The following is a 51,377-nucleotide window of genomic DNA, read 5'->3' as shown; positions in this document are numbered from 1 at the left end:
TTGTTCACAAAGAAAAGGGGACAGGCTACAGATCTTCTATGCCCCTATAGATCTCTTGTGCTAGGACCGTTGTGGGCCAAGGATTAGCCCTGAATGGATGATACTTTTATTATTAGGGATGTTTTAAAAGAGAGAAACAAAACCTTGTTGCCAACATAGTGCAGGCAGCAGAGATGTGTTAATAATAAAAGCGTAAGTCAGTTTTATTGATAAGTCTTTATATTACACTAATGTTTAAGAGGAGATACTGATTGTAACATGTGGCTTTATTTCTATTTCACCCTTGATTGATTGATTAAGTGCCATCAAGTCCGTGTAGACTCTTAGCGACCACACAGATAGATACTCTCCAGGATGATCTGTCTTCAACTTGGCCTTTAAGGTCTCTCAGTGGTGCATTCATTACTTTTGTAATCCACCTTGCTGCTGGTCGTCCTCTTCTTCTCTTTCCTTCAACTTTTCCCAGCATTATGGACTTCTCGGGAACTAGGTTTTCGCATAATGCGTCCAAAGTATGATAGTTTGAGCCTGATCATTTGTGCCTCAAGTGAAAATTCTGGATTGATATGTTCTATGATCCATTTGTTTGTTTTCCTGACTGTCCATGGTATCCAGAAGAGTCTTTTATTTATTTGATTTTGATTTTTTCAGCACCAAAAGTGTTAATACTTTTTCTAGCTTGCTTCTTCAAAATCCAGCTTTCGCATCCATAGTGTCACAGGAAAAACCATGGTCTGAACGATTCTAATCTTTGTAGGTGTAGACACATCACGGCATCTAAATATCCTTTCCAAGGCCCTCATTGCAACCCTACCAAGTGTTAGTCTGTGGCATATTTCTTGACTGCTGGATCCTTTACTGTTGACGGTCGATCCTAAAAGGCAGAAGCTATCCACCACTTCAACGTCTTCATTGTCAATTCTGAGGGTGGTTACTGTATCTGTTGTCATTAATTTAGTCTTCTTTACATTTAGTCATAGTCCCATTTTTTCACTGTGCTCTTTGACTTTCATTACTAGAACTTGAAGATCATCTGCATTCTCAGCTATCAGAATGGTGTTGTCAGTGTAGTGCAGGTTACTGATGTTTCTTTCTCCCAGTTAGGGATGTGCCCGGAACTGTTCCGGAGGCAGCGGGGGTGCTCCCTTAAGGGTGTGGGAGGGGGCACTCACCCCTCCCGCCGCATTTTCCCCGCCGGCGCTCCCTTGTTTTAAAGCCCCTTGGGGCAGCAGCATTCCTCTCTGCCGCCCTGTTGCCCTCATTGGCCGGAAGTGGCTGGAAGTACCGGGTGTGCATGCATCCGTTGCATGCGCACACACACCCATCTGCCATGCATGTGATGGGCGCATGTGCGCCCGGTGCTTCCAGCCACTTCTGGCCAATGAGGGCAATGAGGCGGCAGGGAGGAAGGCTGCTGCCCCGAAGGGCTTTACAACAGTGGAGTGCCAGCGGGGGAAATGCAGCAGGAGGGGTGAATGCACCCTCCCCACCCTTAAGGGAACACCCCCGCTGCCTCTGGAACGCGAAAATGGCCCCGGTAGCCAAAACGTTTTGGAGGCCTCTATAATGGTCTCCGAAACGTTTCGGGCTCAAGCCTACTTTCAGTATATGTTCAGCATATAAATTGAATAAGAGGAGATGCTAATCATAATATGTGGCTTTATTTCTGTTTCACCCTTGTCTCTGCCTAATTAAACTGTAAATATTACACAGTTGTTTACCATTCCTGCTTCCATTGATTCCAGTGCAGATAGACCACGAAGGTCATGGCCCATGCCTAAAACAAGTCAACCTTTTGACCAAGAGCAATCTGTTCTGTATATGTAGAATTACAATAAATATTTATATACTGCTTTTCAACAAAAAATATTATCAAAGCACTTTACATAGCAACTTTTAAACAAATTGGTTCCTTTTCCCCAAGGGGCTTACAATCTAAACTACATAACCACATGTGCTCAGGCCTGACTATTTTATTTTGACCATTATATATTATTTATATATTATATAAATTATATAGTATTTTTATATATTTATTTATTTATTTATTTATTTATTTATTTTGAGCCAACGTGGTGTAGGGGTTAGAGTGCTGAACTAGGACCGGGGAGACCCGGGTTCAAATCCCCATTCAGCCATGATACTAGCTGGGTGACTCTGGGCCAGTCACTTCTCTCTCAGCCTCACCTACTTCACAGGGTTGTTGTGTGGAGAAACCTAAGTTTGTAGTACACCACTCTGGGCTGCTTGGAGGAAGAGCGGGATATAAAATGTTAATAATAATAATAATAATAATAATAAACTATATATACACACACACACACACCCTATACATACACACATTTATTTATTCATTCGATTTATATACCGCCCTTCCAAAATGGCTCAGGGCAATTTACAACAGAATAAAAACAATTAAAACCAGTTAACAATTAAAACCAAAATTATAAAAACAGAATAAAACCAATTAAACATTAAAACCAGGCATGGAGCCAGCCGAGTGGCGGCCCGCATCCAGCCCCGCTCGACGGCCCCTTCCAATATGCCCGTGCGTGGCTTGGGCTCCATAAGAGCCTAGTACGAACTCTCCCACACACACCCGGGCTGCTGAGAGCCTGGGCGAACTCTCTGCCAATTATTTCAGGTAGCTCCGACTGGCCCATAGAACGTTTTCCCCTTCCTCTCCCTCTCTGGAGGAAGAGAAAGGGGGAAACGTCCTATTAGGCAGCCAACCCTGCCTGAAATGACGAGCTGAGAGCTCGTTTGGGCTCTTGTCAGCCCAGGCCATGTCCTCTTGCACGTGACAAGGCACATGAGAAGGGGGCATGGCCTGGGCTGCCAAGAGCCCGAACGAGCTCTCAGCTCGTCATTTCAGGCAGGGCTGGCTGCCTAATAGGACGTTTCCCCCTTTCTCTCCCTCCAGAGAGGGAGAGGAAGGGGAAAACATTCTATGGGGCAGTCAGAGCTGCCTAAAATAATTGGCAGAGAGTTCGCCCGGGCTCTCGGCGGCCTGGGCGTGGCAGGGGGGGAGTTCGCTCTGGGCTCCTATGGAGCCCAAGCCACGAGGCGGGGCTCTCTCGGCGGCCTTTCCCCATTGGCGGCCTGGGTTCTTTGAACCCTTTCGCCCAATGGTGGCTCCTCCCCTGATTAAAACACTTACAAACCCTGGAAAACCAGGGCAAACTTTAAAAAAAAAAATTAAACAGTTTTCAACAGTTTAAAAACCCTGGAAGGCCAGGCCAAACAAATAGGTTTTAAGGGCTTTCCTAAAAGACAGTAATGAACTCAAATTACAGATTTCTGCCGAAAGTGCATTCCACAGCCCAGGAGCAGCTACAGAGAAGGCCTGCCTCTGAGTCACCACCAGACGGACCAGTGGTAACTGAAGATGGACCTCCTCAGATGACCTTAACATGTGGCGGGGATCATGCAGAAAAGGCGCTCTCTAAGATAACTCAGACCTAAGCCGTTCAGGGCTTTAAAGGTAATAACCAGCACTTTGTATTTTGCCCAGAAATATATCGGCAGCCAGTGTAACTGTTTCAAGACAGGCATAATATGGTCTCTCCGGGTTGCCCCAGAGACCAATCTGGCTGCCGCATTTTGAACTAACTGACGTTTCCGAACTATGTACAAAGGCAGCCCCACGTAGAGCGCATTGCAATAGTCAAGCCTGGAGGTTACTAGCTGATGCACCACTGTTTTGAGGTCATCCTCTTCAAGGAATGGATGCAGGTCATCCAAGGAATGATATGCAGGCACGTCAGATACTACCTGTTAGTTCTGGTAAAGGGGGCAAATGGAGCGGCAGGGAGGTACACTGCGGCCATAATGGACTTTCTAAAAATGGAGCGCCAGCTGCGGAAGAGTGGTGGGAAGGGTAAGTGCACCCTCCCCCGCCCTCAAAGCAGCACCCCCCTCCGCTTTTGAGCCTCCCCCACCCGGTTCCATGCACATCCCTACTACCTACCTGACTGCACTGGCTGCTGTGCTTTTTCTATGGTAGTGGAGTGAGAGAATGAAGCTTCTTTAAACAATGGAGGCCTTTCAAATAACCAACTCAAGCTATAGGACCATAATATACTTTGACTGTTTTGTCTGATGTTTTGCTGTAAAGTTCCAGTCTGGTAGATGAGGGAACGGGAAATGTTTTGGGGAAAGCACCAGCTGCCCCTTGGAGTAATCCCTGACATGAGAAGACAAACTTCACACCACAGTAGTTTTCTTTTTCGCTGCCTGTCAATGAAATAAAGACTACTTTCATATGAGGTTTTTCTTCTCATTTTTGTATGTAACAGTGGGTACATTCAGACAGTCCTGGAAGCCATGGATTTGCTTGCTCTCTCTTCTTCTTAATACATAATTTTCTGTGCCAATTGGTCTATACTATAGTTTGCTGTTAAGTTGAATCTGGCAAACTCTGCTTTGGTTAGACCTGGAAGCAATGTATTAAGTCACACTCAAGAAGGAATGGCCTTCCTTCCTTGTTCTCAATCCACCACCAACCCCATGGTTGGAGGATTGTTAATAGACAAAAAACCTCTGCAATGTATCTGTAGTACTAAACAGCGGCAGCCATGCTGGTCTCTGGGTCATCTAGGAGAGACCATATTACTCCTGAATTGAAGGAGTTACACTGGCTGCCGATATGTTTCCGGGCAAAATACAAGGTGTTAGTTATAACCTATAAAGCCCTAAACAGCTTGGGCCCTGGGTATTTAAGAGAACATCTTCTTCATTATGAACCCCACCGTCCATTGAGATCATTGGGAGAGGTCCGTCTGCATTTGCCACTGGCTCGTCTGGTGGCTGCTCGGGAACGGGCCTTCTCCGTTGCTGCCCCGAGGCTTTGGAATGTGCTCCCTAGTGAAATAAGAGCCTCCCCATCACTGACAATTTTTAAAAAGTCTTTAAAGATGCATCTGTTCACCCAGGCTTTTAACTGATACTGTTTTGATTGTTTTTAATGTTGTTTTAGAATATTGTTTTAAAAATTTGTTGTGTTTTAAATTTGTTTTGTTTTGTTTTTAACTAATGTTTTACTTTTGTTTTTATCTTTTTGTAAACTGCCCAGACATAGGTTTGGGGTGGCATAAAAATATGTCAAACAAACAGTCCTTAACTTTTAGATCCTCATCCTGGGCCCTAACTCAACACTTCTAAGGTACTCCAAAATGTCCAGCTAGGTAGATTTTCTGGGAAAGGAAAAATGTACTAGAGGAGCTAGTGCATGTGTCTGAGAAGAGAGATGAAGGCTGTGTGTGTTTTTAACAGAAATAAAGGCTAAGGGTGGTGGAGAGTATACTATTGCACAAAAATGTATGATGCCATGGCCTGGAACTCTATGCCTGATTTGTCAACAGGGAATCTAAATGAATCTATGTCAACACAAAAGATGACCTTTTTTCTTTTTCAGAAGACTAACTTGCAAATGAAATTACATATACTTCTTATTTTTGTAGTTCTTTTCAAGGCCACAAATGCATCTGATAGCAGTTCTTTTATCTGACCAGGTTTTGAGGTCATTCAAGTTACTATAAATTATAATTTAGGTGATTTTAATATCCCTTTCTTGAACATTTATTGCATCTTTATTGGTAAAAGAACTAATTAAACAATACTTCTGCTTAAAACTGAAAGCTGTTTCCTAATCCTTCTTCCACCTTAACCCTCACCATTCCCTCAGGCATCTGAAACTTGAACTCCAACTTAGTGTTATGAATTTTCTCAGATGTGAATATAGATAATTGCTTGTTTTATCATTGCTTGTGTTCATCCCAGTGATGTCAAAAAGACTAATTACTTCATGCAGCCACTGTGGCTTTATACAGTAGTTGACTTTTCAGAGGAGACAAGCATTTCCTGAACCAAATTAAATCAATGCATATCATTTTATTATGGACTTGTGGGAAACCATAAAAGTTTTTAACAGCTGTTCTTTACAGTGGTTGAGGAATATTTTTAGGGGTTGAACTGCAAGTGTTTCCAAAAGGAGGTGAATCACTCCGTAATTCTCTGGAACATAAATTAAGTGGCAGTTTTAGCAGATCCAATATTGTATTAATGTACTTTTGTTGAGACATTATTATACCTTTTCATCATGGATTTACATAGTGAAGTAGTGACAAATTTGTTTAAGCTTCAGATTTTTTTTAATGTACATATGTTTAATCACCAATTTCCTATTGAAAACTATGACTTCAGACAGCTTTTTTAGAGTTACAAAATTGTAACCCTAAAAAAAGTTAGTTTGCGGTTATTAAAAGTAAACACACATCTCTTGTGAAGAAGAGAATTGCGCAGGCCTCAAATCTAAAAACATTTTTGAAAATATTCTTAAACATGGTCTTTAAGAACAGCATATATTATTGCAGATTTTAAGCTCTAAGACATCTTTAAGTAAACCAGTTTTAAATAATCTTCAGTATTCTAACGTAATACACCAGTGGTTCCCAATCTATCCTTGTACAATGACCACTACGTCATCACTGAAAGCTTTTACGGACCACCACATAAACAAGCCTTTTTGAACCTTTTTAACATAGCCTATGGCTGACAGGAGTCAAACTTGTATAATAAGAGGCATTACAAATGCACTTATTTCTAATAATCTATTATGTTTCCTCAAACATATTGCACTAGTCAGAGTACTTTTACCTGCAGTAGGTCTATTCATGGGGAAAAGATAACACCTAATGAGAAGATTGATATTTTTTGTTGTTTCTTTCTTCAACTCTTCAGAACCACCTGCAGTACCCTCATGGATCACAGGATGGGAACCACTGTAATAGATTACTCTTCTAAATCTGTTGCCACCCCAAGTCACTGGAATGCACTCCCTGCTGAAATAAGAGCCTCCCCATCTCTGAGAACTATGAAAAAGTCCTTAAAGACACATGTATTCACCCAAGCTTTTTAACTAGACTTGTAGTTTTAAATTCTTTTAGGGTTTTAATTTCTGTTTTAATTTTTTTTACATCGCTGTAAACCACCCAGAGGCAGAAGTTTGGGGTGGTGTACAAATATAATAAATAAATTAAATAACTGAAACGTAACTCTTTTTTGCTTGATTTTTTAAAAGATGAAAACCAAGTGAACTGAAGTGTGCTTGAACTTTCTCTAGCTTGCTCATAAAGCAAAAGAGTAATTTTTAAAACAGGTTTTGAAGTTGCAATTAAAACACAAATAAATTGAATCTTTAGCATGGGGTGGAGCAGATCTGATGCAATCCCCAGAGGTGGACCTGGGCCCCTGGGCAGGAGAATCTCCTTTAGTTCTCTAGATGGGTGGCTTATTGTCTGTTTTGCAAATTCTCCTATGCAATGCAAGCTAGATTCTCTTGTTCCCCTGTGATAAGGCCTAGGGGTTTTTTTTAAGGGGAGATGATAACTCTTGGATAAATGCTAACAGGAGCCACCTAGGATGTTCCTCTGCTGAGAATTTCCCTTCTCAAATTTCACTTCTAAGAAAAAGGGAGGGAGACACTAAACAATGAGCCAAACTGCACAGTAGATTAATAACGTGCTTGGCTCTTATTTTATCCTTGTTAACATGTTCAGTTTTATTATCTAAACAGCAGTTGCAGGGATGTGCCATAGATCAGGACTGGGGCATAGAAGAGTATGCCCAATATAGGGATACTAATACTAGCCTACCTTACACATTTTTTTCAAAGGGTTAAGCTAATGTATGTCAAGTACTTTAAACACTCAAAAGATGCTATATAAATGCAAAGACTATGCTTGATTAATTGATGCTATAATGAAGAGATAGGAAAAATAGCTTTGCTCCTGGGACAAATAGGCTCCCACATGGACCCCAATTTGGATTGTAAGAACAGCCCTGCTGGATCAGTCTCAAGGCCAATCTAGTCCAGCATTATGTTTCACTTAGTGACCCACTAGATGCCTCTGGGAAGCTTAAAGTCCCAATACTGAGTTCCAATCCAAATCAGACTGCTTTTAGATAATAAAAATCAAGCATATTGACCAAACATGTTAACATAATATGCGGGTTGGCTTTATGTTTCTCTGGCTGAGGCCGAACAATTTTCAAGTTACTTTTTCTGGGCTATTTTCAGATATAGTTGCATGATTTCAATATATAGAAGCTAAAACTAGTAAATGACATAATTCAAGAGAGCACATGTCAGAAAAACATAGCCAAATATCTTCCTTTTTATCTGCCTTTGTCTGCCTTTGAGTCTTTCTGTAAGAAGAACAGTGATTACAATTAATCGGTATCGCATCTTTTCTTCTCCTCCTCCTTCAAAAACAAGTAGCTGGATTTGGCCTGGCTTTGAACTTGCAATATAGGCATAAATGCTCACACCATTTCATTTTGATAGCTGAAAGATCAAGGGAGCTGTCACATTACAACAAATAGTGCTGAACTGGCAAGTTAAACCAAGGCCTGATTTTGTTCAGCCAAAGCACTAAACATAGTATAATGTACTATTAGTGTGGATTTACACAGCTAAAAGGTTACTTACTAATTTTGTTCCAATTGTTCCTGTAGAAGAGTGTGTGTGCACTCGCACATGTGCGCGCACGCGTGGTGGGAATCTCTAATAATTGCATGGGTATTATACCATTTGATGTGACTATGCCACTGTGAGTTGCAGAATCCAAGGAATTTGTCTAAGAACTTCTTTTGCCAGTAAAATAGTCTGAACAGAGGCACCCTTATGCAAGTTTGGGTAAGTATTATACCCCTAATATTCTTCTTCTAAGGGCCAAACTGGTGATGGAGGGCCTCAGGAATTTGGGCAAGTAAAGTGTTTTATTCAGTTATTTTTGAATTTGAAGTATATTGAATTAATACACTTTAAATTACCTTGCTAACTGAACAAAGAAGCACATTTTAAAAAGTGGTGATTCTCTTTATTTAGCAGGGGGAGAGCAAATGGTCCTATCCATCCCCAGAACAGCATCCCTCCAGTGGCTGTTGCTGGTGTCTAGCTGATGTTTCTTTTTTAGATTGTGAGCCCTTTGGTGACAGGGAGCCATTTTATTTATATCTATGTAAACTGCTTTGGGAATTTCTGTTGAAAAGCGGTATATAAATATTCGTCGCATTCATGCATTCACAATGTATTCATAAGTTCACAAGCATATAAACAGTACTGCAATGAAGTTGTGGTTATGATTATGAATGCCAGTTATCCAGCTCTTCTAGGGGATGTTTCTGAATAGGTTGTTAATGGATTGAAATACTCTGAATGGGCAAAGCCATAGAAGTCTGGTGAAAATGACAGGAATGCGCATCCAGATGATAGGCGGGCTTCATGTGAGAGACTCATGTCATTTCCTCCTGAAGCCCCTGCTCCCTTAGCCTTTCAGGAGAACACTTGTGAGTGAGACAGAGAACATAACATAGAAACAGCCCTGCTGGATCAGGCCCAAGCCCCACCCAGTCCAGCATCCTATTTCACAGAGTGGTCCACCAAATGCCGCTGAGAAGCCCACAGCCAAGAAGTGAGGCCATGCCCTCTCTCTTGCAGTTGCTTCCCTGCAACTGGTATTTAGAGACACCTTGCCTCTGGGGCTGGAAGTGGTCTATAGCCACCAGACTAGTAGCCATTGATAGACCTGCCCTTTGTGAATTTGTCCCTTTTAAAGACATCCAAGGTAGTGGCCATCACCACATCCTGTGGGAATGAATTCCATAGATTAATTATGTGCTGTGTGAAAAAGTACTTTCCTCTTGTCATTCCTAAATTCCCTGATTTTCAATTTCATGGGATGGCAACTGGCAACTTCCCAGATGTTGTTGACTACAGCTCCCAGAATCCCCAGCTGCAATGGCTTTTGCTTGGGGATTATGGGAGTTGTAGTCGACAATATCTGGGAATCCCTGTTAGAGGGAACACTGATGTGAAGTTGGGTCCCCCCCACCCGCAATATGCATCATTTTACACATGCTTACATTGAACCGCATATGCCATTTTGTCACCCACTCCCCCAGTTTGGAGACATCTTTTTGCAGCTCCTCACAATCTGTTGTGGCTTTCATTACCCTAAATAGTTGAGTGTCATCTGCAAATTTGGACATTTTGCTGCTTACCCAGGGGAGGAGCCACCATTGGGCAAAGGGGGTCCAAAGAACCTGGGCCGCCACCAATTAGGGGCCAAGAGCGTGCCCCCAGACACACACCCCACGTCTGACGTCAGATGCAGGGAGTGTTATTTCGATCCCAAATGGGGCCATCTTGCCTCATTTGGAGTCCAAATTGGCCCACGCTGCATTGGCAGTGCAGCCAGAGTGACTCTCCCTGCCTTAAAGGCAGGGAGAGCCGCTCCTCTCTCGCTGCCAATGTAGCAGGGCCAATCGATCTCCCTCCCAAACAGGGCCACATGGCCCCATTTAGGAGAGAGATTGGCCCGTGTTGCATTGGCAGCGTGGCAGGGAGAGTCACTCTGGCCCTGACAATTTGTTAATTTTTAGTTTTTCAAGACAGTTTTGAGCATCTTCCCTTGTCACCTCAAATTGGCCCAGTTCTTCAGCCTCTAAACCTGAGAAACTCCATTCCAGAGAGGGTATATGTTTGGTATCCTTCGCCATGAAGACAGATGCAAAGAACTCATTCAGCTTCTCTGCAATCTCCTTTTCCTCCTTAATAATCCCTTTCATGCCCTCATCATTTAAGGGGCCAACTGCTTCCCTGGCAGGTTTTTTACTTCTGATGTATTTAAAGAAGTTTTTGTTATTCCCCTTCTAGCTATATACTCTCTTTTTGCACCCCTTATTGTCTCCTTGCATTTCTTTTGGCAGAGTTTATGTTCCTTCCTGTGCTCTTCATTGGGCACAACTTCCATTTGCTGAAAGAAGTCTTCTTTGCTTTTATAGCTTCTCTGACTCTACTTGTTAGCTTTGCTGAACTTGGTGATACCTTTCCTCCTTCTTGGATACATTCCAGCTAAACTTCTAGTATTGTGGTTTTAAATGTTCCATGCTTTCTGGAGTGATTTGACCCTCCTAACCTTCCCTTCAACTTCTTAGCAGTCCCCTCGTTTTTGAGAAGTTTCCTCTTCTGAAGCCCAACTCACGTGTATTGGACTTCCTTGACAATTCTCTACTCGCATATCTGCTGAATTGGATCATACTATGGTCACTGCTCCCTAATGGTTCTGCAACTCTGACATCTTGCACCAGGGCACGTTGCAGATTACATTCTGCTCAGCAGTAAAATGCTTTGGTTTGGCAGGATCATTTTGAAATTGTAAATAGCTTGCACAACCCTCCTACAACAGGAATATACCGCTGCATTTTGTGTGCATTCCACATGCAATGTTGTAGGACTAAAACAGAAGGATAAAATCCGGAATCTAGGATGAAGTCCAAGGCATAGGAAATGTGAACACACCTTGCTGACAGCGCAGGGACTGAGATGTTGAAACACAGGCCGAATGGAAGCATACTTAACAGACAGTGGTAACACTGTTGTAAGTGTGTAATCTGGAAAATGCTCAGGTCCTGGGCACCACTCAGGATTAAGTCCAAGGTTGCCATCTCCCCGGTTGGTTCTGCGACCAACTGTTGTAAGGCACAGTCATTTAGCATGTCTAGAAATCTGGCCTCTCTTTCATTACCTGAATGTGAATTTACCCAGTCTATGTGTGGGTAGTTGAAGTCACCCATAGCACATCCCTAGTAACACATTTCCTTTCAATCCTCATATTGTCACCCATAATGATTCTGTGGAGGACTCTGGTCCACCTAGATTTTCTAGCTTATTGGAATCTATCCCTTCTTTGATATACAGTGCTACTCCTCCCCCAATCCTCCCCTCCCTGTCCCTTCTGTAGAATTTACATCCAGGAATAACAGTGTCCCACTGTTTCTCACCATTCCACCAGGTTCTTCTCCCCTCTCTGTCCTTTCTGTAGAGTTTGTACTCAGGAATAAGAGTGTCCCACTGGTTCTCGCTGTTCCACCAGGTTTCTGTTATGCCCTCTATATCTATGTTTTTATTAGCAACAAGCACGCCAGCTTGCTCATCTTGGTTCAGAGGCTTCTGGCATTAGTATATAAACACCTATACACCAAGTCTCTTACCTGGTGTTGGCATGTGCTGTCTCAGACATAAGTAAAGTGTGCTGTCAAGAGCCTTGTGGTTTTCTTTAGTAGATAGGCTGAGTCATAGGCTGGAATGAACACTAAGAAAGAAGAAAGCGGAAGCATCCTAGAGTGCAGAGTTTTCTCTCCGGAGAACTGATGTAATCTGTTGCTGCTTTTAGGGGTGCTCTGCTATTTTGATTCCCATCTAATGCTCAGCTTGTATATTTGCAAATAAACCAAGTATCTTAAAACTAACATAAGCTTCCATTGATCTCTCCTCGAAAGGAAGCCAGTATCTAAGAAGTGCTGCACTCAAAACTTCCTACTGCTTGAGGTAAGTAAAGTATGTCCCACCACCACACAACTACCCTCTCCCTAGTATCTCAGGGAACTGGTACTTAAGAGGTTAAACTTAAAGATTAATGAAGGGAAGGAAAGAAAATGAGCAAAAAATGGGGGGGGTGATACTAGAATAACTGAATGCATAAATTTCTTGATCATGTTTTTAGTGAGTGGCCAACGATTGATCCACTCTATGGTCAATTAGCAAACTGATCAAGAAATGCACCCCACATATGCTTCCACTTATAAGTGGATACTTGTTTGTGAAATGCAGCTTTCTCTTCAGTAGCTGGATCTAGCAAGACGCTTGCTCATTGCTCAATAACAGGTTTGGTTCTGGTCCTCCAGTTTTAGAGCATGCGCCAGCCTTCTAGAAATTCATGAGCTTCTCAAGGCTCAGGCTCTTTGACTGGGAGACAGTCTCTAAATAATAAGGCAACCCATAAAGATGCAACTTGCTTTGGATTGTCTTCGGCCTATCATCAAATTCTCTGCTCAAAGGTTCTCGCAATTACACAGCCTTTAATACCCCAGAGGGTCTTTTTCAATACAAAAAACTGCCCTTTGGATTAGCCGCTGTAGTTTCGGTATTTCAATGAATGATGCATGCAATTTTGGAGACTATAGATGGCATCACTTACTTTCAGGGTGACATTTTAGTGTATGGCAAAACCATTGAGGAGCATGATGCTAAACTGACAGAAGTCTTAAGAAAACTCCAACAACAAGGACTTACTCTCTCTGCAGAGAAATGTCAGTTTTGCACACACTTGGTGACAGGACACTAGGGGTGTGCAAACAGGTTTGATGTCGAATGTGTTTGACGTCGAACCAGTTCAGTTCAACCATTCGGGGTCGAACCGAACCACCCCCTGTTCGGTCCGACCCCGGACTGGGGGGTTCACGCACTTGTAATTACACACACACACACACACACACCCCTTTTACTCCCCTCAGGGGAGTTCCTGGAGGTGGCGGGGGGTCCACGGAAGTTCCCCCTCCCCCCACCAGCCTTCGAAATCACCTCCTCGGCCAGTTCGGCTGCTCTTCGGCCTTCGCCCGGCGGCCATTATGGAGGCCGTGCACCTACGCACATGGCCTCCATAATGGCCGCCGGGTGAAGGCCAAAGAGCAGCCGAACTGGCCGAGGGAGTGCTTTTGAAGGCAGGTGGGTGGAGTTACAGTTGCCTTTGCTTCCAGAGTGCTTACTGCTTTGGAGAAGATGTATTCTGTCATTGAAAAAAATTCTCTAGCCTGTTTTGGGGCAGTGGGACACTTCAGGACTTACTTATGGGGCAGAAAATTCACTTTACAGTCGGACCATACACCCCATCTGCTTTATTTAGTACTGGGGGATTGAGCAACCCCAAGAATAAGGGGAGGGATGTATAGATTTCTATCTAGTTATCTTTTGTGATTTGTTGTTTGGACGTTTGTCTTAGTGGGGATCCTGTAGAGAGTGTGGGGGGATGAAATCAGGGAAAAAATGGGAGGGAAGGAGAAAGAAAAAAAATGGAGTTGCTTCTAAGGTCAGCTTTGACTGGCTGCTGCTGCTGCTGTGAAATGTGTTAGATGCTGGAGCAGGTAATTCTGTTTCCTGGTGCTCTGCTCTGGCTGAGGATTCTTTCTTGATACCTAGAATTATAGAACTTTTGCGCTAGAAGGATCCTTGGAGTTCTTCTAGTCCCCTGCTTAGAGCAGGAAACTTCTATAGACACCTATTTTAAGGTTTATCTCAGTCCTCCCTACAGTTAGGCAAAAGTTGACCTTCAGGGGCTTCTCTGAACCTACTGGATCTTGGAGATGAAGAGAGTGAGTTACTTTATTAGGTAGCATGTAACACTGTTTAAGCAGTTCAGTTGCTTTTAATGAATCACTTGATTCCTTGGGCCCTTATTAATGGAGTCCTATGTACCCTTTGAGAAGCCACCTAATGGCGCAGCGGGAAAATGACTTGATTATCAAGCCAAGGTTACTGGTTCGAATCCCCGCGGGTATATTTCCCAGACTATGGGAAACACCTATATCGGGCAGCAGTGATATAGGAAGATGCTGAAAGGCATCATCTCAGACTGTGCGGAGGAGGCAATGGTAAATCCCTTCTGTATTCTACCAAAGACAACCACAGGGCTCTGTGGTCGCCAACAGCTCACTTTACTTTACATGTACCTTTTGGAGGCTTCCTCTTCTCTTTGTTAGCTGTACTTCCTATACATTCCCTCTCTCCTACTGACTCTTTTGTTTCTTCTATCCCCCTCTCTTAATATTCCAAGTCTCCTGCCCGCTTTCTGCACCTTAACTCCTGAGCTCTATTCCTAGAGTGAGAGGTGAAGACCTTAGTTGTCTACTCCATCTGGATTACCTCCCGCCGCCCCACCCATCCACAGGGCCATGCATGCAAATATATGCTATAGAGGCATGCTTTCAACCAGAAGTGCCTATTCCTTTATTTCTTCTTCTTCCAAAAACAGTGGGGAGGGGGAAAACCTCAGTCAGGTCAGGGGCATGCAGGGAGGGGGGAAGCTCTCTCTTTCACCCCACACCCTGTTTTCCTGCTTAAGCCGCCCCCACCCCCCATGAAGCAGCGGTGCTTATTTACGTCTGAGTACCAGTTGCCGGTTCGAATCCCCGCTGGTACTATATTGGGTAGCAGCAATTTAGGAAGATGCTGAAAGGCATCATCTCATACTGCACGGGAGCAGGCAATGGTAAATCCCTCCCTCCTGTATTCTACCAAAGACAACCACAGGGCTCTGTGGGCACCAGGAATAGAAATTGACTTGACAGCACACTTTACCTTTACCAGTTGCAGGGGAATAACAGCAGGCAAGAGGGCATGCCCTCAACTCCTCCCTGTAGGCTTCCAGCGGCATCTGGTGGGCCACTGTGTGAAACAGGATTCTGGACTAGATGTGCCTTGGGCCTGATCCAGCAGGGCTGTTCTTATGTTTACCATTTTACAGTGGTGATTCTTTACTGAAGATTTTCCACAAACCTCATCTATGGCCCTGGCCCTGACCTGTTTCTTATGTCTAGGAAAGATCCAAAGAGCTGCTTTAGTCCTTGGGGATGGCCAGTGGGGTTTTTTTGATTTCGAACAAGAGAGTCCCATGCAATATCACAAATTGTTTCTGTAAGTCCCCTCAGTTTAAAAACCAGTTTGCGAAGAATAGGCAAGGGTTGATACTTAGCATTTATTGTTTATCTTTTAAATATAGTTTAATAAATTTATAAACTATAAATATAGTTTATTCTGTGCCATTGTAACAACAAAAACAAACAATACTGCTATATCATAAGGCAGGATCCAGATTAAATTGGTCATGGTGAAGTCCCATTGAAATTAATGGGTCTTTAGTTGTTTGTGACTAATTTGCCCCATTTATTTCAGTGATGTTTCATCATGATTAACTTAGACTAGGTCCTGGCTATAGAGCAGGGCTTCTTAACCTGGGGCCCATGGACCCCTTAGAGGTCCATGACATAGGTCCAGCTTGTTCATGGAAAAATCTTTGCACTAAATTGAATTTGCTTCCTGGTGAGCCAGATGAAGTTTTTGAAAATGACGCCCCTAAGGGTTTCCCCCCATCTATTTTTTTACTGGAACCCTCTGAAAACATGAACATGCAGTGGGGGGAGTCAGTGGGTAATACTTAAGGATATGGGGGCAGGGGGTCTATAGATACAAAAAGGTTAAGAATCCCTGCCATTGAATATGACTTGCTTGTATTTGGCTTGTCAAACACTGTATAAAAAATAAAAAAATATTGGATTAAAAAAAAATGTTTTGATAATTTGCCATATCCTTGCCTTCCTTCTGCATGTTTAACATAGCTTGCAAATTCTGACATGTGCAACACCCCAATTCCTTTAGTACCTGTTAAATCGATTTGGTGTTTTGTTTCTTTTCAGGTGAACTACGGTGCTTATTTTTGTTCAAGAGAATAAATTAGAAGTATGTTTAGTCAGTTATGTCACTTGTGTTTCCAGAAAGGATTATAGAATATGAGAATATTAGAGTTGGAAGGGGCCTTGGAGGTCTTCTAGTGCAACCCCCGGTCAGTGCAGGAAACTGATACAGCATCCCTGACATATGACTTTCCAGCCTCTGTTAGGAAACCTTGAATGAAGGAGAGCCCACCGCTGCACAAGGCAGATTCTTCCACTGCCCAACAGCTCTTTGATTAAGTACCGTCAAGTCGGTGCCGACTCTTAGCGACCTCATAGATAGATTCTCTCCAGGATGATCTGTTTTCAACTTGGCCTTTAAGGTCTCTCAGTGGTGCATTCATTGCTGTCATAACTGAGTCCATCCACCTTGCTGCTGGTCATCCTCTTCTTCTCTTTCCTTCCACTTTCCCCAGCATTAAGGACTTCTTGAGGGAGCTGGGTCTTCGCATAATGTGTCTGAAGTATGATAGTTTGAGCCTGCTCATTTGTGCCTGGAGTGAAAATTCTGGATTGATTTGTTCTATGATCCATTTGTTTGTTTTTGTGGCTGTCCATTGTATCCTCAAAAGTCTTCTCCAGCACCAATGTTACATTTATCAAATTCTTGCTAATGTCTATCTTAAATCTGCTTCCTTGTAATTTCAACCCGTTGGTTCTAGTCCTGCCCTCAGAAGCAACACAGAACAAATCTGTTGTCTTGCTATGTGACAGCCCTTCAGATATCTGAAGTCGGCGATGGTATCTCCCCATAGTTTTATCATCTCTTCTTTAGACTAAACATACCCATCTCCTTCAACTGATCCTCACAGGATTTGATTTCCAGAAACCCCTTACTATCTTTGTTGCCCTTCTCTGAACCCGTTCCAGTTCATCAGTGTCATCCTTAAAATGCAGAGCCCAGAATTGGATACATCCTTCCAAGTGAGGTCTGATTAGTGCAGAATAGAGTTGAATGATTATTTATCATGATCTGAACACTATGCTTCTGTTAATACAGTCTAGGATTGCATTAGCTCTTTTAGCAGCTTCATCACATTGCTGGCTCATGTTCAACTTGTCCACTAAGACACCTAGGTCCCTTTCACGTGTGCTGCTGTCAAGCCAGGTTTTCCCCATCCTCTACTAGTCCATTTGGTTTTGGTTTTCGAGAACTCCGAGAGAGCTAAACTGGTGAGGTGCTGGAAGACTGGAGAAGGGCAAGTGTTCTCCCTTGGGTCAAAAAGTGGGGAAAGGAGAAGCCAGGAAACTACAGACCTTTCAGCTTTATGTTGATACATGGCAAGATCTTAAGACAGATTATGATGCCATTAGTCTGGGAAAACATCTGGTGGTAAGTAGGAGCTGGCATAATTTTCAACTACTACTTTTGGTAGACTAATCTCATCTCCTTTTTTGACAGTTACTAGTTTAGCTGACAGCAGTTCTGCGATCACATCTGTAAGTCCCTTCAGCACTCAGAGATGTAACTCATCTGGACCTGGAGGCTTAAACTCATTTAAGGTACTTTGATGCTCTCTTAATATGAAGTGCATTCCCCTGATTTCTTCATTTGTGCATCTGTTGCCAGCCTGCTCCACATTTGTCTTATGGGAGAAGACAGATGCAAAATAAAAGTTAAGCAGCTCTGCCTTCTCTCTGCCACCTAGGGGCGTATCTAGGGTAGGGCAGGCAGGGCACGTGCCCCGGATGCCACTTGAAGGGGGGCGCCATTTTTAAAAATAATTTTTTTAAAAGGCCACTGAAAACAAAATGGCAACTGTGCATGCTCCTCTGTGAGGCCCTAGGCCATGCCAGGCCTTGCAGAGGCCATTTGAGCATGCATGGCAGCCATTTTGTTTTCAGTGGCCATTTTTTAAAAACAAAATTTATTTTTAAAGATGACCACCGCACATGCTCAAATGGTCCTTGCGAGGCCCTAGAGGCCAGCGGGGGGAGGGGGAACCTTTGAAGACCCCACCCCATGGCCTTTAGGAAGCCCCCTGAAGGGGCTAAAGGTAAAAATGTTTTTAAAATTTTTTAAATATAATATAAGTCACTGTACACGTATTTAGTTTGGCACTATGTACAGAAAATCAGGGCTTGTGAATACTGAGCTGAAGCTCATGAGCTGGGATTGTATTCATTTGCTCTTACTTTGCTTTTGTGATAAGTGAGTTAAATGTGATGTCTTAATAATATGGCTATTAATGGTGAGTTTGTCTTTGAATCAGTGTGAAGTCCTTAGTATTAAGGCCCACTGGGCGTTTCTTGCTCTCTTTCTCTCATTTTAACTGTCTTTCTGAAATACCAGAATATATTCCAAGCAGTGACATAGATTACTCTGCATATCCTTTAATTATTTTCAGAGTATCTGGGAAAAGTCAAATTCTCCATTTATTTTAAAAACTTATGTAACAGTGATGCTACAATGCATAGTAGAGAATTAGACAGGCACTTCTGTTTAGTTTTCCAAGTACACCTCCACATAATATTTGGGTATTTCATGAGCCCCAGCATACTGAAATTTGTAGTTTCCCTGCATTTTTTGGTCTGTCTACGTCCACTGCTAAATAGTTTTTGAAATATTAAAAGATTAACAAGCTTGACTTGTGTTTATTTATTTATTTATTTATTTATTTTTGCATTTATATACCGCCTTTCGTTAAAAAGATAACCCCAAGGCGGTTTACAAAAGTTAAAAACATACAATAAAAAGACAATAAAAATATCATGTTAAAAATATAAAAACATAAAAACAGGCATAAAAACAATACAACAAATAAAAACACAAAGAAGCTGCAGTAGAAAACGATCATGTAAAAGCCTGGGTAAAAAGCCAAGTCTTTAAAAGCTTTCTAAAAGCCGTGATGGAGTCCGAGGAACGAATGGCCACAGGGAGAGCATTCCAGAGTCTGGGGGCAGCAACAGAGAAGGCCCTGTCCCGAGTGCACGACAGCCGGGCCTCCCTCATTGTCGGCACCTGGAGCAGGGCCCCCTCAGATGTCCTTGTCAAGCGGGCAGCAACCCGTGGGAGCAGGCGGTCCCTCAGATACCCCGGGCCCAAACCGTTTAGGGCTTTAAAGGTCAAAACCAGCACCTTGAATTGGACCCGGAAACGAACCGGCAGCCAGTGCAGCTCTTTCAAAATGGGGGTGATATGTTCCCAACGGGCAGCTCCGGATAAAACCCTAGCTGCCGCGTTTTGCACTAGCTGCAGTTTCCAGATATTCTTCAAGGGCAGCCCCACGTAGAGCGCGTTACAGTAATCCAGCCGCGACGTGACTAAGGCGTGGGTAACCGTGGCCAGATCTGCCTTCTCGAGAAAGGGACGCAGCTGGCGCACCAGCCGAAGCCGTGCAAAGGCACCCCTGGCCACCGCCTCCACCTGAGCTTCCAAAAGCAGAGCCGGGTCCAGTAGTACCCCCAAGCTGCGTACTTGCTCCTTCAAGGGGAGTGCAACCCCATCCAGAACCGGTAAAATCTCCTCATCCCGATTGGCTCTCCTACTGACCAACAGTACCTCCGTCTTATCCGGATTCAATTTCAGTTTGTTAGCCCACATCCAACCCATCACGGCCTCCAGCCCCCGATTCAGGACATCCACCGCCTCCCTAGGATCAGATGACAAGGAGAGATAGAGCTGAGTGTCATCTGCATATTGCTGACAACTCAGTCCAAATCTCCGGATGACCTCTCCCAGCGGCTTCATGTAGATGTTAAACAGCATGGGGGACAAGACCGATCCCTGCGGGACCCCACAGGCCAACGGCCACGGGGCCGAGCAGTAGTCCCCCAGCACCACCTTCTGAACCCTCCCCTCAAGAAAGGACCGAAACCACTGCAACGCAGTGCCTCCGATTCCCATACTCGAGAGGCGGCCCAGAAGGATACCATGGTCGATGGTATCGAACGCCGCCGAGAGGTCCAGCAGAACCAACAGGGACGCACTCCCCCTGTCTAGTTCCCGGCGTAGGTCATCCACTAGGGCGACCAAGGCAGTCTCAGTCCCATACCCGGGGCGGAAGCCAGATTGAAAAGGGTCCAGATAATCCGTATCATCCAAGACCCTCTGCAGCTGGGACGCCACCACACGCTCCATCACCTTGCCCAAAAAGGGGAGGTTAGACACAGGTCTATAGTTGTCCAGGCTGGAGGGATCAAGGGAGGGCTTTTTTAATAGAGGTCTTACCACCGCCTCCTTAAGGCACGATGGCATCCTGCCCTCCCTTAATGAAGCATTAACGATCACCTCCAGCCATCTACCTGTCCCCTCCCTGGCAGCTTTTATTAGCCATGAAGGGCAAGGGTCAAGAGCGCACGAAGTTGCCCGCACACTGCCCAGGATCTTGTCCACATCCTCAGGCCGCACCAACTGAAAAGAATCCAACACAACGGGACCAGATGGTACCAAAGGCACGTCTGCCGGAACTGCCAAAACTCTGGAGTCCAGGTCAGCACGGATGCAAGCGACTTTATCTGCAAAGCGACAGGCAAACCGATCACAAAGAGCTGTAGATGGCTCCTCCCCCATTGTCTGGGGGGATGTGTGGAGCAAGGTTCTCACCACACGAAACAGCTCTGTTTGTCTGCACTGAGCAGACGCAATGGAGGCGGAGAAAAAGCATTTCTTCGCCGCCCCCACCGCCACGGCATAGTCCCTAAAATGGGCTCTAGCCCGTGTTCGGTCGGATTCGTGACGACTCTTCCTCCAGCGTCGCTCCAGCCGTCGCCCGAGTTGCTTCATCGCCCTAAGCTCCGAGGAAAACCAAGGAGCCGAACGGGCTCCACCAAGCCGGAGAGGGCGCTTGGGGGCAACCGTGTCAACAGCCCGGGCCATCTCTCCATTCCAGAGATCAACCAAGGCCTCGACAGGGTCACCAGCTCTGGACACTGGAAACTCCCCGAGGGCCGTCTGAAATCCAAGCGGATCCATAAGCCTCCGGGGGCGGACCATCTTAATCGGCCCACCACCCCTGCAGAGGGTAGACGGAGCAGTCAAACTAAACCCCACCAGGTGATGATCTGTCCATGACAAGGGAGTGGTCTCAAATTCCCCCACCTCCAGATCATTTATTTCCCGGTCGGCAAAAACCAGATCCAGAGTGTGTCCCGCCACATGGGTAGGGCCCGATACCAATTGAGACAGGCCCATGGTTGCCATGGAGGCCATGAAATCCTGAGCCGCACCCACTAGGGGAGCCTCAGCGTGGACATTGAAATCCCCCAAAACAATAAGCCTGGGGGAACCCAAAGCCACCTCCGAGACCACCCCTGCCAGCTCAGGTAGGGAGACTGAAGTGCAGCGGGGTGGTCGGTACACCAGCAGAATCCCCAGCCTATCTCGGAGGCCCACCCTCAAGGACAAACACTCAAAATTCTGAGATTGCCTGACCGGGCACCTGGAAACGGGAAGAGTCTCACGAAAGATGACTGCAACGCCTCCTCCCCGACCCTCGAGGCGGGGCTGCTGCACGATCTGGAAACCTGGAGGACAAAGCTGAGAGAGACCAACCCCGCCCAGCGGATCCAACCAGGTCTCCGTCACGCATACCAGGTCAGCATGCTCATCCACAATCAGATCGTGGATAAGAGATGTTTTTGTGTTAACTGACCTGGCATTCAGCAGCAGCACCCTAATCCTCGAAGGAGTGTTCCCAGAGCTCCCTAGGGTCAGAGGGTTGGGAGAAGGGCCGGAAAAAGGAACAGGCCTCAATTGCCTGGACCGATTTCCCCTGTAATGGCCTGCCGAACTCCCACCGCCATACCTCCCTCTGCCCGCTACCCGTGATATTGCCGCCCCCACTCCAGACCCACTTTTTCGCTCCCCCAGGCACATCTCCCCAGAATAAACCACCACGGCTTCTTGGCTTAATAAAAAACCAAGACCAGACTTGCGTGATCTCCTGCTAGCTTCTTGATTGTGGGAAGACAGATCTTCAGGGCAGAAGGAAAGGATCCAGCTGATATTTCCAGCTGATATTATGGTAAAGTAATCTGAAAGATGGGTGTCAGGTGTTTGGACAGGGGGCGCAATTTCCCTAGGCGCCCTAGGTGCTTTCCCCCCTAGATACACCTCTGCTGCCACCCATTATTATTTCACCATCTTCTCCAAGCAACAGACCCACCGCTTCCTTGGCTTTCTTTTTTTTTCTGGACTTATCCATTAACCCTCCCCGCACTTTTTTTTTTTTTTTTTTTTTGCATTCCTGGCAAGCCTCTGCCCATTCTGAGCCTTAGCTTTCCTGACACCATCCATACAGGTTGGGGCCACTCTTTTGTCCTCATTCTTGGTTATATCCTCCTTCCATTTCTATATGCATTCTTTTTGCTTGTCAGCTGTTCTCCATGCATCCACATAGGCTTTTTGAGTTGTTTTCCTTCTCATGGGAATTTTTTGCAGTGGTGCCTTCAGAATCTCACTTTTCAGAATCTTTCATCCTTCTTTGACTCTCTGCCGCCCCGCCCCCTTTTTAGGATTTTTAGCCATGGGATCCTATCTACTTTTCCTAATTAGAGCTAATTAAAGTTGACGTTCCTGAAGTTTTCCTCCCCTTGGTATCATGAATTCCAAGGTGGCATTATCATTTTCTCCCAGGGTTCCTCCCACTTTCATTTCTTAAGCCAGTTTCTCCCAGTTGCTAAGGATTAAGTCCAGGGTAGCTGACCATCTTGTTCCTTCTTCCACCTTTTGAAAGATGAAGTCAGCAAGCAAAATCAGTTCTTATTGGATCACCCACTCTTATCAGAGATAGACTTTGAGCAGATGTCAGGATAGTTGAAGTCCCCTGTTACTACTAACGCCCACCTCTTGGGGACCATGAAGTAGCGCAAGTAGAATCTTGTGTGGATGTTGTGGTGTAGAGCAGGGATTCTCAATGTTGGGTCCCCAGATGTTATTGGACTTCAACTCCCATAATCCCCAGCCCCAGTGGCCTTTGGTTGGGGATTATGGGAGTTGTAGTCCAATAATATCTAGGGACTCAACGTTGATAATCCCTGGTGTAAAGATTGTATGGTGCCCCTTTCCCACAGGTTGTGTACTTCTTGGAGCAAGACCAGGGTGGGGGTAATCTGCTGAATAACTGAAAAGGAAAGGAGGTCTTCAAACTCCATAGCATAATCCATGCATACTATGGTTAATACCCACAGATCTGTGGTGATGTTCTGCCATGCCTCTGCATAAGGAAGAAGTCTGAACCCTGAAGTTTGGCTTGTCAATGTCAGGTCCACTCGGAGTAAGTAGTCTTGGACTTAGGTGTAGGTCTCGAAGGCTGTGATGTGTGCTTCTGAAAGGAGTTATAAGGCTGGTACCTGTTCCACAGAGCCACAATCTGCTTTGTGGCAGTTTTAATGTAACCGCTGTTTGGTGACCTGGAGTCCCTTGGAGAGGAATGTCATAGCGGCCTCCCTCTGGTGTGTTTGTAACTGATTCACAAAGGGTTCAAGTTTTATTCAAGAAGGAAGTGAGTGTATCTAACCATGCAGCCCTGGTAGTTGGAAATGCAGAGCTGTAGACTGGCCATGGCATAGATCCTCTTGGTAAAGGCATCCAACATTCTGCCATCTGGGTCTGCTGGCGATGACAGCCCCTTCTGTTTAGTGCCCTGTGAGGATTCAACCATGATGGAATTTGTCTTAGGGTGTTTGAAGAAGTAAGGCACATTGCCATGATGGACACCGTACCGGTTTTCCATTCTTTTGTAGTTAGGATGAATTGTGGCTGGTTTAGTCCAGGAACCCTTCACCCCTTCGTTAACTGTGGATAAGATTGGAAGGGAGACAGGTGTAGCTCTGGCAGATTGTATTAGACCAAAAACAGGATCCTTGGTTTCATGAGAAGCCTGCTGATTCTCTAGGCTCAAAGAGGATGCCATGCACTGAATCTGCTTCAAATAGGGTCGGTACTCATCGGTAGAAGAGGCAGGTTTCCCTTCCCCTACGTGGTCACCTGAACAAGGCAAGTCCGGGTGGAGATCAAAATCTTTATTCCCAGAAAGAGTCTCATCCTCCATGTCTGAGGATTGTTAGAAGGGCTCATGACCCTAGCTTCCTGTGGCGGTGCTGGGGAGGGTTTAACTGGCAGTTGGTTGCTGCGGTCTTTAGGTTTCAGAATAGGTTTGGGGTCTTTATTGGGCTCCTGCTTCCTTGCAGTGCGCTTGTTGCTTTAGTAGTGTGGGGGCAGAGGGTGATCTTGAAGTAGAGTGGGATCGATAATATTGTGGACTATAAGTGTCCCAGTCATTCTGCCTCCAGTAGTTACGCTGCCTAGGGCAATAGGCACCATGTTTGGGCTCCACCAACATGTATTCTAATCTGGGCCAATGAAAGTCTATATCGCTCCTGTCAGGGGAGGTATCGTACTGGTATTCTTGGGAGTAGTAGTATCTTCTCCTCCCCCTACCACCACGCTGCCTGTCTGTGCTGGAAATCCTACTATGATGATCTCTATCAGGGGATTCCAAGTCCTCATCGGACTTGCGATAGGCATCTGGTTCCCAGTCTGTGCTATCCTCCGCATCTGAAACGGGCCCGTCATCAGATCTGAGCTCCTCCTCCGAATCCGAGGGGGCTGCAAGGATGGGGGAAGTCACCACTGAAACCGTGGCTGTTTTCTGATCGGGCTTAGTGGCAAGCATTTTTTTCTTTTTCTTGCACTCCTGAGGATAAGCCTGTCTCCCAATACCAAGACAGGCTTATCCTTCTTGTGGGGCTTTGCAGAATTGCCCGATGGGATGGAGGCAGCCCTCTGGTTCAGGAGCACTGGTAACTGTTGTTCCTTCAATGGAACATGGGCATGACTGAGCTTGGGTACCAGCAAAGCCGGCTGCATCATGTCGGGTATGAGCCCTTCCGAAGGCTCCAATGATTGCATGCTGGAGGAGCCAGCAAGGTGCTCCTTGGAGTGGAGGTGGGTGAGCCACTCCTGTAATAAGAAGTTTGCCTGCAGAGTCCTTTCCCAGAGCAGTGCTCTCAGTCTCGAGGACCGATTCCTGTGGGCTTGCCTCGCTGAAGGCCAGGTAGAACTTGTACTGCTCTAATTTGTGTGCCTCACCAAAGCAGAACCAAATACTCCATGTGGCCATCTGAAGATGGAAGCTTTGCCGAGCAAGGCTTACAGAGTTTAAAGCTTATCCGAGAAGCCATAGACTTTGCAGACATGAGGGGAGGGGGGGTGAGACCGAAGGCAAATAAAAACTACGCAAATCAAATGGCAGAAAAAATGAGAGGACAGAAAGGAAGAAAAACAACTAATAAATGGGATAAGAAAGATATTTTTTTAAAGAGTCTCTCATGTGCAAAAAGTGACAAGGAAGATTCTCCAATGCTGCTGTGGCAGTCGGAAAAAAGACTGAGGGATTGAGTGGGTAAGCACTTCTGTTACTAAAAGAACAGAAGGGTGGGGTTACTGCCAAAACTGGTTAGTGCTGGAAGGTTCCAAAATGTGGTCTGCGCATGCACAGACATCTTTAGTGTGACTGGACAGTCGGATAACTACTGAGAAATAGCTAAAGGGGAAACTCTCCTATAAGAGCTGAAAGTACAAACCTGTAAGGGAGCTGGAGGAGCAGGGTGAATGAGAAAACTGTGGGAAAGGGAAATACTTACATTTGGTTGTTTGGTACCAAACTTGATGATATTTAGTTTGGAAATAACACAGAAAATAGCCTTGTCATGAAGTCAGTAATGGGCAGGATGGAGGCTGTTAATGAAACTGACCCAGGGGTGATTGGTGGGTACCCACAATGTTCCAGCTTGTGTGGGGAATTAGCTTTTAAAGGGGTCAGTTCCACCACTTTTAATTTGTGCAAACGTTTGGACTCAAGAAATAACTGGATTTGAGACAAGGATATAGTTCCAAAATTAAAAGAAGAATTTATTTTAAATAAGGGGGATACAGGAAGAGAATGGTTAGATCAATAAAAATATGTTACTAAGCAATTTAACTACATGAGGCGTTTCTAACTTTATAAATGCTGTGAGCTGCCTCGAGCAGTAATGTACTGGTGGGGCGGGGTATAAATGTATAAATGAGGGAGAGTGGAGGTTGCTGGTTGGAGTCCCAAGTATAGCACATGGTGGAGTATACAAGGAGAGGAGAGCTGGTCTTGTGGTAGCAAGCATGACTTGTCCCCATAGTTAAGCAGGGTCTGCCCTGGTTGCATATGAATGCGAGACTTGATGTGTGGGCACTGCAAGATATTCCCCTCAGGGGATGAAGCTGCTCTGGGAAAAGCAGAAGGTTTCAAGTTCCCTCCCTGGCTTCTCCAAGATAGGGCTGAGAGAGATTCCTGCCTGCAACCTTGGAGAAGCTGCTGGCAGTCTGTGAAGACAATACTGAGCTAGATAGACCAATGGTCTGACTCAGTATATGGCAGTTTCCTATGTTCCTAACTTAAAGAGCAATAAAGTAAGTTTCTAAATAAACCAACTACAATGAGGCATTTTAGCTTAAAGTCTAATTGTGTAAGTTTCCCAGGTGGGCAAGAGGAAGATGCTATGAGAGGGGGAAGGGGAAGGTTTGAAAAGAAGTTATAGATTGGGGTCCTGGGATCTGGACAACCGCTATACTGCTCCTGTCTCTAGGCAGCGGGGCCTCAAGCAGCTGGAGATTCACGTGAGGTAGAGAGTAGGAGGGTTGCAAAGATTAGTATACTGTAAGGAGTGATGCCCACAAGGATGGCTCCTCTGGGGGTCCAGCTTCCTATGCCTGCTAGGTAAGCTGGGTGGATTGGCACAAGAACCGATCCAGGTAGTGATTTCAAGCCCTTTTGAGGTTGCAAGGGAGCCTATGGAATGCTAAGCGTATGGAGTCCTAAGCATACGAGGGAGAGTGGAGGTTGCTGGTTGGAGTCCCAAGTATAGCACATGGTGGAGTATACAAGGAAGCATGCAGCGCTGTTGCAGTGGAGTCTCAAGTGTTAATACGCGAGGAAGCGCACTGGGTCATGGAGCTGGGGATACTTATATCCCAGAACGTGCCTTGTGGGCACATTCCTATTGTAATGCTTTGCTGAATAGGAGAGCCCAGACAGGCTGGTTCGGAAAGCATTGTTTCTGATCATTCTTTCCTGAATGTAACAATGGGGATGTGCCTTTTGCAAGTATTATTTATTTATTTAAAACATTTATACCCCGCCCCTCCAGTACATTACTGCTCGAGGCAGCTCACAGCATTTATAAAACAGTTACATTATAAAATCAAACTAATAAAATTAACCAAATTAAACGTTAAAAATCCAAGCTAAATCCACAATCAAAATTAGCTTTTAAAATTCCAAATTAAAATCTTAAAGCTAAAAACTAAGAATTATAAAAACTAAAGACTGAAGAACCTACCAGATATATACAACAGGTGAAACATTAAAAAGCCTCTTTTAAAAGACGTGTTTTTAGTTGTTTCTTAAAAACACTGAGAGAGGAAGCATGGTGAAGCTCTTCAGGGAGGGTGTTCCAAAGCCGAGAGGCCACAACCAAGAAGGCCCTGTCTCCAGTCCCCGCCAATCGGATCTCTGTTAGTGGCAGGACCATGAGCAGGGCCTGAGATGACGGGCAGAGGGCCCGGGCAGGTTCATACGGGTCAATGCGGTCCGAAGGTACTCCGGCCCCAAGCCATGTAGAGCTTTAAAGGTCAATACCAGCACCTTGAATCTAGCCTGGAAGCAGACTGGTAGCCAATGAAGCTGACACAGGATGGGTGTAATACTCATGAAGTGATTTGCACCCATGAGCATCCTTGTGGCAGCATTCTGAACCAGCTGAAGCTTCTGAACCATCTTCAAGGACAGCCCCACGTAGAGTGCATTGCAGTAGTCCAATCTGGACATTACCAATGCATGAGTGACTGAGGCCAGGTCCGAGTTCTCCAAGTAGGGTCGCAGCTGGTGCACCAGCCATAGCTAGTAAAAGGCACTTTTGCACACCGCTGCCACCTGTGTGTCCAAGGACATCGTTGGGTCCAGAAGCACCCCCAAGCTGCGGACTTTGTCTTTCGGAGGGCGTGTGACCCCGTCCAAGAGCAGATTTGCCTCACTACTTGGACAATCCATTTTACCAACCCAGAGCACTTCCGTCTTATCTGGATTAAGTTTCAGCTTGTTGCCCCCAAAGTAAGACTGTTTATGATGAAATCAGAATATGCAGGTGTGTGAAAGAATATCCGTGTCAGGATGGGCTCTCCAATAGTCCTATCAATAATTTCAGTGGGTACACCTCTAACCCACATCACTGACTCATTTCCTTTGTGATGGGGAGAAAAATACTTCACCTTCTTATCTGTTTTCTCCCAGCTTGGTAAGATTGGGTAATTAGCAAGTTGTGTTATCTCCTGTGAAAGGAGGGGAGTGAGGTGGTTCACTCCAAGTACAGGGTGTCCTTGAAGGTTAACCCGATGTAGTTAACTCTTGAGTTTACTTAGCTGGGCCTCCCATCTGGGGAGAGGGCGTTCCAATTTGCTTTGTTTGCAGCCAAATTCAGGGGCAACTAGCCCACTGCCAACTAAGCGACCTGTCCCCACGTGTACCATAAACTGAGAGCTCACATTGCGGTACAGCACCTGAGCATATACAAAGTGCAATCTCCAAGCCTGGAGATGCAAGCCAACAGGGAGGCTCCTTGGAGCCAGGTAGAATAAGTGTAGCTGGTAACAGGGCTGAACTGATTAAACTGAAGCTTAATCCAGGCAGAACAGATGTGATTGATTTGTGTAGTTTTTATTTGCCTTTGATTCCCCCACTCCCCACCCCTCCGGGTCCGCGCATCCTATGGCTGCTCGGATAAGCTTTAAACTCTGCAAGCCTTGCTTGGCAAAGCTTCCATCTTCGGACAGCCATGTGGAGTGTTTGGCCCTGCCTTGGTGAGGCACACAGAGTAGAGCAGTGCAAGTTCTACCTGGCCTTCAATGAGGCAAGCCCGCAGGAATCGATCCTCGAGACTGAGAGCACTGCTCTGGGAAAGGACTCTGAAGGCAAACTCCTTATTATAGGAATGGCCCACCCAACTCCACTCCAAGGAGCACCTTGCTAGCTGGCAGATGCAGGGGCGTAGCTATAATTGAACGAAAGGGTTCAAAGAATACGGGGCCCCCAGCTCCTGAGGGTCCTCCAGCTCCATCCCTCCCTATTTTCTGCATTGTCTCCCTCACTATGGGGGGCCACCCAAGAGAGGGATGAACACGGGCCCCCTCTCCCCTAGCTACGCCCCTGGGCAGATGATTCATCAGACCATGGATGGAGACTCCATCTATGGTCTGACCACATGAAGATGGTATTTGACTTATACTGGATGGAGCTTCACTCCCTTTATATTTTAAAATTGTAGTTTTGGGGGTGGGGGTTTCGATCCAGCTTTCCTTATGGGATGTACTTGTTTGTAGCACAAAGTGCCTTCCGCCAACTTTGGTTAGTGTACCAGCTGCTTCTTTTTCTGCAATGACACATTTTAGTCACCACTATCTATGCTTTGGTAACATCAAACCTTAATTAAGCTATGTTATCCAGGGGCTTCCTTTGAAAAGTGTCTGGAAACTTGAGTTGGTTGAGAACATTGCAGCCAGGTAAACAGGATGTGCTATAATGAACCGATCTTTACAGTATGTAGCTATCATCATGTGTTTCCAGTTTGTTTACAATCACAATTCAAAGTGCTGGTATTTATTATCTATAAAGCATAAATGATATAAAGCATAAATGATATAAAGGGTCTATAGGAGATAGGCCTGATACACAATTGAAATGTGTATCAGCAGAGGTACACATAGGTAATTTTTCAGGTTGGACCTAAAGGCTTTGGAGTTGCCACCCCACCCCACCCCCCCGCATGTTAAGCATCCCCCCACACACACACACACACCATGACACATACAGTATTTTTAACATGTGGGTTCTCGAGGACAGAAACAGCAACTGAACTCACAAGAACGTAAGAATATAAAACAGGTATATTTATGCAAATATGCATTAGCAGAAACATTTCAATACACAACTTAACATATTCCCATCTCACGTATTTCTTTCTCCATCCCCTCCTTTCTCTCTAAAAAGCCAACATGGTGTAGTGGTTAGAGTGCTGGACTAGGACTGCGGAGACCCAAGTTCAAATCCCCATTCAGCCATGATGCTTGCTGGGTGACTCTGGGCCAGTCACTTCTCTCTCAGCCAGGGGTGTATCTAGGGTGCGGCAGGCAGGGCGCCACTTGAAGGGGGGTGCCACTTTAAAAAAAAATAATAATAATTTTTTTTTAATGGCCACCAAAAACAAAATGGCCACTGCACATGTTCAAATGGCCTCTGTGATGCCCTAGGCCATGCCAGGTCTTGCAGAGGCCATTTGAGCATGCATGGTAGACATTTTGTTTTGAGCGGCCATTTTTTTTGGAAAAAATTATTTTAAAAAATGGCCACCACACATGCTCATATGGTCCCTGCAAGGCCCTAGAGGACAGAGGGGGGAGGAGGAATCTTTTCAGACTCCCCCACGGCCTTCAGGAAGCCACTTGAAGGGGCTACAGTTATTTTATTTTTTTAAATTAATATAATATAAGACACTGTACACATATTCAGATAGCAGTATGTACAGAGAATCAGGGCTTGTGCATACTGAGCTGAAGCTTATGAGCTAGGATTGTATTCATTTGCTCTTACTTTGCTCTTGTGATAAGTGAGTTAAATGTGATGTCTTAATAATATGGCTATTAATGGTGAGTTTGTCTTTGAACCAGTGTGAAATCCTTAGTATTAAGGCCCACTGGGCGTTTCTTGCTCTCTTTCTCTCATTTTAACTGTCTTTCTGAAATACTAGAATATATTCCAAGCAGTGACACAATTTACTCTGCATATCCTTTAATTATTTTCAGAGTATCTGGGAAAAGTCAAATTCTCCATTCATTTTTAAAACTTATACAATAGTGATGCTACAGTGCATAGTACAGAATTAGACAGGCACTTCTGTTTAGTTTTCCAAGTACACCTCCACATAGTATTTGGGTATTACATGAGCCCTAGCATACTGAATTTCCCCCCCCACCAGCATTTTTTGGTCTGTCTACGTCCACTGCTAAATAGTTTTTGAAATATTAAAAGATTAACGAGCTTGACTTGTATTTTTCAGCTGATATTATGGTAAAGTAATCTGAAAGATGGGTGTCAGATGTTTGGACAGGGGGCGCAATTTCAGTGCTTGCCCTAGGTGCTATTTCCCCTAGATACGCCTCTGCTCTCAGCCTAACCTACTTCACAGGGTTGTTGTGAGGAGAAACCTAAGTATGCAGTACACCGCTCTGGGCTCCTTGGAGGAAGAGCGGGTTATAAATGTAAATAATAATAATAATAAATAATAAAGCACCCAGCACAGGTCACAATCACACTTGGCTGCCTGGCGCAGCGTGGGCTGGCAGCACAGCATGGCAACCACACCACCCAGAACAGACTAAAGAGGATTTGGGGAGCCAGGGGGTGTGGAGGCCCTGTACTTCGACCCCAAAGTCCAGGGGTAAGAGCGCCTCTGTGTATCAGGGCTTTCACTAGGTGCCCCCACCTTCAGAAGTTAGGCTGGACATCTTATTTTGGTGGTTGTGGAATTTCGTCCTCAGGGACGATCACCTGATGCTATCATTATTCTCTCTTTTAGATGCCAGGCTAAGGACTAAGCTAAATCTAACGTTTAAAATGTTATTGTGCTGTTAGCAGCTTGCCTTTACTCCCAAATAGTAGTCTTACAACTTATAAAAAGGCAGTCAAGACACATTTGTTCACTCAGGCTTTTAATCAGACATTGTTTTAACTGTGTTTTAATTGTTTTTAATAGTTTTAACATTTTAAATTTTAATGTGTTAATCTTTTTATTGGTTTTTATTGTCTTGTAAACCGCCCAGAGAACTCGTGTTTTGGGCACTATATAAATGTGATAAATAAATAGATAGATATGCTAGGCGGTGATTGAGAATGTAGTGTAGAAAGTGGGGTATTTAACCCTTTACTTCCATGTTGTTTTCCTGCTAAAAGTCCCCCTCCCCTTCATTGCAGCAAATTGCAATTTGGGGTGTAAGTAGTCAGTGAGGGGGGATCTTTGGTGTGGAAACAGCTCAGAAGTAAAGGGTCAAATATTTCCTTGTTGCAATCCTGATCTAAAATGCAGCCCTGCACAGCTGCTGTTTGAGGATAAAGGCAAGTCAACTCACTACATGGTGACATAATAATGACATATGTAGTTTTAGCCCTAAGTCTGTCCTGTTTGCCTGAAATTTTAACACCAATTTAATATTTAATTTCCCGAAATTACTTTATTGATATGGATGACTGTTGTTTCCCTTGCTTAATCAATTTTACGTGTGGCATTTGTTTTGATATTATTTGGAGTTGTGTGCAGCCTTGAGGACTATTATAGTGGGAAAAGTGGGGTATTCCATTTTAGAATTTAAATTTTGAGCAGTTATACCCCACCTTTTAGTTCTATATGTGTCATTGTGCCACCTTGCTCTGTAGGCAAGCTGTTGGTCTTGATTCAAATCAGGGCTGCACATCTTGGGCTCTCCAGCTAGCCCTCCAAACAATTCCCATCATCCCCAGAGTGATCTATAGTTGGGGATCATGGGAACAGTAGGCCAACATCTTCAGGAAGGCCAAAGTTATGCAGCCCTGATTTAAATGATGCCGATATTATGATTAATTTTTGTATACGGAATACCTTGTCATTGGATTAAAACCACCCACCACCTGCACTTTGTTCTCTTACTGGCTCTTCCTGTAGCACTTAGATTTTGTGAAAAATCTAGCATTATTTAACTGCACAGCTAAAACGAATCCTAGGACTTTCCTTATGTTGATTATCATTTATTATTATTATTATTATTATTATTATTATTATTATTAACAAGCGATTGCTTCCATTCTAGCTTGTGATCGCCACAATATACGGACATACAGGTGAAACTCGGAAAATTAGAATATTGTGCAAAAGTCCATTAATTTCAGTAATGCAAATTAAAAGGTGAAACTGATATATGAGACAGACGCATTACATGCAAAGCGAGATAAGTCAAGCCTTAATTTGTTATAATTGTGATGATCATGGCGTACAGCTCATGAAAACCCCAAATCCACAATCTCAGAAAATTAGAATATTACATGGAACCAAGAAGACAAGGATTGAAGAATAGAACAATATCGGACCTCCGAAAAGTATACAGTGTACTGTGCTTGATTGGCCAGCAAACTCGCCTGACCTGACCCCATAGAGAATCTATGGGGCATTGCCAAGAGAAGGATGAGAGACATGAGACCAAACAATGCAGAATTGCTGAAGGCCGCTAATGAAGCATCCTGGTCTTCCATAATACCTCATCAGTGCCACAGGCTGATAGCATCCATGCCACGCCGCATTGAGGCAGTAATTGCTGCAAAAGGGGCCCAACCCAAGTACTGAATACATATGCATGCTTATACTTTTCAGAGGTCCGATATTGTTCTATTCTTCAATCCTTGTCTTCTTGGTTCCATGTAATATTCTAATTTTCTGAGATTGTGGATTTGGGGTTTTCATGAGCTGTACGCCATGATCATCACAATTATAACAAATTAAGGCTTGACTTATCTCGCTTTGCATGTAATGCGTCTGTCTCATATATCAGTTTCACCTTTTAATTTGCATTACTGAAATTAATGGACTTTTGCACAATATTCTAATTTTCCGAGTTTCACCTGTAGTATGCTGAGTTTAGCTGTTGGGCAGGCCTGCTGAGGGCATTTAGCAGGCCATATAGCAAATACTAGGTCAAAGAGAGCTGTTTTTGGCCGGCTATTGTAATGTTTTTGTATTGTTTTAATATTGTTTTTAGCACTGTGTTTGGAATTGTGTGTTTTTATGTCTTTTACAAAGTTGTTGTACACCGCCCAGAGCCTCTGGATGGGGCGGTTTATAAATAATAACAACAATAACAACAACATTGACAATAAAATTCAGCCATCCTAGGTCCTTGGGAAGGACTCGATGACTGGATAAAACAAACCAGTCAATAACACCTGTCTGACTGTGTAAACAAGAGAATAATAATAATAATAATAATAATAATAACAACAACAATAATAATAATAATAAATATGTAGCAGTAAATCTCACTGAATTTTTTGAGACTTGTCTCTGAGTAAATATTAATAGGACAGAATTATTTGACGTCTTGCTATTCCTGCAGCCCCACATAATGGCAAAGGCTGCTACAGCAATTTACTGAAAGATAAGTCTGGAAGACCCAGCCAGTTATGGCCAGTATCTCCAGCTTGTAAGTGCAACTGGATAGAGTTTGTCTCTAAGCACACAACAGTTACAAGCAAATTATCTTGGTCTTGCAGCACTCTGAACACTATCACAGATGCAGAGGCTTCTTTAAAGATATTGAAAATATTTGTGAACATTTCCCACATAATCCTGTCTATGCTACTCATTGGTATGTCCTGCTGAGTACAGTGGTGCATATCTTCTAGATGTACATGCTTCATATTGTTAGTTCTAAGATGAAAATGAATGTTTACCCTCAGGAAGCAGTTTAACATGGCAGACATCTTGTTTTGAAAATTCTGTATCACAGCATTGGGTCTTTGAAACACAGCTGCAAACAGTATCTGGGGCTAGAATTTCTGTCTAGAAGTTACAAAGTATTCCAAGTTGGAGTTGTGTGTTTCTCAACATTATGTGTGTCAAATGTGGGAGATGGCCCTTATCCAGGAGGCTAATAGTTTGAAGGGAAAGTACTCATTTTTGTTGCAGAAGAAGTAATCCAAGTTTATTAATCAGAATACATAATTTTACAACAATATTGAGAGATGTCATATCTCTTAGTTAAATATCTGCACTTTGTTGTGACAACTGTTATTTGTGCATGAATCAGTTTTTTGCCTCATTGTGCAATATGTGTGTGTTTAGTCTGAAAGCTCCACCACTGATTTCAGCTGAAGGGCCAAGTTTCCAGCCAGAATGGTATAGTGTTTAGAGTGCTGGACTAGGACCGGGGAGACCCGAGTTCAAATCCCCATTCAGCCATGAAATTAGCTGGGTGACTCTGGGCCAGTCACTTCTCTCTCAGCCTAACCTACTTCACAGGGTTGTTGTGAAAGAGAAGTATGTAGTACTCTGGGCTCCTTGGAGGAAGAGCGGGATATAAATGTATAATAATAATAATAATAATAATAATAATAATTATGGTTATAGAAAAGTTAAAAATGCTTTGAGTAGTCACACACAGGGATTGCAATGTTTGGATTGCCCAAATACCATGGAGAGTCCATACCAGTACTACTGGCTTTGTCTCTAAACTGTCATGACACACATAGTGAATAGTTTTTGAATGTTAATTTAATTTAGCACACAGAAACAGGAGTAAACTGAAGTTGGAATAGTTAAGGTAAAATATTAGATGTTCACTAATACTTGGTGCAACAGAATCTGAAGTAACTTGAGTCCAGTCCCATAATTCAGGGCCAGTTTTGGTCCCCCAGCTGTTGACTACAACTCCAATAATCCCTAACTATTGGCCACTGTGACTGGAGATGATGGGAGTTATATTCCAACAGCAGATGGATGGCTGAAGTTGTGCAGCCCTGTCATGGTTAGAAATGTTGAGGTGGACTGAGTTTTAGTGGTTTGTTTAGAGTTCATCAGTGAGAAATAGCAAAAATTGAAATAAAAATCCACATGTTTAAAATCAGTTTATTTAATAAAATAAGTGGCACTGGTCAGTTTCCGTGGTGCCCTTGCGCCCCTTGACTCAGAGTAAAGGAGCAGGTTTACTTATTGAGCAAAATCCTGTCTGCATATTCCCCTTTATGCCTGTCAGGAATGGGGCTGTGTGCTTAGAAAGCTTGAATGAATAAGAAGATCTGAGAAGAGTTAATACCCATGGAGCTATAGCTTTATTATAATGCAGTTTTCCCCATCTATATTTGTTTAAACCTGTCGGTTTACAATGATCTCAACAGGATTATTAATACCATAATTGGTTCTTGACTTCCATTCCTAACCTATTCCTGTAAAAGCAAATTATGAAAATCTAAAATCCAGGCATTTCAGTTACAGTGTTCCTTCACTGGTGACGTTATGCTTCATTCTAAACACCTGTGCTGTGATATTGTAAAAAGCAGTATTTAAAAAGCATTAAATCAAGGGGCTGATGGCAACAATATGTTTCATTTATAGGAGCCTCCCACCGATCATCAGTGCATAAAACTCTAAAGTCCTCCTTGTACCTCAGTTTATTCATACAGAAAATGGGACTAGCTCTCCTATGACTATTGTCCTAGACATCACTTATTTGCTGGGATAGAGTATCAGCTGTGTTTAATTGACCTGTTAGGACTGTTTCGGGTCTATGGGTAGTTAAACTTGAATTAGAAATTCTTTAACGTTCCTTCAATTATCTTTTCTGTCCTTAGGAGCGAGGACTAGATCGGCGTGGGATGTGGTTTTAGAACCCTTTATACAGGCTACGAACATGCTTGCTTGGAGGTGGGAATGACTGCGTGGCTAAAGCAACGACCCTCCTCTTGCCTATGCACAGAGCTATGTGATTGCCTATGAGCCGCTCTCTTCATACACAGCAGTACAGCACTAGTTTCAGCCTCAGCCGTACATCCCGCCTCAGCCATCTCTCTTTCACTTAGTTTTATATTTGCGCGCCCTTTCAATCCCCAGTGACGTGTCTCCCGCCGTGCCCAATCGGCACCCTTCTCTGGTCAGGACAATGGGAGCCGCTCCTCCAATCAGCGTTGCGCCTGCCTTGGCGGTAGCCAATGGGGAGAGAGCTGTGTTGAGAGTAATGTTACCAGCTCCGAGAGAGTGAGGAGGCTGCGTATCGATCCCGCTCACAGCCATTGCAGTGCATTGGGCTAGATACGAGATCTAGGCAGCCTTGGTGGCCAGTGCGCGTGTTTGTGGCTTGTGAACGGAGGTTTCGAGGACTCGAGAGTGTGACAAGAGGTGAGTATCATGCTGGGGCCACGGGGAGCGCAGGGGGGGGGTGACTTGCGAGGCCGAAGCTCAAGAGACTGGAGGGAGCACTGGGGGCTCGGGGTAGGATCCGCTCCTCATAGAGACACAAAGCGCGCGCCGGGGGAGGGGGAAAAAAAGAAGGAATCAGGCTGGGGCTAAAACACTTTTCCCAGCGTTTCCTTGGGCGCGGGGAAGCAGCGAAAGTGTGCCCAAGAACAGGGGGAAAAAAATTAAACCCCACAAAACTGGCGAGTTTGGGAAGTGGGCGCAGGAGCACTATAAACGCCGGGGAAGCCCCCTTCGTCGTGCCCTTATATATTTCACTATCCGCTTCCTCTGGAGTGGCCCTATACATGTAAAAGGCGGCCGTGTGTGCTTGATCCGGTTCGGCCCGGCGACCTGGGTGTGTGTGGAAACGCGCCGGGGAGGGAGGGGGGAAAGCGGGCTGAGCGTGGTTAATAAGCCGCTTACATAGCACAGCATTGCCATACAGCCCCATTGCTGCTGCTGCTGCAGCAAGAGAGTCCGCGAGCGGGCAAGAGCCGGGCTTTGACACACACACACACACACCCCACGCCGGGGGCCGCGGCTTGGGTGGGGGCCGCGGGGGGGGGCCCTTCCCTCGGCCGCGGGGCGGGATTGCGGGAGCCTCTCAGGGCGTCGTTGGCCTTGGGGCGATAAATCACTTGGGGAGCTGCTGCTGCTGCTGCGCTCGCTGTAATATGGCTGACTAGAGCCGTGTGGAGGGGGAGAGAGAGAGAGAGAAAACAAGGCGAGGAGCGGAGCCTGGCTGGAGGGGAGGCGTCGGGCGGGGGCGCAGTTCAGGGGAACTTTTTCAAGGCGCCTTTTCGCCCTGGGTAGGCAGAAGGGCTGCTGTGGCGGCGGCCCTCTCCCCCCCCACCACCTCTTTTAAAGTCCAGGACGGCGACTGGCTACGAGGGGCTTTTTGCTCCCACTTTTTTTAAAAAATATTTATTTAAAGGAGCTTTTAGTGGAGAAGAAATGCTCTTCTTTTTCCTCCCCCCCCATTGCCTGTAATGGCTGAGTGTATGCGCCAGGGTGTACACACACACACACACACACACGCACAAAGGGAAGGAAGGAAGGAAGGAGCCATATTCTCTATGAGCAGCAGCGGCCATTCCGAGAAACGGCCGAGCGAGCGCTGCAAAGCCTATATGCCGGGGGAGGCTGCGCTGTATGGCTATGGCTGGGGAAGCAGGCTCGGGGTCCGGCGCACCCGCCGAAGGCGCGGCTCTCTCCCCACAACCGAGCGGCCGCGGCGCACATTTCAGGGGGACTTTCTCTCATCAGCAAGGCGTTCGCACAAAATGGAAGGAGAATCGCTGCCGCCGCTGGTGACCTTCTTAGGCAGGAGCCTGCGCCATTGTGAAATTCCTCCGTACATAGGGAAGGAAGCACGGAGAGGTTGACGAGGATCCCGGCTCTGTACCGCTCTCGCTCTATAGATAGGCTTTGAGTCAGGCGCTTTTCGCCCTGGGAAAGGGAAGCGCCGCAGAACAGCCTTTGCAGCCAGCGCTCCTGTACTCGGCTCATGGCAGCAGCAGCACATTAGGGGGACGAGACGCTGAGGACTCGGTGTTTCCTCGACAAGCTAGAAAAGCAGCCCCTTGACACATGATTAGATTAAGTATTATGTACTTGTGCTGTGTGCTTAAACAAAAAAAGACTAGGAAGTTGTACTCTTTTTTTTTTTTTTTTTGACACTTCACAAAAAGTGGACCCATAATTATTAATGCGAATAAAGTTCTTATTAAAGCGCTGCTGGGGTACAGTATTTGGGGTGTGAAAGGTTAAAAAAATCTTTTTAAAAGCACTTGACTTTTAAAATGTATTGTCATGGAAGAAAAGTTTAAATAATGGGATGAACATCTTAAAATAAAACTCACTTGCACATTATAGAGTCCTAGGATTCGTTTTATAGCATGTTTTAAATCTATACATCCCTGTTTCTTTTCCTATCATTTGCCCGTATCAAGATAGCCCTATTGACCAACCCTCCTTAATTCTGAGTGGGAGCCCCCTCGACCCTCCATCGACGGCATGAGCAGTTCTTGGCTTTTGATTCTTGTTTACTTGACAGAATCTTTAGACTGGAGATGTTTAGTCAGAGAGCGCAAATCCTTTTCTGTTCACGTGCCAAAGTGATAGGAAATTTTGCTTTCTGTGACAACGCTAGCTAGGGTTGTGCACATTTCCTTAGTCAAGTTGTGCAACTTGTAGAGAAACTTTCTTGGACAACCATGAAGCACTTAAGGAAAAGTTGATCTAGCAATTTTTAGGCAAAAAAGAGCAGATCTCAACAAAGTTTGGTAATCCTAAAGAAAAGCATTTGAGGTCTTTGAAATATGAGTAGAGTATTTAATTTGATACATTCCAGAAGAATAGCTAGGTTAGGGTTTTCTTTTCTGGGGAGTCTTCCCCTCCCTTCAGATTAACCACTCCCCCCCAATTCTGTCAGCTTGGTTTAAATTGCCAAATGGCAGTTAGTTGGGGGAACATGTTTGTTCACTGTCTAGAAAACCCATGTGTAAGTTGTGGGTCTCCCCTCTGTTTTCTTTCTCCCCCTGCCCCGTCCCACAGGTGTTTTAGAAACTGAGCTTTACTGTAAACATTCACACAGCTGAGAGTCAGGGGATTTGATAGGGCAAAAAGAAAATCAATTTGTTTTCAAAATGGCTCGGAAAAGAATTTTGTGTGTTAGCCCTTAGTCTGCAAAAGCAAGTGCTCTGGCACCTTAGAAGCTAACTGTTGTGGCTTGAGGTTTTGTAAACAGAGGCCTGTTTCATCAGATCATCAAATTACGAAGTAAAACTATTGCCCATACTACAATGGGGACTTGGATGCTACAGCACTTTATAGAAGTATGTGTAGTTATGTATCCCAGTCTGTGAAAGACAACCTAAATACAGAAGCAGGATCTCCTTAACACAATGTGTCCCATGCGCATGAAAGTATGTTATACAGCATTTGGAACACCAAATCCAGTATCTGGGCTGAACACACAGTGATCCATACTGTGTTGGCAGGGTGTGTGCATTTCCCCTAGCAGATGGTTGGTGTGTCAGTGTTGACAGCACCAATCACAGGAGGAGGCCAGGAATCAGTCCCCTTTTGTCACCAAACAGGTGATTGGTGTTGTCAGAGCTGACTGCCTACCATCTGTTGAGGGGTGTGTGTGTGTATCTGTGCCTGTGCATAAGCCATTGCTGCGCACAAGGATTTTTCTATTGGTGTCAACTGAGCAGAATCTGCTTTGCAGCATAGCTTTAAATAAGAAAGTAAATGAAGAAAACTCACAAGTTCTAGTGCTCTTTCTTGCTAACAATAGTGTTTACAAAATACATTCATCTACTGCCTTATGTCAGTTTTGTGCAGGTCTTGCTAAACATAAGTTTTATAGGTATATATATATGCAAGACTTGCAAACTGGGGAAGATAAATTAGGTTAAACTAACTGGATATTTAACATAACTTTCCCTCTGATTGTTCCTAGTCCAGAATGTTCTGGTTCTGTTCTCACATTGGTTTTTTAAAAAAGGGTCAAACATGTAATAGTCAAACTTTTGTAGGTGAGAACTGTAGGGTAGTAGCATCTTCAGCAGCATATCTACTTACCTGCAAATACACCACCCTGAGGTCCCAGAACGGTGTATAAATGCAAATAATATGGCTATGGCAACTGTTAATAACCTTTTCCTTAAGTTTTACCTTCTGGTGTTAATTATTCAAATTAAATACTCAAGTACAGGTTGAGTATCCCTTATCTGAACTGCTTGGGACTAGAAGTGTTCTTGTTTTCGGACTTTTCCGGATTTTGGAATATTTGCATACTGTAATGAGCTACTTTGGGTATGGGATCCAAGTCTAAACACGAAAGGTTACTGTACACTGTGTTGTTGTTTTTTAGGTTTTATTTAAAGTATAAAACAAATAAGCATTGAATTTATGATAACTACAGGTAGTTGTAAATGTAATGAAAACTAATCGTGAGAAAATTTTCAATGCAATAATGTTGCTGGTCATGTTAGACTCAAACATGGCATTTTAGATAGAGATGAAATTCAGATTTCATGTGAAAATAATGGTGAGTCAGTGCTGCAGGCGGACGCCATGGTGGTTTCCAGATTTTGGAGCTTTCTGGATTAGGGATACTCAACCTGTAATGTTATCAAGTTCACATGCTTCATGCAGATTTGCAATCTGTGTGTTTATTGGTTGCTTAGTTGTCCAAGAAGGAAGCTAAAGTATGTAGCTTAAAAGTACTAAAGTACATAGCTCAGAATGTTAGTTTGACCAATTTTTAATCAACTTTGATTTATTGATACTATTATAATACTGTTTTTCAGTGAAAGTTCCCAATTAGTTAATACAGAGAAAGATGATATGCTACCATACACTATGGAAACCAAAATTAGTTCAAGTCCAAGGTCTTCACTTTGTTTTTCAGGAATCATCAAAAATGGGCAAAGGTGATCCTAAAAAGCCAAGAGGTAAAATGTCCTCATATGCCTTCTTTGTGCAAACTTGCCGGGAAGAGCACAAGAAGAAACACCCAGACGCTTCAGTGAACTTCTCAGAGTTCTCAAAAAAATGTTCAGAAAGGTGGAAGGTAAACATTCTTCTTGTTTTTTCAAACCGATAGTATAGTCAATACCTAGATAAAGTGCAATTTACAAGTAGTTATTTGTTAGAGGGTCAATAACTAAGCTTTCTAATGAAATATAACATTCCAAAAGAAAATTGACTATAATCTTGAATTGAGCACTCATATAATTAATTATTTATAGACTATGTCTGCTAAGGAGAAAGGGAAGTTTGAAGAAATGGCAAGAGGTGACAAGGTTCGTTATGAAAGAGAAATGAAAAATTACATACCACCTAAAGGAGAATCAAAAAAGAAGTTCAAGGACCCAAATGCACCAAAGAGGCCTCCGTGAGTAGTTTTTCTGGTTAGCATGTATTGTATAGCCGTGTTGCACTGATACACATCCAGAAGATTAACAGTGGGGGAGTTAGCATTTCACTGCATTTTATTTGTATTGGTCTGTGTTTTGTTATAAAGTACTTTTGGAGGTAGTTCTAAAAGTTCCCAGACTTGCTATGCATAGTGCAGTAGTTTAACCTTTACATTCTAAATGTTTGTACATTTATTTTTCAGTTCAGCATTTTTTTTGTTCTGCTCTGAGTTTCGTCCAAAAATCAAAGGCGAGCATCCTGGCCTTTCTATTGGGGATGTTGCAAAGAAACTTGGAGAGATGTGGAATGGTACTGCTGCAGATGATAAGCAACCTTTTGAAAAGAAGGCTGCTAAACTGAAGGAGAAATATGAAAAGGTAAATTCCAGATAGCATTTTCGATTATTAGTTTAGTTATGCCTGGGATTTAATGTTTAAAGAAGTGAAGTCATATGTATGCTTACATCACCTTTGTGGTGTTAAGTAGTGCCAGGGCCCTTTCTTATGTCTCACCCAACACTTTAGAGTGAGTGAGTCGGTGTGTGTTAAAAACAAAACAGAAACCTGTCAGTAAAATACTTGCAGGTGTGTTTGGAAGCTGTAATACTGAAAAGCTGTAGTGATGGTATTCATAAGAAAAACATGACCATCAATCATCCAGGTGAATTCAACTTAAGCACTAGTAATATGTTAATATTAACACCCATATTTCCAAACAGTTTGTATTGGTACAGTGTCCATGTAAAAGCTGTTCTGTAGCCAGAGGGGTTGGGTTCTCGCCTGCCACTGTGGATGACAGGAAGTTAAGTCACTGGAAATCTGAGGGTTAAGAGCCAAAAAAGCATGGGGGTGTGGAGAAGGAAAGGAGCACTGGCCTTTCTCCCAAGGGGCCATCGGAGGCTGACTAGCATCATTGAGCACTAGCTCCTCTCCCCGCAACAGAGGTCGGTATGAACGTGACATCCCCTCAGAACATGGGATTGCTGGGTGCAGGGTCCCCCACCCACAGGCTTCGCAAGTCTCATGAGATCTGAGCACAGGATTTGGATGGAGCCCCGGGTCTTGTGAGACTTGTGAAGGCGATGGGCAGTAGTATATAAGGAAACCCTGGCCAGTGAGGAGGACCTGTTCTCCAAGGAGTGCAAGGTGTAAGCACTGCCCTTGGAGTTGGCCGCACCAGGGAGTGCTCTTCCTCCACCAAAAAAAGTTTTGGGATACACAAAACCCTTTACCGTGGTTGATGAGGCTTGTCCTCTATTTTTTCAGCCGCGGATATGCGGAACTGTGAGTGATGAAACTGAAGATAACCAGGTCCCACCTGTATCTGGTTCAACTTCATATACTTGTATTGATTATATGGAAGGACACATACTGTGGTGTGTATAGTCTGTACACAGGCACTCAGTTGAGTCTGGTGAGCAAAGAAGATTTCATAGACCTCAGTTAAAGAGTAGACAGTGCCACCTTCAGCATCCAATGACAGTCTCCCCCCCCCCTTTTTTTAAAACTTGCATACAAGATTCAATACACCAAACCTCAAACTTAGGAATTGGTTTTCAGGTTAGTTTAGCCACAATAGGTGCTTTCCAAATAAAATACTTAGAAACTGATCAGGAAAGGATCAGGCTATTTGAGTATTTGAAAGGGGCATCTACTTAACTTGCATATCTCTACATTTGGGAGGTGATACAAAATGTAGGGCATGATGCCAATTATAGTTGACATATTACATTGAAACTACTAAGTATATGACCTAAACTATTATATAGACAGCCTGACTCCATAGTCCAGTGCTGGGAAAGGTCCAGCTGATCGCACCATGGCTTTGCACCAAAGTAAATAGAACCCTGATTCAGTCTATTGTGCCACTTAATATTTGAAAACTTAGGGTAAGTAACAGATAAAAATCTGCTTGGAACTGACAAGTATTCTGGCTTTTTCTTTAAGAAAATGTCTTTCATGTGGTTAAACTTGATTGATTGATTGCTGTCAAGTCGGTATCGACTTCACAGTGCCTAATTTTATACAGTAGGACCACAGGCTAAACTTACCTGAAAACTAATTCCTTAAGTTTGAGGTTTGGTGTATTGAGTGTTGTAAAAGGAAAAAAAAAAGTAAGACATTGCATGCTGAAGGTGGCACTGTCTACTCTTTAACTGAAGTCTATGAAATCTTTTAATGGGCTACTATGTAGAATTTTTCATAACGTATCTTACTGAGATGTAATAGTAGAAATATTAGGCTGCAATGCAACAAGTTTTTTGAATTATAGTTTTGTCAAATATGAGTTGTGTGCATTTTTGCTGAAGTATATGTGAATCCTTACACTACTATACACATCTGGAAATCCATGCCAAACATACTAACTCTAATTCTTTTTCTCCTTCTCCTGAGGATGTTGCTGCATACCGGGCTAAAGGAAAGCCTGAGCCAGCCAAAAAAATAGCCCCTAAGCCTGAGAAGAGCAAGAAAAAGGAAGAGGAAGATGATGATGACGATGACGATGAGGAGGATGAAGATGAAGAGGAGGAGGAAGAGGAGGAAGATGAAGAGGATGATGATGAATAAGCCTCTCATAGATCACTTTCTTGTCTATAAAAGCATTTAACCCCCCTGTACACAACCCACTCCTTTTAAAGAGAAAAAAATTGAAAGATAAGGCTGTGTAAGATTTGTTTTTAAACTGTACAGTGTCCTTTTTTTTTTGTATAGTTCACACACTACCGAATGTGTCTTTAGGTAGCCCTGTCTTTTAGTGGTATTTCGGTAGCCACTAACATTGCCTAGTACAGTATGGGGGTTGTAAATTGGCATGGAAGTTTAAAGCAGGTTTCTTGTTGGTGCACAGCACAGATTAGTTATACATGGGGATGTAGTTCATTATTCATCTTCATTTGTCTCCGGGTAATAAAAATAATAGTTGTTCTGTTAACGAAATACCACTCTGTAATTGAAGAAAGAAAAAAGTTGTAGCTGTTGACATTCTGATTGCTTCTAAGTAAATGCAATTAAAAAAAAAAAGTATTGTCCATTTAATAGGTCCCCTTGTAAAGACAATTCCCGCTCCCTGTCCCCCCCCCCCTTCCTGTAGAGAGCTCATCCTTTGTTATGCCCTCTTGGGATCACATCAACATTACAATTTTTGTCTCTTCATATAATTAGCTTTGATTTACATGCCCTACATAGGGTAGGAAATCTATATAGGCATATGCAAAGCAACTTTTTTTTAAATGTAAGGCCACACTCTTTAAAAAAACAACACACACAACTGTTTTAAGCCAATCTGTGTTTGCTCAGCTTTTGCTACATACAATATTCTACTGAGTTGTGTAAATTTACCAGTCTTGGAGGGTTGTGAAGTATAGAATTCAGTTCTGTGGCATGGAATACTTCCAGGGGGGGAAATAACTTCAAATTAGTGTCCTTGGAGGACCAATGAGAGCGTATATTCTCATTTTTATCTGTGAAGAATTTACATGTATGACTCCATTGGCTGGTAATAGGAGTTGTTTGCAAATACCTGAACACAGAGGTGAGTGTACCCTAAGCAGGTAATGTTAAATGTTTAATTACTGTAATCCTTTTAGGATGCCATGTCAAGTGATGATTGTGGGCTTTATACCATGAGCTGTCCTGGTAGTAAATGCCCCACAGGAAAATTTTTACTTCGCTTGTTTTCTATATGTGGTACCATTGTTCTGTATAAATTCATGCTTTCCATTCATTCTAGTTTTAGCCCATTTTCAAAATTTTATATTGTCTCAAACTAAAATAAGATGTATTTTTTTTCTGTTAGTCTTTTATAACACATTCTTGATGTTTGCCCATTTTGTAAGTTAATAGCTGTATGGGAAATTACCCCCCCCCCTTTTCTGTTTAGGTGTGAAATTAATATGGTATTCCAGTGATCTCTAATTTGATGATAAATTTAGGTTGCTTTGAAAACCAAAGTTAAAAAGTTTTGCATATTCAGTAAAAAAGCTGGCAATTCTTTAATGTTTACCTGCAGAATAATTTGGGGATTGATTGGCAAATCTGTAGTTATAAAATTATGGTTTTCAAGTACCAGTGTTTAAAGATAGCATTCTTGTAATTTTACACACTTTTTTGATGGAGTATTGTTTTGTTATACAATTTTGACTTTTAAGATTCTTACTTCAATTTGCATTTGGTTATGTATAACCTCAGGAGAATACGGAACATCTGATTTCCTGGTTGATACTAATAAAATAATAATTACAGAGGTTTTATATATTTAGTTAAATGAGTTTACTTAAATGTTCTTCCTTGGTACACTTAAGTTTCAAGCCCCCCCAATTTGATCTTTAAAATTAAGAAATATTTGGAAAATATTTCATTTAAAAAAAAAATCTTATGAGAGTTGAAACGCTTCACAGTAATTTCAAATGCAATTGCACTCTTCATGAACATGCAGAATATTATAGAGGTATTTCAAAAGAAAAAGTCACAGTAATGAGCTGTACTGCCCAAGTGTAAACCTGCTGTGCAAAGAACTTGGAGATCTCCTTAATTATTCCTATAAGTATGCTGTTGACTCCTGGTGACCATAGAGCCCTGTGGTTGTCTTTGGTAGAATCTAGGAGGGGTTCACCATTGCCTCCTTGCACAAAGTATGGGGTGATGCCTTTCCGCATCTTCCTATATCGCTGCTGCTCGATATATGTGTTTCCATAGTCTGGGAAACAGTGGGGATTTGAGCTGGCAACCTCTGGCTTGATAGTCAAGTCATTTTCCCACTGCACCATTGCAGCAGCCTTAATCTTACTTTTGAGGCTGGAGGTGGCCTATAGCCCTCCAACTAACAGCTGATGATAGACCTCTCCATGAAGTTATCCAAACCACTCTTAAAGCCATCCAGGTTGCTGGCTGTCCCCACATCTAGCAGAGAATTCCACAAATCAGTTATGTGTTGTATGAAAAATTACTTCTGTTTGTTGGTCCTAGATTTCCTGGCAATCATTCATGGTGTGACCCCTGGTTCCAGTGTTATGTGAGAGGGAGAAGAATTTATCCACTTTCTCCACACTGCATGATTTTATAGACCTCTATCATGTCTCCTGGCAGTTGTCTTTTTTTCTAAACTAAAAAGCCCCAGATGTTGTAGCCTTGCCTCATAAGAAAGGTACTCTAGGCCCCTGATCATCTTGGTTGCCCTCTTCTGCACCTTTTCCAGTTTGACAATGTCCTTTTTTTAGATGTGACCAGAATTGTACACTACTCCAGGTGTGGCTGCACCATCGTTCTGTATAAGGACATTATAATATTAGCAGTTTTATTATCAATCCCCTTCCTAATGATCCCTAGCATGGAATTGGCCTTTTCCACAGCTGCTGTACATTAGGCTGACACTTTCAATGAGCTGTCCACCACAATAGCAAGATCCATCTCCTGGTTAGTCGCCGACAGCTCAGATCCCATCAGTGTATACTTGAAGTTGGGATTTTTCGTCCCAATGTGCATCACTTTACACTTGCCAACACTGAACTGCATTTGCCTTTTTATTGCCCACTCACCCAGTTTGGAGAGATCCTTTTGGAGCTGCTCACAATCTGTCTTGGATTTCACTACCTAAAGAATTTGGTATCATCTGCAAATTTGGCCACATCACTGCTTGCCCCTGCTTCTAGATCATTTATGAATAAATTAAAAAGCACCAGTCCCAGTACAGATCCCTGAAGGACACCCCCCCTTCTTCCCTCCATTGTGAAAACTCTCCATTTATGCCTACCCTCTGTTTCCTGTCTTTCAACCAGTTAGCAGTCCTCACATGTACTTGTCCCCTTATCCCATGACCACTAAGTTTCCTCAGGAGTCTTTGATAAGGAACTTGGTCAAAAGCTTTTCGGAAGTCCAGGTATACCTACGTCCGCTGGAACACCTTGATCCACACACTTGTTGACACTCTCAAAGAACTCCAAAAGGTTGGTGAGGCAAGATTTCCCTTTGCAGAAGCCAAGCTGGTTCACTCCCAGCAGGGCCTGTTCTATGTGCGTTACAATTTTATCCTTGAGGATGCTTTCCATCCATTTGCCTGGAATGGTCGTTAAGCTAACTGGCCTGTAATTTTGCTGATTGCCCTTCGATCCCTTACTGCCCAGAGAACTTGCGTTTTGGGCAGTATAGAAATATGCGAAAGAAAGAAAGTTCCAGTCCTCTGGCACAGAGCCTGATTGCAGGGATAATTTATATATTTTAGCAAGGAGGTCGGCAATTTCACACTTGCGTTGAGGACTCTTGGATGGATGCCATCCGGCCCTGGCGATTTGTTAGTTTTCAGTTTTTCCAGACAGTGTAGAACATCATCTTTCGTCACTTCTGTCTGACTCTGTTCTTTAGTTTCCATCCCTAAAAAGCCTGTTTCAGGAACAGGTATATGCTCAGTATCATCTCCCATGAAGATGGATGCAAAGAACTCATTTAGCTTCCCTGCAACTTCCATATCCTCCGTAATAATCCCTTTCACTCATTGTCTAATGGTCTAACTGCCTCCCTGGCAAGTTTCCTGCTTCTGATGTATCTAAATAAGTTTTTGTTATTCCCCTTAATGCTTTTAACTAAATGTTCCTCAAACTCTCTTTTTACCTCCCTTATTGTTGCCTTGCATTTCTTTTGCAGAGTTTGTGTTCCTTTCTGTTCTCCTCATTTGGGCAGGCCTTCCAATTTCGGAAGGAAGTCTTCTTCCCTTTTATGGCTTCCTTGACATTACCTGTTATCTATGCTGGCATCTTCCTGGACTTAGTGGTACCTTTCCTCCTTTTGGGTATACAATCTAACTGGGCTTCTAGTATTGTGGTTTTGAGTAAACTCCAGGCACTCTGGAGCGAAATGACTCTCCTGATTTTCCCTTTCAGCTTTCTTTTCACCATACTCCTCATTATGGAGAAGTTTCCTTTTCTCAAATTTAAAATGTCTGTGTTAGACCTCCGTGGTGATTCTCTCCCCACATGTATGCTGAATTTGATGGCACTATGGTCACTGTTCCCTAAAGCAGGGGTGGGGAACCTTGGCCCTCCAGCTGTTGTTGAACTACAACTCCCATCATCCCCAGCCACAATTGGATGGTGGGAGTTGTAGTTCAAAAACAGCTGGAGGGCCAAGGTTCCCCACCCCTGCCCTAAAGGGTCGATGACACTGACATCACGCACCAGGTCCTGGGTGCCACTCGGGATTAAGTCAAAGGCCACCTTCTCTCGGTTCCAAGACCAACTGTTCTAGGGCACAGTCATTCAGCATATCTAGAAATTGGACCTCTTTGTCATTACCTAACTGTGGATTTACCCAGTCTATGTGTGGGTAATTGAAGTCACCCATTATTACAACTCTGCCTCTCCTTGACGCCTCCCTGATTTCCTCCTGCAACCAAGTCACTATCAGTGTTTTGATCCGGAAGGCGATAGCACATCCCCAGTAGCACGTTCCCTTTCAGGCCTTGTATTGTCACCCACAGGGTTTCTGTGGAGGACTCCAGTCCACCTAGGTTTTCCACCTTGTTAGATTCTATCCCTTCTTTAACATACAGTACTATTCCACCTCCAAGGCACCCCTCCCTGTCCTTTCTATAGAGTTTATATCCAGGGACAACAGTGTCCCACTGGTTCTCATTTTCCACCATGTTTCTGTTATGCCCACTGTATCAGTCAGTCAGCTTTTATTTCGATCAACAACCAGAACAAAAAGAAAAGAAAAGAAAAAGACATCATAAAATGGCAATACGCAACTTGCATGCAATATAACAAAACTTGGCCACAGAATTAGTACTCATAATATCAAATTTAGACAATAATAAATCAAGATAAAAGTCATCTGAGTGGCCAGGAAAAGACTTCAACCAGGGTGAAATAAAATCTAAACAGGCATCCCTGTAGAGGTCACAGTAAAGAATAAAATGTGCAGTAGACTCAATAGCACCTGAGCCACAAGGGCAGAGGCGCGATGAGTAAGGAGTCCCCTTGAACCTTCCCTTAAGAACAGCTGTTGGAAGAACATAAAGACGTGCGAGAGTCAAGGCACGCCTAAATTTAGGAAATGTTATGTTACTTAGGTAATCAGCGGGCTTAAGATTGTAGAGCTGGTTACCTATATACAGATCTCTAGGTATTTTGGAGGCTTCAACCTGTAGGTCAGTATCGATTATTCGCTGTTTAATGACCTTCATAGCTGTGGTAAAGCCCATCCTAGCAAGTTCTTCAAGTGGGATCCCATAAAATTGAGATTTTATTTTGATTGACCGTTTCCATTTCGAATCAAAGGAGTTGGTCATAGTGAGAGGGACTAATCCCCCTTGTACGAACTTCAATTTTAACCAGAATAGGAAAATACATTTCCAATAAACCGATTCCAAAGTATAAAGGCCTGCCTCCCATCTAATAGCAGCATTTGAAACACTGTTTGGGACCTGGAATATGGATCTAAGGAATTTCATCTGTATGGTCTCCAGAGGTGAAAAATTGCAAAAAGGGCCCAAGTGTGCACCATACATAAGCTGTGGGTGTACTTCAGCTGCGAAGAGTTTAATGGCAGCAGGTATATATGCAGCGCCCTTCGTGAAGTAAAAAGATCTAATTGAGTTGGCCAATTTTTGGGCATTCTATATAGCATAGTTCAGGTGGGCCTGATGGCCTCCCAAAGCATGAAAAACTATACCAAGATATTTAAATATTTTAACTTGTTCAATTAATTGACCATTCATTTTCCATGCATGGGGCTTAGGGCGTTTGGCAAATACCAGTACTTTAGTCTTCTGATAGTTTACCTCAATGGCCTCCTCTGCACAAAAAGAGCTGAGTGATGCAAGTGCCCGCCTTAGGCCGACGAGTCAGTGACAGGAGAACCATGTCATCGGCATACAGCAAAATTGATATATGTTTATGTGCCAGTTTGGGCGGATGAATAGAAGGAGCATTCATATGGGTTACTATAGAGTTAATATAGATGTTAAACAAGACAGGCTAAAATACACCCCTGTCTGACTCCTTTATGTGTGTGGATTTCAGCAGATAAGTGACCCCGTGCACTACAACGAACTCTTAGGGACGTATTTTCATGTAGCTTACAGATTAATAATAGGAGACG

The 51,377-nt window shown here is 43.7% G+C and overlaps 1 protein-coding gene across 1 annotated transcript; it reads left to right on the top strand.

Annotated features, from left to right (window-relative positions):
- The first annotated feature begins 37,130 nt into the window (after window positions 1-37,130).
- On the top strand, window positions 37,131-46,534 carry HMGB1 (high mobility group box 1). The gene is made up of 5 exons (XM_053308803.1): window positions 37,131-37,293; window positions 41,777-41,938; window positions 42,117-42,262; window positions 42,488-42,662; window positions 44,679-46,534. The coding sequence occupies exons 2-5, from the start codon at window positions 41,789-41,791 to the stop codon at window positions 44,850-44,852; spliced, it is 645 nt and encodes a 214-aa protein (XP_053164778.1). The 5' UTR covers window positions 37,131-37,293; window positions 41,777-41,788; the 3' UTR covers window positions 44,853-46,534.
- Window positions 46,535-51,377: the final 4,843 nt, after the last annotated feature.

Source organism: Hemicordylus capensis, chromosome 3 (assembly GCF_027244095.1).
Source record: "Hemicordylus capensis ecotype Gifberg chromosome 3, rHemCap1.1.pri, whole genome shotgun sequence".
NCBI lineage: Eukaryota > Metazoa > Chordata > Lepidosauria > Squamata > Cordylidae > Hemicordylus > Hemicordylus capensis.
Note: the sequence above shows the minus strand (reverse complement) of the source record. Positions and strands in the feature narration are given on the sequence as shown.

Bases quoted from the DNA above. Each gene is read 5' to 3' on its own strand.
- HMGB1 (XM_053308803.1), top strand. From the start codon at position 41,789: ATGGGCAAAGGTGATCCTAAAAAGCCAAGAGGTAAAATGTCCTCATAT. The intron at 41,939-42,116 runs GTAAACATTCTT...AATTATTTATAG, and splicing joins AATGTTCAGAAAGGTGGAAG to ACTATGTCTGCTAAGGAGAA. The intron at 42,663-44,678 runs GTAAATTCCAGA...CCTTCTCCTGAG, and splicing joins TGAAGGAGAAATATGAAAAG to GATGTTGCTGCATACCGGGC.